The 71,339-nt window shown below is 47.6% G+C and overlaps 1 protein-coding gene across 2 annotated transcripts; it reads left to right on the top strand.

The window, feature by feature from the left end:
- Nucleotides 1-14,265: 14,265 nt before the first annotated feature.
- Nucleotides 14,266-70,548, top strand: LOC114676077 (SH3 domain and tetratricopeptide repeat-containing protein 1-like). 2 transcript variants are annotated; one of them, XM_077994192.1, is made up of 7 exons: nt 14,266-14,450; nt 60,204-60,384; nt 61,561-61,711; nt 65,159-65,281; nt 66,012-66,168; nt 67,132-67,328; nt 70,148-70,548. In XM_077994192.1, the coding sequence occupies exons 5-6, from the start codon at nt 66,033-66,035 to the stop codon at nt 67,233-67,235; spliced, it is 240 nt and encodes a 79-aa protein (XP_077850318.1). In that variant the 5' UTR covers nt 14,266-14,450; nt 60,204-60,384; nt 61,561-61,711; nt 65,159-65,281; nt 66,012-66,032; the 3' UTR covers nt 67,236-67,328; nt 70,148-70,548. The 2 variants fall into 2 exon arrangements, with proteins under 2 accessions (XP_077850318.1, XP_077850317.1); XM_077994191.1 differs by lacking the exon at nt 66,012-66,168 and having other exon boundaries at nt 60,204-60,374.
- Nucleotides 70,549-71,339: the final 791 nt, after the last annotated feature.

Below are 71,339 nucleotides of genomic sequence, written 5' to 3'. Positions count from 1 at the left end.
CCAGACCAGCCTGGCCAATATGGTGAAACCTGTCTCTACTAAAAATACAAAAATTAGCCAGGCGTGATGGCTTGCACCTGTAGTCCCAGCTACTCAGGAGGCTGAGGCAAAAGAATCACTTGAACCCCGGAGGCAGAAGTTGCCATGAACCAAGATCGTGCCATTGCACTCCAGCCTGGGCGACAGAGTGACACTCCATCTCAATAATAATAATAATAATAATAATAATAGCTGCTTTGGTCAGTTCTTACAGGGGTTCAAGGTTACATATGTAAGATACAATTATTTAGCAATTGATAAATGGTAACTATTTTAAAGAATATTGCATATTGGCCGGGCATGGTGGTTCATGCCTGTAGTCCCAGCACTTTGGGAGGCTGAGATGGGCGGATCACAAAGTCAGGAGATCGAGACCATCCTAGCTAAGACAGTGAACTCCTATCTCTACTAAAAATACAAAAAATTAGCCAGGCGTGGTGGCACACACCTGTAGTCCCAGCTACTTGGGAGGCTGAGGCAGGAGAATGGTGTGAACCCAGGAGGTGGACCTTGCAGTGAGCGGAGATTGCACCAGTGCACTCCAGCCTGGGCAACAGATCAAGACTCCATCTCAAAAAAAAAAAAAAATGCAAATTTTGTGATATTGCCTGGTAACCATCTGAGTTGATAGACGTATTTCAGTTTTCGGAAAGAAATATTTAAATTAGTAAGAAGGTAAACCTTTCTCATTTAATAACTGATATACCATATTTCATAAAACTAAGAAAATAGAAAAAACTATCCATTGTCCTACAACTCTAATGCAATGTCATCACCGTCCTTCCTTCCAGCTTTCTTTTCCATGCATTTCCCATAACTGAAGTCAGAGTGTACATAAAAGTTTGCTTTCTGCTTCTTTCTCTTTATATCTTAATATAGAAACTTCTAACAGAGTTTGACACGGACATTTGCCCCAGTGTGTCATGCTCAGAGGAATGACTCATAGGTCCTAATGAGAGGTAAGCACTGGAAAAGGAGGGGAAATTCCATAGGTCAGCAAGGCTGCATCAGGATCAGCTGAAGTTCTGAGAGCAGATCTCATGGAGAGAATCAAAAGCTAACTAGGGGAAACAGTAGGAGTCACTAAGAGATTCTGGAAGTTGTCTAGGGATGAAAGTTGCTTAACGACTCTCTGACTCAGTTCATCTTCTATACATCAAAGATGTTACATGTCCCTACCTTTATAGGGCTGCCGGGAGGCTTCATGAAGTTCCTGCCTGTAAAGTTCCAGGCACAAAGTAAAGATGTTGCTATTAAAATGGTAAGATGTGGCTGGGCGCAGTAGCTCATGCCTGCAATCTCAGCACTTTGGGAGGCCGAGGCGGGTGGATCACGAGGTCAGGAGTTCAAGATAAGCCTGGCCAAGATGGTGAAACCTCATCTCTACTAAAAATTAGCCAGCGTGATGGCGGGCGCTGCTCGGGAGGCTGGGACAGGAGGATTGTTTGAATCCAGGAGGCAGAGGTTGCAGTGAGATGAGATCGCGCCACTGCACTTCAGCCTGGGTGATGAGGTGAGACTCCATCTCAAAAAACAAAAAACAAAACAAAGCAAATGGTAAGATGCAATGCATCAGGGTCTGGGATTTTCCCAAGTGTTTAGCAGCCTAGGAATTCTCAACAGACTTCTGAAACATAATTTATGCCCTAAAATGTTGATGACTAATATCTATGATATAGGAAAGTCTGTCTGGATATCAAGTCAGTGTGGGTTTGATCATTCATTTCAACCATTGGAAACAAACCCCAATGTCTCGAGGAGCCAGGTGGGTCACCTAAGGTTGCAATGGCAGGAGGGTGTACCACCTAGAGAGCACAAGCCCTCCTCAAAAGAGAAGCTGTTTCTGGGTTCATTGTTGCCCTATGTAAGTGTGGACCAGGGTTGCTGTTTGACGTCTACAGAGCATTATTTCAACATTCATCAGATTTAATGCACTATGATACCACATAAGCAAGGTGATGCTACTAGGGTAGGTTTTAGAAATTTACACACACACAAGTCTGCTAAAGTAGTTAGGGTGAAGGATTCCTAGCTCTGGGAGAAAGGTTACATTTTTTGCCTTATCCCCAGCTCCCCAGCTATTGGGGTTATTTGAATTATTTAACCTTGACCTGTTGGATTAGTCCATTCTCACACTACTAATAAAGACATATCTGAGACTGGGTAATTTATAAAGGAAAGAAGTTTCATTGACTCACAGTTCTACATGGCTAGGGAGGCCTCAGGAAACTTACAATTATGGTGGAAGGGGAAGCAAACATGTCCTTCTTCACATGGTAACAGCAAGGAGAAGAATGTAAGCTGAGAGAACGGGAAAGCCCCTTATAAAACCATCAGATCTCGTGAGAACTCACTATCATGAGAATAGCATGGGGTCAATCACCCCCATGATTCAATTACCTCCTACCAGGTCCCTCCCGACTCACATGGGGATTATGAGAACTACAATTCAAGATGAGATTTGGGTGGGGACACAGCCAAACCCTATCACCTGTATTTAATTTACACAATAAAATACATTTAATTTATAAATTAGGTTAAAAGTACACATTGACACATGAAAGGTTTCAAGAAATCCTATACTAGAGCAAAGAAACTCATTTAACTGTATTCAGCCCCTTGTTTCTCACAGTATTTCATTCAAAAGCTTTCTTTTCTTTTTTTTTTTTTTTTTTTTTTTTTTTTTTTTTTGAGACAGATTCTCGCTCTGTCACCCAGGCTGGAGTGCAGTGGCCAGATCTCAGCTCACTGCAAGCTCCGCCTCCTGGGTTTACACCATTCTCCTGCCTCAGCCTCCCGAGTAGCTGGGACTACAGGCGCCCGCTACCTCGCCTGGCTAGGTGTTTTTTGTATTTTTTAGTAGAGACGGGGTTTCACCGTGTTAACCAGGATGGTCTCGATCTCCTGACCTCGTGATCCGCCTGTCTCGGCCTCCCAAAGTGCTGGGATTACAGGCTTGAGCCACCGCGCCCGGCCTCAAAAGCTTTATTTTCCATATAAAATGTATGAATGCCTTACAGAGCACACTTTGGAAAAGGATGACTGACTTTTAGAAGGAAGACCCAAACAAACCGGTCAACAGAAATGGAGTGCTGCTCTAGTGCCATGCCCGAGACACCTGCCAATAGTCCTCTGCCACTCGCCATCCCTGCATCAGCATCTGGGACATGGTCATTACACTTGACAGCTTGTCACTCCACCTCTCCTCACTCCTCAGCTCACAGAAAAGAGATTTGTGAAATACCAGCTCTGGTCTTGGTAAATATTTGTTTCCCCTGGCACCCTGGAAAAGGCATTTTTAAAACTCTTCCTACACTTTCGGTGTGGCAGCAGCTTTATCAGTATGTGAAGACAGAGCGATGATGTGGCTTGGATACTTGACATTTTGTATTGTTGCAAAGTGGCAAATTGCACTGAGCTGTAAATACACTATAAATGGTGTTGTGCTGAATTATAAAGACAATTAGCATATTTCTTCCTTGTTTCTCATTTATCTTTTAGTTTGTAAACATGGAAAGCAGAGTGCGGTAAGCTTTACATGCCTTATCTGTAAAATGAGCACAGTGATACTTACGTTACAGACTTTTGTAAGCCAGAATTTTAAAAATGTTAAACTACCTAAGATAGTATAAAAAACATAGCAGCATCCAATAAATGACAATTCTTAGTATTACCTCCACACCTCCTGATAACATTAAACTCTTGGAGGATGGAAGAAAGCATGGATGTGAAGCACATACAATCACTAGAGGAAATCAGAATATTGCAATGTTTGGGGTTCCTTGAAAGTTTTTAAAGCGTGTAAGGGTCCTTAGACATGATCTTTTACAGATGAGAACGAGATGAAATGAGATTGATAAAAATTAATCAATTTGCCCACGTTTTGCACAGGAGCATAAATTACCAGCAGACAACATCTGGATTCCATACTAAGAACAAGCATCTCACTACAAAGTTACAAACTGAACATGCCTCATGCCTAAAGTGCACACACCTATTATCAATCTTCACTTTGCATGGTCCCAAAGATTCTGTAACTTTCACAAATTTGCATATTTAATAACAAATTTGAACTTTTGGGCTACTGAGTCATGTGCTGCAAATGTCACCGGTCCTTTGTTTAAGTCTCTGCGTGTATTTCAGTCAGCAGGTTTTCTTCATTACGCACTGCGTTTTCTGTCCATCAGGCAGCAAAGCATCAGCGCATCCCACCACCAGATGGCGCCAGACCCACTTGTGGAGGCTCTGGGGTCGCCATCAGCTTGGGACTAGAAGCTGACGAAAAACGAGAAGTTTCATTTCCGGGTTCCATTTAAACGTTCATCCTGGGCCATAAAAGCAGATGAATTAGATATGCCATTATCCTGAATATATATATTTATATTTTATTTTATATATATATATAGAGAGAGAGAGAGAGAAAGAGAGAGATAGACAGAGTCTCGCTCTGTCACCCAGGCTGGAGTGCACTGGCGGGATCTCAATTCACTGCAACCTCCGCCTCCGGGTTCAATCGATTCTCCTGCCTCAGCCTCCTCAGTGGCTGGGATTACAGGCACGCACCACCACATCCGGCTAAATTTTGTATTTTTAGTAGAGACGGGGTTTTACCATGTTGGTCAGGCTAGTCTCGAACTCCTGAGCTCGTGATCCACCAGCCTTGGCCTCCCAAAGTGCTGGGATTACAGGCGTGAGCCACCGCGCCTGGCCTATCATGCATATTTGAACTTATTTGAGTTTAATAAAAACAGAGCAGAGAGAGAAATGGCTGGCAGACCAGCAGCTCTGAGCTCTCATGTAAGGCTTAGCGGAGAATCCTGACCCACAGTCCAATCTCCAAGCTCTACACATCTCACCAACAAAACAGGAAGCCAACACATTCTGAATCTTCTTTCCAAGATAAAGGCGACCTTTTATAGTATTTTTTTTTCCAGAGACAACGGAAGCTGAAAAATAATTGCTGAGGAAGGAGGAACTTTTCTAGAAGAACTTAAATCCGAAAGGCTATGGGATAGTAATGAGAAGTGGAGGAGAACAAAAAAGGCATGGAAAGTAAAATCAGGAGGCAAAACAAACGTTTTAGAACAGCCAAGTGTGGGGAGTTGGAAAGTGAAGCTCTGAGTAGAAACCAGAGTTAAAAAATTTCAGAGCTGGAAGGGGCCTTATGAGGAAGCAGAATTGGGCCCGAGGACTAAATAGTTGCCAAAAACCACACAGGCAATTAGTGGCAGACAAGAGAGGACCTTCCTTTTTGCTAACCAGGGCTCTTTCCATTGAAACATGTGGCCCTCTCACTATGTAACTAAAAACCTTTCACAAAATCCAAGTAAACACAGAGAAACATCCTCTCTTCTGTCTTCACTGCTTTCTCTGCCCACACCTGCACATGTGCACACACAGCCACAATTACAACAATACAGGAAATTGAAGGAAGCCATCTGAAACTTCAACGTCGGGCACAGCCGCCACAGATAACATATCAAATGCAAGGCTAGAAATCAGCACTGTTCACATTCACACAGGAAGCCCGACTCAAGCTGTTTGACCCTATTTAGTAATCAGTTCCATACTCACAAGAGAATGCCAGAACAAAAACAGAAGGAAAAGAAAAAAAATAACTCCAACCCTCCTTTTCCTTTGGAAGAGGATTTATACCAAGAAGTTTAAAGAGAGGCCCAGCTGGTTTATAGAATTTTGCAGGAAATTTGGGGACCTCTGTGATGCCATTGTCTTCCCTGGCCCAGGAAAGTAGCCATACCAAGGCAGTTATGGGGATAATTCAAACAAATCAAAGCCGTATTTCACCTCAATTGTGCTTATACTTTAGGCAAAAGTATTTTGGACCTAAATATTTCCGATAATCATCAGATGCATCCTGGCCTCATGGGAAATGCTGAGAAAATCTATGGGGCTACTATCCACTTACTAGCTCTGTAACCTTGGGTAACTTACTTAACTGTTCTGAGCCTCTTCCTTCCTCTACCAAAATGAGATTGATCAACTATTGCCTTCCAGAATAGTTCTGAGGTGAAAATGAGAGTCAATGTTCTATGGCATGAAGACACACCAGGAAATATTAGCCGTTTCTTTCAGACATATATGTATATTTAGTAATTATTAAATATTTAATATATATTTATATATATTAAATTTTAGACAGTATTATATATAATTATATAAAAATTATGTATAGTAAATATTACATATATATTTAAGTTTTACACACACATATATATATATATATATATATATATATTTTTTTTTTTTTTTTCCTGAGACAGGGTCTCCTTCTGTCACCCTGACTAGAATGCAGTGGCAGAATCATGGCTCACAGGAGCCTCAACCTCCCTGGGCTCAGGTGATCCTCCCACCTCAGCCTCCCAAGTATCTGGGACTACAGGTGTGACACCACACACAGCTAATTTTTGTATTTTTTGTAGAGACGAGGTTTCACCATGTCGCCCAGGCTGATCTTGAACTCCTGGAGTCGAACGATCCACCTGTCTCAGTCTCCCAAAGTGTTGGGGTTACAGGGATGAGCCACCACGGCCGGCCCCATTTAATTTTTCTATTTTGTTTAATTTGTGTGGACTTGGGCCTCAAAGAGAAAAGTGAGAGGAAAATGCCTCGTGTACAGTGGAGCCACTGGCGAGTTCTCTTAGGCCTAATCTACATCTGAAGTTCTCAAATATTTTGGTCTCAGAACCCACCTACTTTCTTAAAAATTGAGGATTCCAAATGGCTTTTGAAGTGTGGCTTATTGATATTTACTATATTCACAAATAATACTCAGGGTTGGGCACGGTAGCTCACACCTGTAATCCCAGCACTATGGGAAGCCGAGGTGGGCAGATCACTTGATGTCAGGAGTTCAAGACTAGCCTGGCCAACATGGAGAAATTCCATCTCTACTAAAAATAAAAAAATTAGCTGGGCATAGTGGTGCACGCTTGTAATCCCACCTAGTTGGGAGGCTGAGACAGGAGAATCGCTTGAACATGGGAGGTGAGGTCGCAGTAAGCTGAGATCGTGCCACTGCACGTTAGCCTGGGTGACAGAGTGAGACTCAATCTCAAAATAAAATAAATTAAATAATAATACTGGGGAAGTCTTAAATTATTTATTCATATAAAAGTAAAAGTAATATATTATATGTTAATATAAATAACACAGTTTATGAAAAATGCATTTTCCAAAACAAAACAAAAATGTGGTGAGGAGAGTGATGTCATTTACAGTTTACAGATCTCTTTAATGTCTAGCTTAATAGAAAACAGCTGGATTCTCATATCCACTCCGCTTCTACACTCAGCCTGTTGTAATAACTTGTTTTAGTGGAAGTTCGTGAAGAAAAATCAGCCTCTGTGTAGGGGAGAAATATTTTAATAGCTTTTTCAGGTATTGGTGCTTCTGGTGTGATACTATACCTAAGTTCCGTAAGTACTAGTTTCTTAGAAGTTAATTTCAGTGTGGAATCTGCAGCCTTAACAATGGAGTTTTGTGCAACTTTAACAATGGACTTTTTCTTCTGTTACAGGAATTCCACTGATTTATTCTGCACTTTGAATACATTTTATCTATGCATGATTTTGTAACATTTGGAAGATACTGGTTCACTGAGTTATATAGATCTTTCAATTTCAACGAATTTTTTTATACAACGTCAAAAATCATTTTTTAACAATATTACCACCAATCTCATCAGAATAGTCTCTATAAGGAAACTGTCAAGCTCACTGTGATAGACATAAGTTTTCTATAGTTTTTATTTTCTCTTGAGTTCAGATTTTATCTTTGGCAACAGATACTCTTTGTTATTTTACTTGAGGTGACAATCTCACTTTATTCATTTTTGAGAAAGCATTTCTGAATTTCTCAAAACATGACTCCCAACATAGCAATGAAGGGACAGCCACCTGGTGATATTGCTCCTAATATCCACAGAAGCAGCGTATGATATTACTCCCAATATTGCAGGGAGGGTACAGCTCTTCTGTGATATTGTTCGTAGTATTCGGAGGGGGAGAGCATGACAATAATTCCAGTATCGCAGGCTGTGTTCACCTACCCTGTGATATTGTTATGAGTATCCTAGAAGGGAGAGGATGATATTACTCCCCATAGAGCAGGAGGTGTACACCCAGCCTGGGATATTGTTCCTAATATCCATGGAGGGGAGAGGCTGATATTACTCCCAATATGCCAGGGAGTGAACATCCACCCTGTGATATTCTTCTTAATATTTCAAGGCCAAGAGGTTGATATTACTCCCAGTATCGCAGACACTGTACACCCCTGTGTGATACTCTTCCTGATATCCGGAAGGGGAGAAGATGGTATTAATCCCCATATCGCAGGAGGTGAACACCCACTCTGTGATATCTTTCCTAATATGCAGGGGGAGAGAGGATAATTTCATTCCCAATATTGCAGAAGATGTACACGTCCCCCCGTGATATTGTCCTCAATATTCCAAGGCACAGAAGATGATATTACTCCCATTATCACAGAAAATGTACACCCCCCAGTGATGTTGTTCCCATGACCCAGGAGGGAAGAGGATGACATTACTTTCAATATGGCAGGGGGTGTACACGCCCCCGGTGATACTGTTCCTAATTTCCACCTGGGAGAGGATGATATTACTCCCAATATCGCAGGGGTCAAAAACACTCCTTTGATATTGTTCCTAATATCCAGGTGGGGAGAGGATGATATTCCTCCCTATATTGCAGAGGGTGTACACTTGCCTTTGATACTGTTCGTAATGTCTAGAGGGGGAGATGATATTACTCACAAAATCATAAACACGCTGTGTGTCCACCGTGGATCCTACGTTGAATTGTCTATTAATTTTAATGTCCTAAAATTTTAATAACCCTAAGGGGTCACCATTTTAGATGAAATTATACCAGGAGATTCCTCTAAGGCCAAGAGCATCCAGCTGCTCCCCTGAGAGACTCTACCCCCTACCTCAGGCTGTCCTTGGAGATGAGATGACCCTGGGGCTGATACTCACTAGACCCTCCAATAGACATGGCCACTGTGGGTATCCTGGGTCATCCCCAGACAGTTCTAAAATGCCAGGACTAGGAAAAGACAGGAGTGTGGCTGAGGACACAACGCCCTGTAAAGTTTTCACGGGGCGACCTCAACCTAAAGACATTTTGGTAATATGTACACTTAGGAAAGATGAAAAGAAGAGAGGTACAAAGATTTTTTTTTTACAGTCGAGTGTCAGATGATTTAGTCTCCGCTTTCCTCTCATGTAAAATGTTTGGAAACAGAAAAATATTTTGGCCAAGGTGGCTCACGCCTGTATTCCCAGCACTTTAGGAGGCCGAGGTGGGCGATCAGTTAAGGTCAGGAGTTCGACACCAACCTAGCCAACATGGCAAAACCCTGTCCCTACTAAAAATACAAAAATTAGCTGGACGTCGTGGTGGGCGCCTATAAGCCCAGCCACTTGGGAGGCTGAGGCAGGAGAATCGCTTGAACCTGGGAGTCAGAGGTTGCAGTGAGCTGAGACTGCGCCATTGTACTGCAGCCTGGCAACAGGGTGAGACTCTGTTTCAAAAAAAACTATATATATATATATATATATATGTGTGTATATATATATATATGTGTGTATATATATATATATACATTTAAAATTATCACATGTAGATAGCATTTGAAGTCATGGGACTGACTATAGTTAGAAACAAGAGAACGCAAGGAAAGTTTTTATATTTATATTTATATATAATTATATAAAATTAATATACATAATTATAATATGTAAATATATAGGCTGAGCACAGTGGCTTATACCTGTAATCCCAGCAATTTGGGAGGCCGAGGTGGGCAGATCACCTGAGGTCAGAAGTTCGAGACTAGCCTGACCAACATGGAGAAACCCCATCTCTACTAAAGATACAAAAATTAGCTAGGCATGGTGGTGCGTGCCTGTAATCCCAGGTACTCAGGAGACTGAGGCAGGAAAATCACTTGAACCCGGGAGATGGAGGTTGTGGTGAGCCCAGATTGTGTCATTGCACTCCAGCCTGGGCGGCAAGGGTTAAACTCCATCTCAAAATAAATAAATAAATAAATAAATAAAACAAGAAATATATATTTATATCTAAATATATAATTATAATACATAAATGTGTATATACATACATTTATTATAAATTTATTAATATATGAAATACATTTATTTCTGAGACAGGGTCTGGCTCTGTCACCCAGGCTGGAGTGCAGTGACACTATCATAGCTCATTGGAGCCTTGAACAGATGGCTCAAGCGATCCTCCCATCTCAGCCTCCTGAGTGGCTAGGATTGCATGCATACACCACCATGCCTAGCGAATTTTAAAATTTTTTGTAGAGACAGGGTCTTCCTTTTTTGCCTAAGCTGGTCTTGAACTCCTGGGCTCAAGTGATCTTCCTGCCTCAGGCTTCCAATGTGTTAGACGTGGGCCACTGCATCTGGTCTAATGCATTTTTTAATTTGCAAGTTTATATTATTTAATATTTTGAAGTACCGAATGTGTTGAACAACCAACTTGCAGAATTCCCGAACAATGGACGGTCAGCTGTCATGTCCTGGTTCAAATCGTCCTAGCACACCAAGGCTAGAAACCTTTCGGCCAACTTCCACTTATTTCTCCCAGGGCAGGACAATGTCACTTGGCCAATTCCCACTAAGAGGGACTCTGGAAAGGCAAGAAACTATTCTGTTCTCTATAATGGAACATGACCAGAGAGAAGGCAGCTGGGGGGGCCAGCTGGGCCCTCCAACCAGCAGCGTCCACCATCGACCAACTGCCCTAGAGCTACACGGTGCTGGGCATTTGGGGGCACTGTTATCAGCAAGAGTTTCCATTTTTCTTCTCATGGGACCTTCATGCTAGTGGCAAGAGACAATTTTTTTTTTTTTTTTTTTTTTTTTTTTGAGACAGAGTTTTGTTCTTGTCACTCAGTCTGGAGGGCAATGGTGTAATCTCGGCTCACTGCAACTTCTGCCTCCTGGATTTAAGCAATTCTCCTGCCTCAGCCTTCCGAGTAGCTGGGATTACAGGATTGCACCACCACATCTAGCTAATTTTTGTATTTTTAGTAGAGATGGGGTTTCACCATGTTGGCCAGGCTGGTCTGGAACTCCTGAGCCACTGCACCCAGTCAAGAGGGAGATTTTAAATCAATAAGTATAATTGTGATGAATGCCAGAAAGCAGAATGTGTGTGATGGGTAGGGGACCTAAGTTATTGTCTCATATTTTAACACTTTCATAGGCAATAACTAAACACTTAGAAGCTTAAAACAACACACACCTTTAAGCCAATTTTGGCAAGCTAGGAGTTGAGCACATTTTAGTGGGTCCTGTGCTGGGGATCTCACGCTAAGCAGCTGGGCTGCATCCTCATCTGAGGCTCCACCAGGGCAGAATCCATTTCCAGGTCTGCCGAGGTTACTGGCAGAATTCATTTCCTCGGACCCGCTTAGCAAGGGCCCAGCTTTTTGCTTCCTTGCCTACGGGGCCCCTCCAAAGGTCCTTTCTCAGCACAGCATCTCCCTCCTGTAGCGCCTGCAGACGGAACCTTTCTCTCTAGTGTGGGAAGGTGATGCACTGTGACAATGACATCCCATTGCTTTTGCCAGGCTCTATGGGTTAGAAGCCAGTCACCGGTTTTGCTCGTACCCAAGGTCAGGAAGACTATGCAAGGGCATAGGTCATTGGGGGGTCAGTCACTTTAGGGTGTGGCTGTCACCACTGAACTTGGTGAGACTTTAAGGGTTGGTAGGAGCTGGCCAAGTACAGGGGTGAGGGTGTGTCAGGCAGGGGTGAGGGCATGGAGGGGGATGCAGAGGCCTGCACCCTGGAATGTCCTTTCACCCCCTGAGGTTTTGTTCTCCTGATCCCTGAGTACATCCCAGAACACGGTGGGGCCCTAGCAGGGGAGAGGTAGGGAAGCATGTGTTGTTCATCCGGGGACCTTGTTAGGCAAATCAGATTAGGGGCCAGGTTTTCAGTGGTGGGTGCGAGCGTGGGAGTGATGAGTGTGCAGGTGTGTGTGGGAAGAGCGATGGGGATGGGGTCAGGCCCAACCACCATGAAGACCTGAACTGTGCATCCACCCATCCCAGCAGCCTCCCTGAGTGAGTGCCTTCAGGGTGCAGGTCCTGTTTTACACATGGAAGTGAATCAGAGTGGGACACTGCCTTGCCTTAGAGAGGTCACACTTCTTCTCTTTCTTCTTTTTTTTTTTTTTTTTTTTTTTAATTTGTGACAGAGTCTCACTCTGTTGCCCAGGCTGGAGCACAGTGGTGTCACCTTGGCTCACTGCAACCTCTGCCTCCCAGGTTTGAGCAATTTTCCTGCCTCAGCCTCCTGGGTAGGGTAGCTGGGATGATAGGCACGCATTACCATGCCTGGCTAATTGTTGTATTTTAGTTTCACCGTATTGGCCAGGCTGGTCCCAGTCTCCTGGCCTCAAGCGATCTGCCCGCCTCAGCCTCCCAAAGTGCTGTGACTACGGGCATAAGCCACCACACCGGGCGAAAGGTCACACTTCATGCCACGTGGGTGGCAGCCACTCAGACAGCACCCCAGCTGGCGCTGGGAGTGAGGGGTGCTCAGCGTCCTAGGAAGGCAGAGGGCTGCATGAGAGGTTCGGGGAGGAAGGACTGGAGGAGGATTTGAGATTTTCACCTGAGCAGCTGGGTGGATGGAGGGGCTGTTTACAGAGAATCAGAAGAATGTGGATGAGCAGGTTAGGACACTAATAAAGCACTCTGTTTTGGCCCGCAGAAAATTTGAGATGCTTCCCTGTGTCCAGCTGGGGCTTTGGGAAAGGTCAGGGCTGGGCATCTGACTGGGATAGATGTCTCTGGCAGGCAGCAGAGCATGTGGATGGTTTGTGAAGCCCAGAAGGGCATGAGATTTCCTGTGGCAGTGCCCACTGCAAATGGAAGGGCATTTGGCCTGAGCCCAGACATATACAAGTTGGGCAGAGAAGGGGGTGGGTCCCCGGGACCCACCGAGGAGCAGCTATGGAAGTACAGGGAAACCAAGTGTGTGGGGGCACATGAAGCAGGAAGCTCAAATAAGATGAGGAAAGACGTTTTTAAAGACGATCAGGGCTGGGGACAGTGGTTCATGCCTGTAATCCCAACACTTTGGGAGGCTGAGACGAGAGGGTAGCTTGAGGCCAGGAGTTTGAGACCAGCCTGAGCAACATAGGGAGACCCCATTTCTATAAATAAATAAATACCATTGGAACTTGGCATTTCAGGCGGGGAACAGCAAACACATGAAAGCTTTGAGGCAGGAAAGGGAAGTGATTAGCGCTCGCTCCTGGTTCCTTTATCAGACCTTAAAGAGATGCAGAGACATTTCAGGTACTCCTTGGCCAAGCTCCTTCAGGGAAGCCCTAAGTTCGCTTCTACTTCCCATCTATTAATTTTTTTTTTTTCTTTGGAGACAGAGTCTCATTCTGTCGCCCAGGCAGGAGCGCATGCAGTGGCACCATCTCAGTTCACTACAACCTCCACCTCCCGGGTTCAAACGATTCTCCTGCCTCAGCCTTCCCAGTAGCTGGAACCACAGGTACGCGCCACCACGATCGGCTAAGTTTTTGTATTTTTAGCAGAGATTGGGTTTCATCTTGTTGGCCAGGCTGGTTTCGAACTCCTGGCCTCAAGTGATCCACCTGCCTGGGCCCCACAAAGTGCTGGGATTACAGGTGCTGAGCCACCGCGCCCGGCCCTACTTCACTCCTAACGCCCACCATACGTGCTTCCAAATGTTTGCTGAATGACAAGGTGAACGAGTGAATGGGACTACGTGACTTCGGGCAGCAGGCCATCCTATTCCTTGGACCTCAGTTTCCCTTTTTGTAAAGCAAGCCTGTCTCTCGCTCTCTGCCCTAAAAGCCTGAGTTCTGGGCTTGAGATGAGCGCGTCCTGTAGAGCAGACTCCAGGTGGACGTTGAGCTGGGTCTTCTAGGAGGCCAGGATCCGGCCAGCTCTTGCGTCCGGTCCTCCCCTAGGACCCCGCACGCCCAGTCCCAGCGCCGCCCCGCCCAACCTCCCTTTGTTCCCCCCAGGCCCCGCCCTCTCCGCGCAGCTCGCTCCCCATTGGTCGGGGGGCGGGCCCTGGGCGACCGGCACCGCTGGGGGCGGGGCGGCGGGCGGGACGGTGTGCACCTGCGCGGTGTGTTTCCCGGCCGGGGCCCCGCGCCAGGTGCAGCTCCTTGATCCGAGCCGGATCCTGAGCGGGGAACACGGGCTGAAGCGGCGGCGGCGGCCCCGCCCCGGGGCTCCATTGTTGAGGCTGCGGCGGCTCTGTCGGCTGCTCAGCTGCGCTCCAGTCGGCCCAGGCGCCGCGGCGAGGAGCTAGCGCTGCGAGGCGGCGGCTTGAGGTGAGACGGCGGGACGGGCGACGGGGTCTCCGGACCGGGCGGGGGTCTCTGCCCCGGGCGTGGCGGCTCCAAGCTGGGCTCCGCAGGGTCCGAGGTCGGGATCCGGGGTCCTTGCGCCTGGGCTTTGTCTCGGGCTCGGGTGGCACCGGGGGCTTCGCGCCTGCTGCGATACCGGGTGGGCCCGCGCGGGGGTCCTGGTCGCCCTGCGGGTGGGGGCCGGTCCCTACTGCTCCTCGGCTCCCCGCGTCTGTCGCGGAGGGGGCTGCATGGACCCGGGCGCTGGCTTCTGCCCGGTCCCCCGCGGCGTGGCTGGTCCCCGCGTACGGCAGAGGGGGCCCTGCGAGGTCCCACTCGTGGGGCGGGGCCGGGTCACCGCGAGTGGGAGACTCCGCCGCCCTCCCTGCCCTCCCTGGCAGCGAGACTGCTTCGCCAGACTCACCGAGGGGACTGCGCGAACCTTCGGACGAGGGAGTCCGTGACTCAGGGTGGGGGCTCTTTCCCGGCCCCGCATGACGGCTTCCTGAGTGTTTTGTCACCTATATAGGTGGCTGCGTGGACCCGCGCGCGTGGGTCCTGGCCGCCCTGCTAGTGGGGCTGCGCGCCGCTCCGTGGCTCGTCTGGGTCGACCCCGCCTGGGACGCGCGTGTAGTGGGGGTCCGTGCGCGGGGGGCGCGGTTGGTGGGGGCGCACTGCCCCCGCCCCATGGTTTATCCTCTCACTTGCCTGGCGGGAGGAAGCGAGAGGCGCGGGCCCAGAGCTGTCGCGCAGCGGCCACACAGACCGCACTGACCTCTGCCCTGGCTGGCGGGTCCCGGGGGGCGAGGGGCTGTCACCGCGCGTCCCACCGCCGCGCTTCCTGCTCTGGCCCCGGGCTAGGCTCTGATTGGAGGGAGCAGGGCCCTTCTGCCCCGCGCTTCTTGATTTCTTCCGTTAGTAATGGTAAGGAAAAAAAATCTGGAAAGCCAGATTGAACTTTGTAGCTCTCAGCGCTTGGAGAGTGGAAGAAACTCTCCCAAGAATTTGGCGGGCTGGAAAATGCGTTTCAAGCAGGAGCATCCACACCCACGGAATGAGGCCAAGGCAGTTACAGTTAGAGGTCAGATTTATGAGGGGAGAGCCAGGGTGAGGTCCGTGGGTGGGGAGACCTGATGCTGCCCCTCAGACGTGTATTTCTCAGACACCAAAGAAAGTGGAATCACTCCTTAGTGAATGCTTTCATCAAACTTTTGAAAAACCTGTAATGTCCCAGGAAGGAAAATCGAACTGGACAGTTTTCCCCTTTTAAGAGTGTTAAACGTCCCGGAGACAAACAGCAGAAGGCTCAAGGAGTCCAAATACTCAACCTGAAGTTCTTTCTGAACAAAAGATGGTGTATAAGTAACAGGCATAGGAGACAAAACTGAACTAATGACCGCAGCTGTGGCTCCTAGCCCTGTAGCATGTCATGCAGGCCCTTTTGCCTTCTCTGCCCTCCGCTGTCCCAGACCCCAAGGCTACCGCGCACCTCCAGTCATCAGCTCCTGCCGACCCATTGCTATGAACTCTGTTTCTGTGGCTCCCTTCTCTCTGAAGTTTTGCTTGTTCTCCTGAAGTCCTGGTCTTTAAGAGCTTATGATCTGCAGGGACAGATTGGCTTTGGGTAGTACAAGTTAACTGTAGCACAGCTTGAAAAATGCTCTGATAGAGGTGCGCAGGCAGTTTGTGCATGCTGGTAAATGCGAGGTCCTTTTTCAATACCATGAATCCAACTATTCATGCTCTTTTAAATCTGCAATTCTTTGACTCTCCAGAGGGTTTTTAGATTAATTTTTTTTCTATTACTTCCTAGTGTTTGTTGCATAGTTCAGAGTACTTGATTAAAACTTACCAGGTCGGCCGGGTGCGGTGGCTCACGCCTGTAATCCGAGGACTTTGGGAGGTCTAGGCAGGCGGATCACTTGAGGTCAGGAGTTCGAGACCAACCTGGCCAACATGGTGAAACCCTGTCTCTACTAAAAATACAAAAATTAGTTGGGCGTGGTGGTGGGCGCCTGTAATCGCAGCTCCTCAGGAGGCTGAGGCAGGAGAATAGCTTGAACCCAGGAGGCGGAGGTTGCAGTGAGTGAAATGGCTCCACTGCACTCCAGCCTGGGCCATAGAGTGAGACTTCCTCTCAAAACAAAAACAAAAACAATGTACTGGGTCTACCTCCGGCTCTGGAATTCTCCTGGAAGGCCTTCTCTTCTGGGCTTCATTTTTCTCACTTTTGAGGATCATAAACTACATAATTTCCAAGAATTTTTGCCCCACACCTTTAATTCTTTCAAGCAAATATAGCAGAGAAAAATTCTCTTCCCCGCAATGGTGTAAATAATGGAGGCCTTTGAAAATGCGGATTCTAAAGTGGAAGTTCTTTTTCTTCTTCCCCTTTGTTTCCTTTTAAACGAGTTTAGTTACATGAGTATATACTTTATCTCAGAGTTGAGGACAAGTATCTATGATGAAAGCTTAAGCAGCTTTTTGGCAATATCTTGCATATTCTTCACAATTGTGTTTTATGTGTAGCATCTTCCCTATATCCAGTTGGTTTGTTTTTTTTCTCATTAATGGAGTTGTTGAGCTCAGACCTTTTCAGGAGCAGTTTGTTGATCTTTTAAGTGTCATGTGAAATACGTTCCAATTTAACTTTTTTTTTTTTTGGTGAGTAAAATGGGAGTAAATGGAAATTTGAGAGTGCCTTGAGTAGATGTACTTGGCTTTGTGTAATGGTTTGAAGCATAGTTTAAAATTACCACTTGTGGCCGGGTGTGGTAGCTCACACCTGTAATCCCAACACTTTGGGAGGGCAAGGCAGGCAGATCACGAGGTTAGAAGATGGAGACCATCCTGGCTAACACGGTGAAACCCCGTCTCCACTAAAATAACAAAAAATTAGCTGAATGTGGTGGCACACACCTGTAGTCTCAGCTACTCGGGAGGCTGAGGCAGGAGAATCACTTGAACCCGGGAGGTGGAGCTTGCAGTGAGCCGAGGTTGCACCACTGCACTCCAGCCTGGGTGACAGAGTGAGACTCCATCTCAAAAAAAAAAAAAAAAAAAAAAAAAAAAAAAAAAAAACCACTTATAAAAAATTGCATCACATGTTGAATGACCTATAAAGGAGTTACAATTCTAAGGAATATGGTAATTAATTCTTTAAAATAGTCAGGCCGGGTGCTGTGGTTTATACCTGTAATGCCAGCGCTTTAGGAGGCTAAGGTGCGAGGATCACTTGAGCCCAAGATTAGAAGCTGCAGTGAGCTGTAATCATACCACTGCACTCCTGTCTGTGTGACGGAGTGAAACCCTTTGTCTAAAAGATAAAAAGGTAAATAAATAATTTAAAAATAAAATACTAAGCTCCTTTCCAATTTATCTGTTTGGTAAGGTGGGAATTTGATGTGCTTGAGTTTCTTAAAACCATGTGTCTTTGTAGAAAGGAGACACAATTTTCTCTGCTATTCCTAGGTATTTGGATGATTATAGGGATTAAAAATAGCCATTTGGTCAAGTCTTGAGCTACTGAATTACAATTATTGCTTCACTCAGTAGGATTTTGCCTTTATTTTGATTTGCATTCTTATCTTAGTTTAGGAAAAGATCTTTGCTATATGCCCCATGCACTTTGTTCTTTTGGGGAATCTGATCTTAGGAGAGGGCTTCAAAACACGACCAGATTTTCTTTATGGTTTTCTAGATTTTATTAATGTCTTAATAAAACTTAACTAGTTAATGCTGCTTCTGTGTCAAAGTATTTTTCATTTAGAGTAGGCTTGATTTTTATATGCATTAAATGAAAGGAAGTCTCTCACGGAAGGGGACACAAGGGTATGGAGAAGACAGAGGGTGTGTGTGTGTATATATATATATATATATTTTTTTTTTTTTTTTTTTTTTGGAGACGGAGTTTTGCTCTGTTGCCCAGGCTGGAGTGCAGTGGCAGGATCTCGGCTCACTGTAAGCTCCGCCACCTGGGTTCACTCCATTCTCCTACCGCAGCCTGCCACCATGCCCGGCTAATTTTTTGTATTTTTAGTAGAAACAGGATTTCACTGTGCTAGGCAGGATGGTCTCCAACTCCTGACTTCGTGATCTGCCCGCCTCGGCCTTCCAGAGTGCTGGGGATTACAGGTGTGAGCCACTGCGCCTGGCCGACAGAGGATGTATTTTTGAGCTCTACATTTCAGAGTTCTTTTCTCTAGCCCTGGCCTGGGTCCCAAACAGGGAACTTAATTCACTCTATCACTGAAGTATACTCTTGCTTTGATGCCATTGGTATGTTGTCCTAGAGATTTGCTGTGGCTGCTAGGAGTGTTTCAGAGTTAAGAACTGATGCAACCTCTCTTTTGTCAGTTTGAGTCTATAAACCATCTTGTTTCCTTTAGCGTTATCTCCCTGGAACTGGAAGGTCAGAGATGAAGTTTTCTTAGATTATAAGTCTCAGTCTTTGCTATCTACCTTCGTCTGTCTCCCATGTCACCTGCTGTTTTTTTTTCCCCCTGTTTTTCATTTTAATGTTTTTATTGGATAGGTGTCTATTATTGCAGCCTACTTCAAAACATCTTTGGATATTGACAGGATATAAGTATGAATAATATGTAAAAGATAACTTATTCTAGTTCTTTTGAGCAGAGGATTTGGTTTCGATATGTGGCCCTATTAAAGCTTTTGTTAAGTCCAAGTACTTTCTGAACTTCAGTTCCCTTACCTGTAAAATGGAGTTAGTTGTTAGTAATACCTGTTCTGCCTAACTCAGGAGATTGTTTTGAGGATCAAACGAAATTATGAATGTAATGGAATTTTGTAAATTTTAAATGAAATATTGTATTACCTAAGATTTTTTTTTTTAAACGACGTATTAAGAATGGAATGAATCTGGGTTTTCCTTTGAAATCCCAAATGTTTAATGTACAGAGAAGTTTTAATGTGTCTGTTGGGGAGCTTCATTAGGATTGTTTTCTATCTTTAATTGGCCAGTATTGTTTTATATGTTAGCATTTTTGGGGAACATCAAAATTTGTGTTTCAGTTATCATTAATATTTTACAAAGTTATTGAATGTGCATGATTTAGCCTTTAACAATCTCTTCAATTATTTACATTCCCATGTAAAAAATGCAGTAATGAACGTCCATGTACATAACATTCCCATGGTTCAATGAAGCATAATTTCTTGACATCTCAGTTTCTAAGTGCCCTGTGTTGAGGTTGGGAAAGCTAAAGGGCAGTCAGAGGTCAAGGTCAGCAAAGCGTCACCTTTGACGTTTGAAATCCAGCAGCAGGTATCACAGTGAACCCCATTCCAGCATCCAGGAAGTTTCTCTGCCCTGCCTCTCCTCCAGCCACCTCAGAATCTGTGTCTGCGGTGTTGGTCCTGCTTTCCTGTCTCTCCTCTGCCTTTTCTTTCTCTTCACCAACTTCTACCGAGTGCCTCTGATGTCTCAGACAGTGGCAGTAGGAGTACAAAGGCTAATAAACCCGGCCCTGGTCCTCAAAGAATTTATGTTTTCTGTGCAGATATTAAGTGACACTGCCATATATAGTGTTGACAAACATTGATACAGATTTCCTGTGAAGTGCAGAAGCACCATCCTAGAAGCAGAGATGCAGAGGCAACACTGGTGACTCACATGGAGAGCTGGAGTTCTTGGTCTAGTGGGATAAACTGACCTGGACATCATTTCAGTGCAGCGGAGTGAGTGCTGGGATGGGCTCCCTTGGGGCATCTGGGGCTGGGTTTGTCTGGTGTTTAGTCTCCTGCCTGGTACTTAGAGTTTATCAGTAAGATGAGCGTTGGGAGGCTTCTAAGTGAAAAGAAAGGCAATCACTTACCTGAAACCTAAAATTTGTAGGTATTCTGGGCCATTTATAATTCACTGAATCTGTTTTGTCAGAACAAGTCTATCATTTATTGTTTTGGATGGAGTGTGGCCAGCCCTGCCTTGCGATGTAAGGAAATCAGGAAACGCTTGTCAGGTGTCAACACTGTGCCAGACACTCTTCTAGGGGTTTCCACGTGAATCACTGTATTCATTTCTGTTGCTGCTTTACCACATTTCCACAAATTTAGTGACTTAAAACAATTGAAATTGTATCATCTCACAGTTCTGTGGGGCAGAAGGCTGACGTGGATGTGACTGGGCAAAAATCACCATGTGGGCTGGGCTGCATTCCTCACTGGAGAATTGTTTCCAAGTGCTTTTGGCCAAATATAGTTCCCTGTGGTTGCAGGACTGAGGTGTCTGTTCCCTTGCTCTCCATCTGTTGGGAGCTGCCCTCAGCTCCTGAGGCCTCTATCTGGTCTTTGCACGTAATCCCATCAGCTCAAGACTAGGTAGGCCAGGGACCTGGTCAGGCTCTCCAGTTCCCCTGTGTGCATTTCTCTTCTTGCACTCGGAGAAAGTTCTATTCCCTATTTTAAAATATTTTTTTGAGATGGAATCTCGCACTGTTGCCCAGGCTGGAGTGCAGTAGCGTGATCTCAGCTCACTGCAACCTCTACCTCCTGAGTTCAAGTGATTCTCCTGCTTCAGCCTCCTGAGTAGCTGGGACTACAGTTGCCCGCGACGACACCCGACTAATTTTTGTATTTTTAGTAGAGATGGGTTTCACCATTTTAGCCAGGATGGTCTCCATCTCTTGATCTCGTGATCCGCCTGCCTTAGCCTTCCAAAGTGTGGAGATTACAGGTGTGAGCCACTGCGCCTGGCCAGTTCTATGCTCTTAGAGGCTCATGGGATTAGATTGGACCTCCCTGGATAGCCCAGGATACTCTTCCTAAGGCCTGTGGCAAAGCCCTTTTGCTGCACGACATAGTCACAGGTCTCGGGGGCTGGAATCTCCCACCACAGTTACTGATCCACTTACTACAGCAGCCTGGGAGGTGCTTTTTGTTGCCTCTGGTTAACAGATATCTTTTGTTTGTTTGTTTGTTTTGCAAATTGGCAGGAACATGAAGATCCTTTTTTTTTTTTTTGAGACGGAGTCTCATTCTCTTGCCCGGGCTGAAGTGCAGTGGTGCAGTCTTGGCTCACCACAACTTCCACCTCCCAGGTTCAAGCAGTTCTCCTGCCTCAGCCTCCTGAGTAGCTGGAACCACAGGCACGTACCACCAAGCCTGGCTAATTTTTGTATTTTTAGTACAGACGGGGTTTCAGTATGTTGGCCAGGCTGGTCACAAACTCCTGACCTCGTGATCCGCCCGCCTTGGCCTCCCAAAGTGCTGGGATTACAGGCGTGAGCGACCACACCCAGCCATGAAGATCCTTCTTAAATGAAAAAACCGTTCCTCTGACGTGATGTGAGGTTGTTGGTGAGACTGATAGCAGTGGAGACAGGTCCATCAGAAATGAAGCTAAACTTTGTTTTCTGGAGTATTTTGATGGCCTGCCCTGATCATGTAAGTTTTGCTAAGAAGTCATTAGAGTAATTCCTCTACTGGAAGAAACACCATATGGGGAATTTGGGACCTTCCCTTTTCAAGTTTTACACAAAGGACTCTTCATGGGCGAAAAGTACATGATTCCAGGTCCATTTCTAGAATGGAAACAGCTGCATCAACCCAACAGCGATTCACATTCCTGAGTTTGAGAGAATCTGATTGTTTCAAGGCTGAAGCCAAAAGCCCAATAAACAATGTTTGTACCTTTATTCGTAGTTAGGAATTAGGTGCATCCTGTGGTCAAGCAAACAACTGATGGTGGTCACCAAGTAGTTTAAAACCAAGTAGGACCTCATTTTATCATGTGGGTGTTTTTGATTTTCTTAACTAAGTTTTTATTTTCCTGTGCAATAAATTACAAACTCTGACTTGAAATGCATTTCCTTTAATAAACCAGAATCTAGGGCCGGGCGCGGTGGCTCACGCCTGTAATCCCAGACTTTGGGAGACCAAGGAGGGTGGATCACGAGGTCAGGAGATTGAGACCATCCTGGCTATGGTGAAACCCTGCCTCTACTAAAAATACAAAAAATTAGCCAGGCATGGTGGCGGGCACCTGTAGTCCCAGGTACTCGGGAGGCTGAGGCAGGAGAATGGCGTGAACCTGGGACGCAGACCTTGCAGTGAGCGGAGATCACGCCACTGCACTCCAGCCTGAATGACAAAGCAAGACTGTCTCAAAAAAAAAAAAAAAAAAAAAAAAAGAAAAGAAAAAAAAAAAGAAACCAGAATGTATAATCCTAAGGTTTTTAACCTTGCTTTCAGGACTTTGTGAAGTCCCCAAAATCCTGTGCAACAATTTTGTGTATCTGCATCCATGTGTGTTTATGGGGAGATGATTTATAGTTCTCCATACTTTTTCAAAGTGGTTGGATTCCAAAAAATTTTAGAATACACCACTTTGGCCTAGTGTAGTGGCTCACACCTGTAATCCCAGAACTTAGGGAGGCTGAGGCAGTAGGATCCACTGAGGTCAGCAATTTAAGACCAGCAACATAGCGAGACCTCCACCTCTACCAAAAAAAAAAAAAAGAGAGAAAGAATGCTGGGCATGGTGGTGCACACCTGTGGTTCTAGCTGCTCGAGAGGTTGATCACCTGATCCCAATAATTTGAGGCTGTAGTAAGTTAGAATTATACCACCGCACTCCAGCCCGGGCAACAGAGCAAGACCCTCTCTCAAACAAAAACAAAAACAAAAAACCATATCTCTTAATATACTATTGTTGTTGGTCAAGTATCAGATTTTGTTTAAAAACTAAATACTCTTTTTTTTTTTTTGAGATGGAGTCTCGCTCTGTCGCCCAGGCTGGAGTGCAGTGGCATAGTCTCAGCTCACTGCAAGCTCCGCCTCCTGGGTTCACACCATTCTCCTGCCTCAACCTCCTGAGTAGCTGGGACTACAGGCGCCTGCCACCACGCCTGGCTAGTATTTTGTATTTTTAGTAGAGACGGGGTTTCACCGTGTTAGCCAGGATGGTCTCGATCTCCTGACCTCGTGATCCGCCCACCTTGGCTTCCCAAAGTGCTGGGATTACAGGTAAATACTCATTTTTAGCAAAGTTGTACAGGCCTACAGCTCTAAGAGTCAGAAATTAACAAGGCTTAGGACAAAACCCAGCAATCCCCCACCTTACCCTTCTCCACTCTGATCCCTGCTCCTTGGAGGTTACTGTGTTTATGTTTTAGCTCGTTCTTCTAGATTGTGTGAAAGACAGGGAGGTGTCCTACTATGGAAGACAAGGATTCAGGCTGCTTACCTTCCCCGCTCCTCCTGTTGCCCACGTTTTTCTCCCCCATCCTCTCAGTATAATTATTGTGATAGTGAGGCCAGGCACGGTGGCTCGTGACTTATCCCAGATTTTTGGGAGGCCGAGGTGGGCAGATCACTTGAGGCCAGGAGTTGAAGGCCAGCCTGGCCAACACAGTGAAACTCCGTCTCTACTAAAAAATACAAAAATTAGTCAGTTGTAGTGTTGCACACCTGTAGTTCCAGCTACTCAGGAGGATGAGGCACAAGAATTGCTTGAACCTGAGAGGTGGAGGTTGCAGTGAGCTGAGATCGCACCATAAGCTGAGATTGCACCACTGCACTCCAACCTGGGCAACAGAGGTAGATTCTGTCTCAAAAAAATTATTTTGATAGTGGGATACATAGTATAATAGTGTATATATTTAGTATTCTTCCTGGTTTTTGGCCCACAGCTTCTAAAACCCTTGTAATTTCCTGAGTGATAGGAACATCATTGGTTATAATATTTGGTCTTAGGTTTCAATCCCTGACACAAGAGCTTCTAAGACTTTGGGAATCTCTGGGGTGATAGGAGTGTCTTTTGTATGATAATGAGATGACAGGGGGCTTCGGCCCCTAGACAGGTTCAGGATCAGGGCTGGTTGCCAGAAAGATGAGTCATGATTATAGAGTTGGACATGTCAGCCCCACACCTACCTCTGGGAGGGGAGACGAGACAGGCTGGAGATTGAGCTAGTCATGGGTAGCCAGTGACTTAATCATGTTGATGTTATTAAAACTCCATAAAACCCTCTAAATACTGGGTTTGGGGAGCTTCTGGTTTGGTGAACTCATTTGGTGCTGGGGAGGTGGCACTTCCAGGGACGGCATGGGAGCCCCGACCTCTCTGCCCCGTGGTGTGCCCTGTGCCTCTCTTGCATTTGGCTGTTCCCGTGTTCTCTTCTTTGTAATAAACCAATAAGAGTAAGTAAGTGCCAAGCACTTTGCGTCTGTCACCTCTCTTACTTTTTCAGCAACACTGTGTGGCAGATAATGTCCTCATTTTGCCGGTGACAAAATGAGACTGATGCATTGAGTAACTTGCTCAAGGTCACATAATAAGCGGAATTCAAGCTCTGACTCCAAAGCCTGTGCTTTTTTTTTTTTTTTTTTTTTTTTTTGAGACAGAGTCTCGCTCTGTCGCCCAGGCTGGAGTGCAGTGGCTGGATCTCAGCTCACTGCAAGCTCCACCTCCCGGGTTTACACCATTCTCCTGCCTCAGCCTCCCAAGTAGCTGGGACTACAGGCATCCGCCACCTCGCCCGGCTAGATTTTTGTATTTTTTAGTAGAGACGGGGTTTCACCGTGTTAGCCAGGATGATCTCGATCTCCTGACCTCGTGATCCCGCCGTCTCGGCCTCCCAAAGTGCTGGGATTACAGGCTTGAGCCACCGCGCCCGGCCCGAAGCCTGTGCTTTTAGCGAGCATGCTGCATACGTGGCCTCTTTATTTGTTAGGAGTTTCGGTGTCTCTAGGGCCTGACACCAAGTTGACCATTGTGGCCTAGAGCTGTTATAAGGGAGCTTTTAGCAGCCCTGCTGAGAACAGAGCCAGCACCTCCGGATTGGCAGGGCAGGGGCTGTTCCTGCTGGGAGCTGCAGGTCACTCCCTGTAGCCCTTGGCTGATCTTGCTCATCCACTCCCTCCCTCATTCAGTAGTTCCTGAGTGCCGCCTGTGTGGAGGAGAAGAAGGCAGCCTTGCAGCCCAGGTGGGGCCTGCAGGTACACAAAGGGAGAGGCAGCTGTGCACTGAGCTGGCTGTAGGCTGGGACAGCGTGGCTCCAGAGGTGGTGATAGAATGCTCTGGGACTGCAGAGGGAACACATGCTTGTGAAAGGGAGGAAGGGGCAGTCAAGTACTGCCTCCGCAGAGGAGGTGTACTTGAGTTGGACTTTGAGGGAGGAGTTGGATTTCCACAGTGGAACCGAGCAGCTGAGGCTTTCTCAGCAGCTGAAGATTACAGCCAGCCAGCCTCAAATGTTCAGTTTTTCCTGAATTCCCTTTTTTTAAGAGAGTGCAGTAAGTTTTCAACAGAGATAAAGCAGTCACCTCCATGTCATTCATGTTCTGCAAATCCTACGTGTAGTTTTTGATGCTTAGCAGATGGGGGCAGCCTGGGCCATAAGAGAAGAGCCTGTGTGTCCACTTGTTTGGACATCAGTCAGGTGTGGCACAGGGCAGTGATCACTGCCTTTCCCTGAGGAACTCAGTTGTACTTTTATGTGGAGAGGACAAAGAAAGCTGTTGTACAGGGGGCAGGAGACATTTCACCTGCAAAGCAAGGCACAAAATACATAGTCTGTGCCCTGTATGAGAAACCTAGCAGAACTGTGTGCTGATTCCCACCCCTGCCTCCCCTTCTGAGAGCGAACCGTCCATTGTACCATGGTGGAAGGCATTTCTGAAGCCTCTGCAATCGGAGTGATCTGTTACTTGCCCATTGAGCCTTAGGGGCAGCAACCAGATGGTGTGGCTGAAACACAGGCCTTGGCCAGACGTGGTTGGTCATGTTGGTTCTGCCACTGATTGTGAATTACAAAACCTTGGAGAAGTCATTGTCTTTGTCTGTGCCTCTCATGTAAGATGGGGAACACTGTGGCCATTGCAGAAAAGCAGATAGGTGGAGCGAGTATGGAGTGCTTTGTGTGTGTCATACGGTGAATGAAATGGCACTGATTGACATTATTGATAGTAATAACAGGTTTAATTCAGGAATAAAATTGGTAAAGTAGGCCAGGTGCGGTGATTTACGCCTGTATTCCCAGCACTTTGGGAGGCCAAGGCGGGCGGATCATGAGGTCAGGAGTTTGAGACCAGCCTGGCCAATGTGATGAAACCCCATCTTTACTAAAAATACAAAAATTAGCTGGGTGTGGTGGTAGTCCTGGGTGTGCCTGTAGTCCCAGCTACTTGAGAGGCTGAAGCAGGAGAATCGTTTGAACCCGGGAGGTGGAGGTTACAGTGAGCCGAGATGGTGTCACTGCACTCCAGCCTGGGCTAGAGAGTGAAACTCCATCTCAAAAAAAAAAAAAAAAAGCCTGGTAAAGTATTTTACCCAGCCTAGGTACATGTGGTAGAGCTGAATGAAAGCTTAGAAAAAGATGACTTGAGAACTAGCCCAGCAGAGGAATCAGGTGGGATGTGTTGTTACTGAGTAAGTGAAATTTGCACCTGCTTTCTCCCAGGCCTCGCTGAGTTGTGTACAACAGAGAGCTCAGGTGTTGGGGGCAGTTGACCGGTTGAAGAATGCATTGCTATTATGTGAGGAACATTGGGCTTTGAAAAAGCAGAACTGGATCCACGTTCTTGCCTGGTAACTCTAACTATCATCTAGTTTGTAAAGGGGTATACAGTTCACTGAAAAATTCTTATGACAGTGGAGAAAGGATTGGGGCATCTGCATTGGTGTGTGTAATATAGGTCATATGAAAGAGCATTTAGGCTGGAGGGAGACTTTTCATCTCTATAACTTTACTTTCACAGGACAATTCCATCATGATTTGAAGATTTTTGAGTCAAAACTACATTGTTCTGCTATGTGTTTGGGGGCAAATTTATACATACAATTTGCTTAAATATTTCAGATGATACAAGAATATATGTGTAGCATAAAAAGCTGAAACTTGCATTTCCCCTTCTCTAGAAGTAACCATTGTGAATAGTTAAGTCTGTATTCCGCTATTTTGTGTATTATAAATACACTGTGAATATATGAGTCTATATATACATATATGTTACAGAAACACATTTGTAGAGATGGAATATTGCTGTGTTGCCCATGCTAGTCTCAAACTCCTGGGCTCAAGTGATCCTCTCGCCTCAGCCTCCCAAAGTTTTGGAATTACAGGCGTGAGCCACCGCGCCTGGCCTGGATGAGTATATTTACTAATTGCTAAGTTACTCTGTTCATTACGTGTCTATTGAACTCCCCCATGTGCCAAGCATTGTTCTGAATACCTTATATGCACCAATTCACTTAATTTTTAGAGCAGCTCTATTATTGTGGCCCTTTTAGAGTGAGGAAACTGAACCACAGAGAGGCTGGGGACGTTGTCTAACATCACACAGCCAGTGCTGTTGGAATTGAGGTTGGAACCCAGACAGCTGGCTTCAGATCTCTTAGCTGTTATCATAGATGGCACACCCAAACCTTAGGGCCGCCTCCCAAGGCTTGCCTGAGCTCTGCCTGAGCTCTGCGAGAGCCGTGTATGTGAGGTTTCTTTCCTCTTTAAGAACACAAGTCTTGGAATTGTCCCAGACCGTGGTAGGACCTCTTGAGGACCAAAACACAGGGATTCTTCAAGCCTGCCCCAAGGCCAGATCTCTGATTTAGCTACTTGGAAGGCAGACGTGGAAGAGAGTAATTTTGCCAGAACAAAAAGTCAGGATGGCTGGGCTGACTCGGCCAGATGTGGTGGCTCATGCCTGTAATCCCAGCACTTTGGGAGGCCGAGGCAGGTGGATCACCTGAGGTCGGGAGTTCGAGAGCAGCCTGGCCAACAAGTTGAAACTCCATCTCTACTAAAAATATAAAAATTAGCTGGGCGTGGTGCTGGGCGCCTGTAACCCCAGCTACCAGGGAGGCTGAGGCAGGAGAATTGTTTGAACCCGGGAGGCAGAGGTGGCAGTGAGCTAAGATTGCACCACTGCAGTGCAGATTGGGTGACAGAGTGAGACTCCATCTCAAAAAAAAAAAGAGGGAAGGGGAATGGCTGGGCTGTCTCATCCTGGGGAAGAGGCCCTACAGCAGCCGTAGGACCTTGGCCACTTGGTTGGAAAAGAAGGAAGGAAAAGCTTCACCCATGGCGGTGACCTGGACTGCAGAAACCACACTAAACAGTCCACGTACTGGAGCCTGGCCACCCCATTTGCTTCTCTTCTCCTTGGGTAGAGGGTGTGGGGAGCTTTCTACCCTGGAGGCTGAGCAGTGCAGCTTCTAACCAGGGTAGGCATTTGTCTGTCCCTGGGAATACAGACAGCATTCTCGTAAGCAGCCCAAATACTCCTGAACAGCTTTTTGTAGGGTGGGACGGAGGGGGGCAGAGGGTCATTTTGACTCATAGGTACCTTTTCCACTTTCACGGCTGATAACTGTGTTACAGATTAAAGTTTCGTTTTTGATACTGAAGAGGGCTTAAGAGAGTGAGCTATTATGGCACATCTAAGTCTGCTAAAATAGAACCGCGGGGTAGTGTAGGAAAATCTCTTCTAAATTATGGATCATATATGGTGAACGTTAGAAGCCACGTGTACCTAAGTTGACAAATCAAAACATGGCTTGTCTTTGGGTGACCCAGGTAAGTCTGGATGCCACTGCGCCTTGTGTGAACACAGGATGCTGAGGTGTAGGGATCAACAGGCTTTTTCTGGACATCTTGCGCTTCTCCCTTGGGGTAAAGTGGGGCGGCAGTAGGAGCGCACAGCTGTTGGGCCCCTAATATTTGTCAGCTGTTTTACATGTGGGATTCCATTTAATGCAATCTTAGAGGTAAAATTATTTTATTGAAGATGAAGATAGAGGCTTAGAGAAGTTAAGAAAATTGTTAAAGTTCACGTCATTTTTTTTTTTTTTTTGAGACAGAGTTTTGCTCTTCTTGTCTAGGCTGGAATGCAATGGCATGATCTTGGCTCACCACAACCTCTGCTTCCCAAGTTCCAGTGATTCTCCTGCCTCAGCCTCCCGAGTAGCTGGGATGACAGGCATGAGCCACCACACCAGGCTGATTTCATATTTTTAGTAGGGACGGGATTTTTCCATGTTGGTTAGGCTGGTCTTGAACTCTCAACCTTGGGTGATCCGCCCAACTCGGCCTCCCAAAGTGCTGGGATTACAGGTGTGAGCCACCACGCCTGGCCAAGGCCATGTAATTTGTTAAGTGGAAAGATGAAGTACTTGATGAACTCAGAAGTTTGACTTCAAGACCCTTGATCTTTCCATAACACGTGGTTCCTTCCCTGGTTGGTGGGGAGTGACTGAAGAACTCAAGGAAGCTGTGTTTTGTGGAAAGAAGACCTGAGGGGTGTATGGTCTTTCCAGGCTTGGAATTGCCATGCTGGGCTTCTGAATTGTGTAGCTGGGCCATATAGAGAGAAGCCCCTCATTTAAGACTGATTATTTGGGGAAAATAAAGGAAGGCCGCCCACATGAGACAGGCAGAGATGACTTTCTCAGAGCTGCTGTGGCAAGGGAGTCGGCACCATCACTTGCGTGTGACAGAGACTGACATGCAAGTGAGTGGCAGATGAGGAGTGGGGAAGCTTCAGGATGGAAAAGAACGGCTCTCAGTGGAGGCTGTTGTGGGGGCTGGAGGCGGCTGTGCAGAAGTGGGGTGTCCTATGTGATTCGTTAGGGGCGTATTTGGCTTTCTTTGAATTATCCTAAATGGAAATAGGGGCCAAAATTAGGGTGGATGTCAGTTTTGAGTCAAGTCCTGGCCACGTGGGTCAGAATCATGGTTTAGTTTCTGGGTTGTGGAGAGAGAGCAGTTCGGCTTCCTGTCTGATGTGCTAGCCTGGCTGGCCTCCTGGCTGTTTACTGTAGATAGGGGATTGGTTTCCTGGGTGGGCAGCTACAGGTTGTGGTCTGAGTTCTGTCTTTATACATATGATCAGGCATGTTCTGTTTGTATATTCAGTCCCTCATTTTTCTTGTCAGTAAAAATATCAAATGACAAATTGGATACATTGGGAACTTTTTAGATGTCTGTGTCCCCTGGAGGAAGTTTTCACGTTCACATTTAATCAGAATGAATATAAACAATTGGGCCATTTATCTTGAAGTTGTAAAATAGGAAATCTTCAACAATACTACCTCAGCGCCATTGCCTGTCTGTCCATCGTTAGGGAATGTGTTTTTATCCCCCGCCGGCTCATCGTCCACCAGTTTGTGGTTGATCCACTTCTCTATACGTCTTGTCTTGTGTGCATCTCATTGTTTGCTAGTGTTAGCTTTCCCCTTGGTCAGTGTAGTTTATTTGTGTAGCCTCTGTTGGTAGGAAGCTATTTGTGGAATTTGTGAATGGAAGGGACCTTGGAGGTCTGCTAGGTCAGCCCAGTGATTTTCAAGATAAACGGAAATACAGGGAAATGTTCCAGCTTCTTTGGTGGCAAAACCAAGAATAGAAAGCAGTGTTCTTTGTGCCACAATGTCATTGGAAGACAACTCAAGGTGGCCCTAAAATGCAGAGTAACTTAACTTTCATTTATCTCTGCTTCTGACTCTTGTTATCAGACATTTTAAATTGACCTTAATGTGTTCGCAGAAATATGAAAAGTTCTGACTTGTTTACATATAAGGTACTTTGTCGCCTACTCATTTGGTTGTTTTTTTCAACAGGATTGAAAAGACATTGTTATAAACCGAATGTTTATGTCCCCTCCAGATTCTTGTACTGGAGCCCTAACTGCCAGTGTGATGGTATTAGGGGATAGGACCTTTGAGAGGTGATTAGGGTTAGATGAGGTCATGAGCGTGGGCCCTGGTCTGACAGGATTAGTGCCCTTAGAAGTAGAGAAACCAGGCCGGGTGTGGTGGCTCACACCTGTAATCTCAGCACTTTGGGAGGCCGAGGTGGGCAGATCACGACATCAGGAGATTGAGACCATCCTGAAACCGTTTCTACTAAAAATACAAAAATTAGTTGGGTGTGGTGGCACGTGCCTGTAATCCCAGCTACTCGGGAGGCTGAGTCAGGAGAGTTGCTTGAACCAGGGTGTCGGAAGTTGCAGTGAGCTGAGATTGTGTCACTGCACTCCAGCCTGGTGACAGAGTGAGACTCTGTCTCAAAAAAAAAAGAGAAAGCAGAGAGCTCCCACTGCCCTGGTGTGAGGAAACAAGAAGAAAGGTGGCTATCTGCAAGCCAGGAAGAGGTCCCTTTCCCAGAACTGAGTTGGCCGACACCTTGATCTTGAACTTCCAGCCTCCAGAGCTGGGAGAAATAAACTAATGTTTAAACCACACAGTTTTTACATTTTTTTATGGTATTTGCCTATAGTATTTTTATGGTGTTTTTTATGGTATTTGCCTATAGTATTATGGCCATCTGATTTGACTGATACAGAGATGGTTCCAGAATACTGTAGCCTGTATCTAAGTTGGTGATGCCATGAAAATAAATGTGGTAGTTTATTCCTTTATATAAAGATAGCGCTGTGAGCCAAGGGCCTTTGCTCATGTCTTAGTTGAGTCTTGTCTTCTTATAATAGCTTCCTAATTTCTCTTTTCCCCCTCTAATTTATATTATATATCTGGATTAAATCATATATGGTATGATTTTATACTTTATGTCTATACAAACTTTTAGTGATTTTATTTCATTTTATTTTTGAGACATGCCCTTGCTCTGTTGCTCAGGCTGGAATGCAGCAACAGAATCACAGCTCACGGTAACCCTAAATTCCTGGGCTCAAGTGATCCTCCCGCCTCAGCCTCCTGAGTAGCTGGGATTACAGGTGTGCTATCCTGCCTAGCTAATGTTTAAATTTTTTGTAAGGACAGAGTCTTGCTGTGTTGTCGAGAGTGGTTTCAAACTCCTGTCCTCAAGCAGTCTTCTCACCTCAGCCTCTCAAAGCACTGGATTACAGGCATGAGCCTCCACACCCACCCCAGTGATTTTTTGTTGTTAAGATCAAGGATGGGTTCCCTGGCTTGGCATTCAAGGCTCATGATCTGGGCGTGATATGCAAGTTGGGTTTCAGTGTTTCCGTTCCCGCCATCAGCCTTGCATTCCAACTTGTTGCCTAAGCCCTGTTCTGAAGCCCAGCCTGAGAGCTGCATTTAGAATTTATACCTTCTCATCTCTTCATCTTCTTTGCCTATGTTCTTATCTCCATCTGGGACATCGTCTTCACCTGTGTTCTTATTTCCGTCTGGGACATCGTCTTTACCTGTGTTCTTATTTCCGTCTGGGACATCGTCTTTACCTGTGTTCTTATTTCCGTCTGGGACATCGTCTTTACCTGTGTTCTTATTTCCGTCTGGGACATCGTCTTTGCCTGTGTTCTTATTTCCGTCTGGGACATCGTCTTTGCCTGTGTTCTTATCTCCACCTGGGACATCGTCTTCGCCTATGTTCTTATCTCCATCTGGGACATCATCTCCACACTTCTGCCTCTTTAAATCTTCTCCATCCTTCAAGACTTGAAATACTCACTTCCTTTACATGATCCCCGCTCTGACATCCAAGCTAGAATTAATCTTTCTTCCTTTGAACTCTGATAGTGATTAATGTTTTTCATCCTTTATGCAGCAGTCCTGTGTGTTAGATATTATTTCCCCAGTTTTTCATAGTTACTCTGAAAATATTTACTGTAGTCATATATTTTGAGTATGTAATATGAGCGACATTCAAAAGGTCCTGGAGAGTGAAAGGCAGTCCTACTCCCATCACTGCTCTGTGACCACTGTTGCCAGTTTTGTTTGTTTGCTTGTTTGTTTTTCCAAGATGGAGTCTTGCTCTGTCACCAGGCTGGCGTGATCTCAGCTCACTGCAACCTCCACCTCCTGGGTTCAAGCGATTCTCCTGCCTCAACCTCCTGAGTAGCTGGGATATGGGCGCGCGCCACCATGCCCAGATTATTTTTGTATTTTTAGTAGAGACAGGGTTTCACCGTGTTGGCCAGGATGGTCTGGATATCTTGGCCTCTTGATCCACCTGCCTCAGCCTCTCAAGGTGCTGGGATTACATGTGTGAGCGACTGCACCCAGCCTATGTATCTTCTTTTTAAAACACAGGTGTTGGCATAAGATAAACAGTGTTCTCCACCAGTTCCCCACTGGTAAATATTTAGGTTATTCCCAACCGTTTGGATTAATCAATGCTGAGTTGTACATAATTCTTGCATATTTGCATCAATATATTCATAGGATGCATTGCTAGGAATGGAATTGTGGGATCCAGGGTTCTGCACATTTTAAATGTTGATGGGTGTTGCTCAATTCCCTTCTGTTAGGGCCATACTGTTATCTCACTGTCAATGTGTAAGGGCGCCTATTTCTATTTCCTTGCCAACAGTTTCTTCTGACATCACACACACACATAAAAATAGTCCTTTGTTCCAAAAACATGGACATTTTACCTTTCTACTTAAAGTGTGCGCACACTGACTGAAGCTCTGTGTTGCAGTGATATGTGCTGCTAGGATTGTGGCTCTGTTTTGAATTTGCTAGCCAGGCTACGGCTTTCCAGTCAGGTATTTTTTGTTTTGTTCACGTTGTTGCTGCCGTTGGGCCGGGGTAACCTGTGTGAATTTCCCTCTACTGCCCAGCCAGATTTCCTTTCCAGTGGACGGGCTTAGTGTCTCATCCGGCAGTCCTGTTTCCTGGTGATCTGGGCCAAGTGTCTCATCCGGCTGTCCTGTTTCCTGGTGATCTGGGCTTAGTGTCTCATCCGGCAGTCCTGTTTCCTGGTGATCTGGGCTTAGTGTCTTATCCGGCAGCCCTGTTTCCTGGTGATCTGGGCTGAGTGGCTCCATGAGAAGTTGCACCCATCTTCTCCAGTAGTGCGTCTTTTCACAGCAAGCAAAACATTTTCACCATGTTTCTAGCAGGACAGGCACTAGCTCTTTTCTGGACATCAGGAGACCTGGCTTTGTTCTGGTTCAAGCAACAGCTGGTGAGTTACCAAAGACAAGTCGCATCTGGCCCCTGGTCCTTTGCTTTATAAGTAGAATCACAGTCCGAGTGGGCATCACTGCCCTGGTCTCTATGCGGTGCTGAGTGTTGTGGGGATGATGGCTAAGTGTCAGGATGCATTTCCACCACTAGGGGATTATAGGCCAGCCAAAGACACAGGAGGAAAGCTAACAGCCCTGGGCAGGTACACAGAACCAGAGGAGTTTGAAAGGGTGGTTCCAAGCTCCTTGGTGTGATTGATGTGATCACAATAAACATTTTATCTCTAAGTCTTGGGTCATTGGACCAACAGAAGAGAGAGCTGGTGTTGAGTTGTAGTGAGAGGTGCGTGGTTTGTGAGCCTGCTGAGCCTGGCTGGGACTCAATTCCATTGAGTCCCATTCCATTTTACCTTCTGTTTCCACCTTTTTCGTGCTCCTGCTTGTTTCTCCAGAAAAAAAATGCAATAAATTCCTTTCAAAAACTTTACAAAAGCCATAGATGCTTATTGAAAATAGTTCAAATGATTTGGAAGACAGAAAGATAGTGAGTGTTTTTCTCCTGTGTGTTTGGATGAATGTGTCTTTGGGGTAGTCACTATTAACACTGGGTGTATTTCCTTCCAGATCTTTTCCAGTGTACCTACAAATATACATGTACACATAGTAAAAAACAAAATAGTACCTGATAGACATTGAGTTCCCCTACTCCCACTCCGCAGTCTACATGGACATCCTTTCAGGGTGATACGATGAGACCTGATCGACTCCTTTTGTTCGCTGGAGTGGCAGGTAATAATAGCTACAGATAACTCACCTTCAGTGGGCATTTACCATGTGGCAGGGTCTGTGCTCCAGGCAGGCTACATGAAGTGGGTCTTAAGGCTTTTTACAACAATGCTATGGGTGAACACAGTAATTGTTAACATTTTGCAAATGATAGAATTGCAGTAGAGAGAAGCAAAGCTGCTTGCTCAAACTCATGGCACGATTCTTGAGAGAGAGAGAACACTTTTAAAACAATTGTTGTTATAGTCAGGTGATTTATGATCATTTCAAGAAATAGTGCATTCAGCGAATACATTTCAGGGTCTGGTACAGTCTGGGAGCTGGTCCTGAAAATGCACTGGGCTAGAGGTAAGGGAGCGGTCCGTTGGCCCTGGACCGCTAGTGCAAGGAGGGAGGTCCCGGGGAGAAGGGGGTATGGAGAGGAGGTCTCTGAACAAACCTTGCAACATCCATTTCTGCTGAGTCTGGTCCGAGGTCTGGTTCTTGACATGTACACTTTTCAGAGATACTTGGTTTGATTTTTATCATGGCTCACCTGAACAGCCATGGTTTCAAACTGCCTGGAGATGTGGTCTGGAAGGCCAGTGCTATGCCCATCCTTCCCGCTCCTGCAGGAGAGGAGTCATCCTGGGACTAGAGGGCTTCGCCTGTAATCAGCTATCTCATAATACGTGGATTTGATGCTGGTTTCACTGTGTCAGGAAATTTCCCATTTGGAAGGAAAACTGATACTTGTTTTTGGGTTTTGCTGAGGAGTCACAGGGTTTAGAGCAGGGACTGGAGGTTTGTTGAGACACACGTGAGTGCACTCAAACATCTTCCATGAAACGTAGAAATAAAGACAGTGTTCCAGAGAGGTCCCTGGCTTTGGAATATAAATATTTCTGTAACAGAATGGCACTGGATGTCTGCTGTATTTTTTTCTCTGCTATTTTGGCAAATTTTATTTGGGTGTTTGTCTCCTGTACAGAAGGTATGACATCAGTTTTTGCCACCAAGTATTTACAGCCATTGGTCCCTCCTATGTGGGTCACTTTTGTGCCGTGGTTACTTTGGGGAAATTGTAGGTCTCCTACCCAAAGCATATTGCCCATTTCAAGGTGCTCCTGGTTTCTGAACACCTGTGTCAGTGCCTTCCCTATAGGTGAAGCCAGCGGAGAAAGTACTCCTCCCCAGGAGGTGGGGACTGGTGATTGCCTGAGTGAGGAGGCCGGGGATGAGCCCTGGACTAGAACTTGTGACTGGCTGCTTTTCCTTCCCCTCCTCTCCCTCCTATTTTGCCACCACCCCCACTTTTTAAAAATTTCTTATTAAAAATTAAGCAATTATTTTGGTTTCCTTTATTCGCTATTCCTTTCTAATCGCATGCAGAGTGAGCCTAGGACAGTGGAAAGGAAAGTTGTACTTAGCTTCAGATGATCCTACCAGTCTCGCATTGAAGGGCTTCCGCCAGGCAGCATGGTCAAGTGGCGTTGAGGTTCTCCTTTCAGTCCTCAGCATTAACCAGCAGAGGCAGGTGGTACTTATTCCTGGTTAATGTTGAGGAAGTTGAGCTCAAAGTGGCTAAGGGAACTTCCCAAAGTCACATAGGAAGTAGCAGAGTAGAACCAAACACAGATTGTCTCTGTTTTGTTTTGTTTTGTTTTTTTTGAGACGGAGTCTCGCTCTGTCGCCCAGGCCGGATCTCAGCTCACTGCAAGCTCCACCTCCCGGGTTTACGCCATTCTCCTGCCTCAGCCTCCCGAGTAGCTGGGACTACAAGCGCCCGCCACCTTGCCCGGCTAGTTTTTTTGTATTTTTTAGTAGAGACGGGGTTTCACCGGGTTAGCCAGGATGGTCTCGATCTGCTGACCTCGTGATCCGCCCGTCTCGGCCTCTCAAAATGCTGGGATTACAGGCTTGAGCCACCGCGCCCGGCCCACAGATTGTCTCTGAATCAGGCAGGTCGTCCGATTCCAAAATGGGCTCTTAATTTTTGGAGGTCAAAAAGCTGAACAGACACAGATATTTCTTTTTTTTTTTCTTTTTGAGCTAGGGTTTTGCTATGCTGCCTAGGCTGGTCTAGGCTCAAGCTGTCCTCCTGCCTTAGCGTTCTGAGTGCTGGGCTTACAGGTTTGTGTCACCACACCCAACCGAACAGACATTTCTTGAAAGAAGACATACAAATGGCCAAAAAATATGTGAAAAAAATGTTCAGTATCACTTATAATCAGAGAAATGCAAATCAAAACCGCAGTGAGGTATCATCTCACCGATTAGGATGGGTATTATCAAAAAGACAAAAAATAACAAGTGCTGACAAGGATATGGAGACAAGGGAGCTCTTACAGGGTGTAGGGGGGTGTAAACTAGAGCAGCTGGCTGGGCACGGGGTGCACGCGGACATCCCAGCACTTTGGGAGGCCGAGACGGGCAGATCACCTGATGTCAGGAGTTTGAAACCAGCTTGGCCAACATGGTGAAACCCCGTCTCTACTAAAAACACAAAAATTATCTGGGCATGGTGGATCACACCTGTAATCCCAGCACTGTTGGGCGACTGAGGTGGGCGGATCACTTGAGGCCAGGAGTTCAAGACCAGCCTGGCCAACGTGGTGAAACCGCATCTCTACTAAAAAATACAAAAATTTGCCAGGTGCGGTAGCAGGCGCCCGTAATCCCCGATACTCAGGAGGCCGAGGCATGAGAACCACTGGAACCCGGGAGGCGGATGCTACAGTGAGCAAGCCGAGATTGCACCACTGTACTCCAGCTTGGACAACAGTGAGACTCTGTCTCAAAGAGAAAAATGAAAAAGAGTAAGAGTAAGCTAGGGCACCCACTATGGTAAACAGTATGGAAGTCCCTCAGAAAACTGTAAATGAAATTACAGTGTGATCCAGCAGTCCTACTACAGTGTAGATACCCAAAGAAAAGGAAATCAGTGTTGGAGGGGCATCCACGCCTCTGTGTTTCCTGCAGCACTGTTCACCATAGCCAAAGTATGGAATCAGCCTCGGTGTCCAACAGCAGATGATGGATAGAGAAAATGTAGTCTTTATACACAGTGGAGTACTATTCAGCCATAACACAGGATGAAGTCCTGTTATTCTCAACAATGTGGATAGAACTGGAAGATATTATGTGAAATAAGCCAGGGACAGAAAGTTACACAGCATATGTTCTCTTATGTGGAAGGCAAAAGGAGTAGATCTCATGGAAGTTGAAAGTAGACAGAGGATCCTAGAGTGTTGGAAGGGTGGGGGAAGAGGGAGATAGGGAGAAATTTGTTAAAGGATGCAAAATTATAGCTAGATAGGAGTAAGTTCTAGTGTTTTATAACATAGGACGACTATAGTTAACAAGTATATATAGTTTCAGGCTGGGCACCATGGCTCATGCATGTAATCCTAGCACTTTGGGAGGCTGAGGTGGGTGGATCACCTGAAGTCAGGAGTTTGAGAGCAGCCTGGCCAATGTGGGGAAACCCCATCTCTACTAAAAATACAAAAATTAGCCGGGCATAGTGGTGGGTGCCTGTAACCCCAGCTACCAGGGAGGCGGAGGCAGGAGAATAGCTTGAACCTGGGAAGCAGATGTTGCAGTAAGCTGAGATCACACCACTGCACTCCAGCCTGGGCAACAGAGCAAGACTTTGTCTCAAAAAAAAAAAAAAAAAAAAAAAAAAAAAAAAAAAAATATATATATATATATATATATATATATATATATGTGTATATATATATATTTCCAGATAATTGGAGGAAGGGTATTGAACGTTACCAACACAAAGAAATGATAAATGTTTGAGATGGTGGATATGCTAATTACGCTGATCACATACATTACATGTATTATAACATCACTATGTGTACTCCATACATATGTAGAGTGCACAATTATGTGTCAATTTAAAAAGAAAAAGCTGAACTTAGATTGCAATGGCTAAGTAGCTAGCTTTTTCATATTTTTGATATAGACCCTGGACATTTATTTTAAGTAAACTACCCTTGGCTTCAGGAAATGTTTAGTATTTGAATTTTAGCCTTGCATTTTAGTATACAGAGAAGTAAAACTGTAGGCTTGCTTTAGATACAGTCACAGGGGTTTGCCGTGATGACTTTTTGTGTAATGAGGGGGAAATATACCTTAATTAATAGGCATACATGCTCATTTTTCTCCCTCGTACACATTTTTAGTTGTTGTCCAGGCATTGTGATACTTATGTAAACAGTATGCGATATCTTAGGTAGGAATCAGAATTTTAAGGTAAGAATACTTAGAGTTATATATTTTTCAAGCTTTCAAAGTGGACATTTTACATGTCTATTATATAACTGTAATTAAATTTTCAAAAAGACAATACCTGTCTCATATGGGTGATGCTCTAGCATTTTTTGTTTGTTTGTTTGTTTGTTTTTTGGAGACAGCGTCTCACTTTCTCCCAGGCTGGAATGTAGTGGTGCAATCATGGCTCACTACAGCCTCAGCCTCATAGGCTCGAGAGATCCTCCCACCTCAGCCTCCCAAGTAGCTGGGACCACAGGTGTACAACACCATGCCCAGCTAATGTTTAAAATTTTTTGCAGAGACAGGGCCTCCCTCTGTTGCTCAGGCTGATCTGGAATACCTGGGTTTAAGTGATTCTCCTGCTTCATCCTCCCAAAGTGTTGTGATTACAGTCATGTGCCACTGCCTGGCCCCATATAAGTGGGATGATGACTTTAGCCTAGGAGTTCCACACCAGCCTGGGTAACATGGCTCAAGACCCTGTCTCTACAAGAACTAAAAAATTTACTGGTCTTGGTAGCACCTGCCTGTGGTCCCAGCTACTCCAGGAGGCTGAGGCAGGAGGATAACTTGAGCCCAGGAGTCAAAGCTGCAGTGAGCTCTGTTCTTGTCATTGCATTCCAGCCTGGGTGACAGAGTGAGACCTTGTCTCTTAAAAAAAGTTACTGGCTACCTGATTATTCATAGGAAAAAAACCTGAACTCTGATCTAAACCTCATACCTCGTACAAAAATTAACTCAGAATGGATCATGGACTAAAATGTACAGTGCAAAATAAAGATGAAAAGAGGAGTTAGAGACTGGGATAAACTATTTGCAAACCACATGTCTGATAAAGGACTCATATCTATAATACATAAAGAACTATCAAAATTCAACAGTGAAACCAAATCATCTACTTTGAAAATGAATAAAAGACCTGAAGAGACATTTCAGATAACATATAAGCACAGGAAAAGATGTTCAACATCATGAGCCATCAGAAAAATGCACACTAAAGCCACATCACTATACACCTATCAGAATGCCTAAAATAAAAAGTAGTAACAAGACCAGTGCTGGTGAGGATGCAAGGAAATGGGATCACTCACACTTGGCTGGTGGGAATGGAAGATGGTACAGCCATTCTGGAAAACAGCTGACAGTTTCTGAAAAAACTAAATGTGCAATTGCCATAGGATGTAGCACTCACATTCATGGGCAGTTATCCCAGAGAAATGAAGACTTATGTTCACACAAAAGCCTTTATGTATCTGTTCATAGCAGCATTATTTATAAAGGCTAGAACCTGGAAACAGCCTGGAGACTGTTCAGCAGGTGAATGGTTAAACAAACTGGTGCACCCAGGCCCCAGATACCACTCTGCAGTAGTTAATGACATCGTTGTTCATCAGTCTTTCAAACTAGAAACCACTATCATGCTTAATCCCCTTTTTTCCATCCTGGGTCTGAGTGGACTTCATTTTGCATTTCTTTCCAATGCGTTTTCCCTCTGTCCTTTCTGGTTGCGCCTCATGCCTCATTTGAACTATTGTAAGAGCCACCAAACTGTTACTCTGCCTCATCATGGAATCCTTTCTACAATTCATGCCCCGCATTGTCATTGGAACAATCTTTCCAAAACATGAACAAACTAACTTAAAAGAAATATCCCAGGTAGCCTTCCAAATAAGTATAAACTTCCTGTTAGAAGTTTTAGTTCTTGTCTATAGGGAACCCCAGGACTCTAGAGAGACGGATTTGCTGTCTGCATTTTAAGATCAGGCAGAAATCCCTGGAGGGGCCCATGTGGAATAGTGGCACAAATACTGGTTGTAGAATCAGAAGCCCTCATATCCTGGTTCTAACACTAGCTGGATGTTCTTGGGAAAGTTTTGGTTTCATAACCTCAGAAACTCCATTTCTTAAGAAATGGAGATGAGGAAGCATACTGAAGGGATCACACAAGGCTGCTGGGAGGAGCGGATGAGGGGCATGGTGAAAATGCTGTGTAATCCGTGAAGCACGTCGTATGTGTGAGAAGTGGAGCTGTGTGAATAGCGGTTCTGGAATCATTGTATGAAAATGATGGAAAGCACATTCATAGTTCTGCCTGATGATACCACTGGGTGCCTGTGTTGTACATGCCTGCAACATGGGTGAGGCCCGGGTCAGTACGGCTCACAGTTTGGTTTTCATGCAGTTAGAAAGGCCCGAGAGGACCCTTCCCCCCTCCAGCTGTAGGAAGGTGGTGGCTGTCTCCTGCCTATATTTGGTGGGATTGTCTGTGGCTCCTTAGGGACAGGAATGCAGGGAGTGGGGGAAGAAAGCCGGCCTGACTGCTCGCTAATCAGCCTTCCCCCAGGGAGGAGTGGAGGGGTCATTTCGTGGTAACTTGCCAAGTGTTTCTTAACCCATCTGCTCTTAGAAATGACCAGCATGACAAGTAAAAGACCCGTTAGAGACAGATGGGCTGTGTGTCCCCTGCGTTTATGGCTTTGTGGCCTCAGAGCTTCCAGAACTCGATAGCTTTCTGGGGAATGCTGGGTCAGCCAAGGGGCTGAAAATAGTGAGAGGAAGAAAATTCCCCCTTGCTGCTCTGGTCTGGGAGTGATTACTGAGGAGAGCAGCATGGAGAGCCCAGCCGTGGGGTCCCTCTCAAGCACACCCTCACCGCAGTGGGAATGCGGGTCTCAACCTCCCTAGGCCTCTGTGATTTTCGTCTGTCACATACTCACCTCCAGCAGGGATGTCTATGGTGATGAGATGAGGGAGCATCAGAGCAGATGTGGCACTTAGTAGGCTTGCGGTGAGTGGACGCTGGCGTCAGTGGAACAGGAGACTGGGCGCTGCGTGTGGACGCACTCACGTGCTGGTGGCATGGGTGGACAGAGGAGAGAGGGACACTCTGCCATTCTCCTTTTGGTCTGTCACCCCCGCTGTTTTGAACAGAATCCGTGAGTGTATTCTGTTGCCCCAGTCAACTTGGTAGGCTGATTGCTCAATTTTCTGCTTCCACATTTGATTTCTTATGAATGGGAAAAGGAATACTTCAGTTACTTTTCTGGTTGATGGCATATATTCCTTGATATCACCTTAATGCTTTTTAATTTCTATGTATTTTGGATGCTGGAGCTTGCCTGACATCTGTGTTTTTATGCCTCACCCTCTCGCGTAACTGTTGGCCACACCAGGACCAGAGAGAAGTGACCAGACTGATTGGTAGCAGGGCTAGGACTGGAATTCCCCAGCCTTTTGGCACCCAGCAGGCTCTGTTTTCTGTATTGCACTGCTCTTCCCTATTTCGACCCCTGTTAGGACAGTGGATGTGAAATGTAGCTGGGCGCTTTTGGGGGTGTGCTAGGAGTGTGGCAGATGCCTCAGACTGGCATTTTCCCCTGATTCTGAATTCTCATGGCTCAGAGTCAGTCTCTAGGCTACGGACCGGGAAGATACAGGAAGTTGTTTTGTGTGGCAAACTTTGCCTGGGCATTTTTTTCACCCGGCAATTTATTTGGTTTGGACTGGAATAAATTTCTGATATTGGTTTCTTTGCCAATATTATTAGGGAGTCAAGCCTGACTTGTTAACTTAGCCCAATTCATAGTGCTTAGAATCTCAGTGAGTGTGTGTTGAACTGAGCGGAAGTGTGAGAGCATCTTGGACAGTGGTTTGCAAACCTAGCTGCATCTGGGGGACTGAAAAAAGCATGCGTGCTTACTCCAGACCAGTTGAAATAGAATCTGCAGGAATGGAGCCTGGGCAGCTATAGTGCTGTTAAAAACTGATATACCATAAAAGTTGAGATCCACTGATCCACAGTGAATTGGAGTCCTGGATCATAGACATGCCTTATGCTTTCACCAGCTTAGAATGGTTCTTGTGCTTTAGAACTGTGAAAAAAAGTCTTATGCAAACAAATGTAGAAATAGCGTAAATGCCACCTCCTGTTACTACCTGCCATGAAGTATATTTACCAGTTATTCACTCTATTCTGATCTCTACCCTTTCCACCTTTTCTTCATGGAACAATGATTTGACAGTTGGTTACACAGAACCAGAGTAAGTGTAGTTTGATTGGTGGGAAACAATTTTGGGTATGAAGTACTCTTTAGGCATTTATTAAACTCTTGTTTGTACCACCGCTGTGCTGGACAGTTTATAAATATTACTTCTTTAAGCAAGGCCTATGGAGTCAGGCTGCCTGGGTCTTGCTAACTAGCTGTGTCATCTGGGGCAAGTTTTTAAGCTTATATAAACCTGACTTTCAGCTATGAAATGGGATGACAAGGAGTCATTATCATCTCACAGGATTGTGCAAATGTGTGTGTAAAGTGCTTAGTTTGGTGCCTAACACATAGTAACTAAGTAAAGTTATTATTACACCATCATCATCATATTTAAATGTAAATATTAAGAGCTAATAAATTTGTAAAGGTAGCATATACCCTTACCCCTTGAACCAAAGACTAGTTTAGTTTTAAGTGGTTGGGTTAATTTATCACTTAAATATTAGCCTCTTGAATACCTTGAATTTCAATTGAACGTAGCCAGAGGATTTCATAATTGGACTGTTGCCTCTGGAAGTTGGAGCTTTGTTTGGTTGGTTGGTTTCACTTCCTACACTAAGCATGTGGCTGTGTGCACCTTTATGGTGACTTCCGGTACTGGGGAGTCAAAGCTTCATTCGCTTCTTTGGAGGAGATGATCTTATGCCATATGAAGCACTCAGACTTCGTTAACTATGTACCATCCAGACAAGACCAGGTGCTTCCCATGGCAGCCTGTCCTTTTCTTAGCTCTCTCATCAATCTAGCCTGTTCCTTCTATTCCTCTTTATATTAGAACTCCTCTTTGAACAAGGAATGTTGTTTTGTCACTGCTAGGTCCCCAGCAATTAGTAATGCCTAGCACATACTAGGTGCCTCCTGAATGTTAATAGGTGATAATCTAGCAGAACACAAGATAAATCCGCAGGTTGAGATTTAAGCTGTGTGGTATGAACGCTGCATTGGCAAACGTATTGAATCAATTTTGTTAATACAAGTTAAACATGTCTTAGTAACTGACTTAGTTCAGTAATCATTTACTGAGTGTCTTCTAGGCCAGACATTGGGGACAGAAAGGTAATAATATATGATCCCTGCCTCATGCACAGGAAGTCTAGTGTGATGGACAGACATGTGCCAATGGCTGCCATGGAATATGGTGAGTATTGATAAAGGGGCACCCTGTGTGCCCTTGGAGCATAGAGCAGGGCTTGTGTTCTGGGAACATGGGCTCGATGTGAAAACACAATTTAAATTAATTTTCTTTTTTCTTTTTTTTTTTTTGAGACAGAGTCTTGCTTTGTCATCCAGGCTAGAGTACAGTGGTGTGATCTCGGCTCACTGCAACGTGCTCCCCCCAGGTTCAAGCGATTCTCCTGCTTCAGCCCCCCGAGTAGCTGGGATAACAGGTGTGCGCCACCATGCCTGGCTAATTTTTGCATTTTTAGTAGAGATGGAGTTTCACCATGCTAGCTGTGCTGGTTTTGAACTCCTGACATCAGGTGATCCTCCCGTCTCGGCCTTCCAAAGTTCTGGGATTATAGGCATGTATGTGTTCATCCTTTTAAATATCTGCGGGTAGCACTTAACTTTAAATGGGTACTAATTAAACTATTGAATGACTTTAGTATGGATTGAATGACTTTGCTCGGTCCTCATTTTTAATTTCCTTCATTAGAGGAAAAAAAAAAATGCAGTTTGAATATCCCTCATCCAAACTGCTTGGAACCAGAAGTGTCTCAGATTTTTTTGCATTTTTGGATTTTTGAATATTTGTATTATACTTGCTGGTTGAGCATCCTGAATTCAAAAATCCAGAATCTGAGCTGCTCCAATGAACATTTCTTTGAGCGTCACGTCGGCACTCAAAATCCACACTTGTGGATTTCGGTGTTTCTGGTTAGGGAGACTCATCCTATATGGGTGCTGGATTGTCGCAGGAGTTCTGGACCAGAGGTTAAGTGACTAGGCTTTGGTATCCGCTTTGTTCCTAACCAGGCTGTTTTCTTCCATAAGCTCAGCTTTAGATCCCCTGGTTGTCAAAGAAGGGGATGGGCCATCTGATGTTTAAGGCCTCTGTTAGTTCTGACTTGGAGACACCTGGCTTCAGTTCATCTTCCTTAGGAGTGGACAAAGAATATGGGAATTTTGAAATTGTTAGTCAACATCTACAGGGTCGTTGCAGCCTGGTTTTAGGTAAAGGTCATCTTTAGTGAGCCCAGGGAGAAGCACTGGTTTAGCTGTCAGCTGAGAGGGGTAAGCGGTCCTATTAATTTTTCTCTGTGTTAGTGAAAGCATTGTTAAGGGTCACAGCATTAGTGGAGCTGGCTGGAAAGAGGAGGGGAACTCACTGTTACAGGTTATATTGAATGTCTTTTCAGTCACTAAATGCTTTTTATGATATGTTTTTCAGGATTTCAGTGTTGTATGATTTCTCTGTATTAAGCACAGGAAATTTAACATCAGCAAAAAAGAATGCTCTTTATTTTTTCTTCTTTGAGGTGGAGTTTCGCTCTTGTCCCTCAGGCTGGAGTGCAGTGGCGTGATCTCAGCTCACTGCAACCTCGGCCTCCTGAGTTCAAGCGATTTTCCTGCCTCAGCCTCCCGAGTAGCTGGGATTACAGGTGCTCGCCAGCATGCCCCGGCTAATTTTTGTAGTTTTAGTACAGACGGGGCTTCACCATATTGGCCAGGCTGTTCTTGAACTTCTGACCTCAGGTGATCCTCCTGCCTCGGCTTCCCAAATTGCTGGGATTACAGGCATGAGCCACCACGCCTGGCCTTGAATGTTCTTTCTATGGGAATCTACAAAAGCCAGCTTTTGAGCCTAGTAGCAGAAAACCTCTTCTTCATTGTTTAGCTGTGCTGTGAGCTTGGAGGGCTTCAAGCCCAGCTGAAAAAGCTGTAGTATTTTATGTCAGTGGCTGTCTTGGAGAACTTAATGAGCACTGGGCTGGAGTGATACTGTCAGAGTTCCTGAGCTGTTTGAGGCTCTCAAGGCCTAGATACTGGGGTTGCCCAAATACATCAGCTGGACTCACTATTTCTCTCGGGAGTCGGGGGGTGGAAAATGCTGTGGTCTTAACTCTGCTCTTAATTTTACAGTGCTGTTATTAATGGTAAGAATGATTTCATACGTTTGTATTTTGCTTCGTAATTCACAGAGAATTTAAAAATCCATTATCTGATTTTATTCCCTCAGCAGTTCTGTGAAAAAGGCAGAGCAGTTTTCCTATCTTCTGTTTTCCCGTGATTCTCTTGTGGCTCACAGAAGCTAAGAGCCTTCACCAAGGTCATAGGGTGAATGAGTTGCAGAGCTGGGAGTAGAGGCTCAGGCTTCTAGTGACCCTGTTTCTTCCTCGATAGCTCGCTCTGGTGGCGCTATGCTCAGGTAACTGCGCATGCTCGGTTTGATCTTTTGTAAATCCCTGCCCCATTTTGGGGGAGGTTCTTGGGAGGCTTCTATTCATTTTGGAGCATTTAAGTATCTTGTCCTCTCTCCCTCCTCCCAGATGCATGGGCATTTCTGCAGGCCCCCAGGCTGGCCCTTGTGCGTGGGAGTGTCTCCTGCCTCCACGTTGCTTGCATGCCCCCTTCTGAAGGTGCTCTTCCCCGCATGGAGCCCCCTCGTGCCTGCCTCCACACTGCAGGCTGTTCGGTAAATGTTACTGACTCAGCATCGTTGTTTTCTAGAAATGGGACGGGGTATGGAGGCCAAGTTCTTTTCTGTTTGAAGGCTGCGATGGTATCGTCTTGCCTTCCCCGTGTGTGCTCCTTGAGGGTGTCGCTGTGCTGCCGTCATCTGTGTTCCCTAGGGTGCCTCCCTTGGAGTCCCGGCCGTAGCAGACATGCAGTCAGTGCTCATGGCCTAAATAAGAGGAAGGCCAACGGAGCCATTAAATCTGGAAAATGACAAGTGAGGGAAAGGAATTATTATTGAAGGCATGTGAAAAAGAAATCTTTTTAGAAAAGTTGACCTGTTTCTTAGCTGGAGCTGAATTTCAGCTCAGAAAAGCAGCTGTGTGCCCAGAGGGCTTTGGGATTTCAGTTTGGACAGATGAATTTAATTTGTTGTTATATTATCCTTTTGTGGTTTTATTAGACCTTTCTCGATTTTTCTATAAAAGTCTCACTTCCTTTTTGAGAAGTGTAACACTAATTGTATGGGATGGTCTCCCAAAAGATTACCTGCCAGGAACCAAACACACTGCCTCAGACTCACGGCCCCTGGTTTCTGCCTGTGCAGCTGCAGGGGAGAGACGCACGCTCGAACTGAAATCAAGACGCATGTCTGCATCTTCTCTTTCTTTACTGCTGTTTCGTCTCTGAGCTGGCCTGCCTTCAACGTCTAGGAGCTTGGTGGGTGTAGACACATTACGGTATGGAGGAGGGATATGGTGTTGCAACATCCAGGAGACTCACTGAAGTCTCTGTTCTCTTCCTGCTCACTGCTCTGACTTTGTACAAGTCGCATTTGTAGGGCTGTGCACAGTGGTTTACACCTGTAATCCCAGCACTTTGGGAGGCCGACCTGGGAGGATCTCTTGAGCCCAGAGTTCGGAACCAGTCTGGGCAACATGGTGAAGCCCCATCCCTGCAAAAAATAAAAATTAAAAAATTAGCCAGGTGTGGTGGCTCATGCCTGTAATCCCAGCTACTGGAGAGGCTGAGGTGCGAGAATCACTTGAGTCCGGGAAGTTGAGGCTGCAGTGAAACATCATCACGCCACTGCACTCGTCTGGTCAGAGCAAGACCCTGTCTCAAAAAAAAAAGAAAAACAAACAAACAGAAACCCATTTGTAATAGTGGCAGTAGTTAACTTTTGAAAGTTTGGAGAAAAGTTCCTAAATAACCTGTGACCATGGACAACTTACTTAGCCTTTCTGTGACTCAGTTTCCTCATCTATGAAAAATGAGAGAATATGGTACTGATCTTACCGGATTTCAATGAGAACTAAACGAGATCAAACTCAGAGCCTGGCACCTCGTGAGTGCACACTCAATGTTATTATTTCAACATTTTAGAGGAAAAAGAATGCTAATGGGTCATTATGGCTAAACATAGTCTATCACTGGCGTTACTCATGGTATTGGAAGGAACTTGAATTCCATATAGATAGTGTGATGGAGAAAGTATTTTGGGCATTGGCAGCATTTATTCAAAGAACAAAGGACGTGTCTGTCCTGTGTGGAGAGCTGTTTCCGCTTGTTTCTTTAAATGCTATGGGAAAAGCAGTCGGCCCTGTGCTCTCTGCCGGACAGCTTCAGTCTCCATGTATTGATTTGGCCAATTGTCGCTCGCTGTCATCATGGCAGCAGCAGTTGAAGGGACAGCTTGTCTTGATTTGCATTTTTGTGTGTTTGTGCCATTTATAGACAATTAAGACATGGAAGCCTGTTTATGGCAAGCTGGCAAATTCAGCAAAACATGGAAAAACCTGTTAGCACAGCTTGCACGTGTGCAGGCACAGAGCAGCCAAATAAACACACACGTTTTCCTGTACTTTAAAAACCCTCTGAAAAAAAAAAAAGACATTAAACCATTGCCCAGATGGCTTATAGAGCTAGAGCTTTCTCCTTGAAGTACATGAGTATGTTATGCCCAGACCATTTATTCCCCGAAGAAGACCACCAGAGTCCAGAGTCAAAGCTAAGCAGCAAGGATCTTTATTACAGGTTCGAACCTGGAACTCTCCCTCGCTCGTGAAACGAGACGGGCAGGAAAGCTCCCCCACTCAGCTCCGAACAATGTTATATAGTCTAAGAAAAGTGGGCATAGAGTTATTATACAAATCAGATATATGATTGGCTAGTGTTTGAACAAGGCGATTTGGCTAACTATGATTGGTTCCTGCCATTTCTGATATTTTGGTTCAAACTTTGAGGCGGGAGAGCAGGTTTATGGCAGCAAGAGTTTATCTTACTTAAACACGTCTTGTGACCTTGCCTCAGAACTTACAAAATCTCTGGTATGTGCAAAACAAAATCTCTGGTACGTGCAGAAAACCAGGTACTCACAGAACTTACGAAATCTCTGGTATGTGCAAAGATTAGAGAGCAGAACAAGGGTGTAGCGGATGGGGGGCGGGTACACATCTATCTTTGTGTCCTTTCAAGTATGGCTGTCAGACATCTGAAACCCAAAGCCATCTTAAAACATCACCATCATTTTGATGCTACCCCTACCCACCGTTTTTTTCCATTTGTAAGGTACAAGGATCCAGGAAGGAAAGTATCAGCTTACAAAGGCTTTTGTTACAATTAATCGTTCACATTCTTTCTTTTGGTATCTTATTCTCTGTTTACATTTTATTTTTATTTTTACTGTTTTTGAGACAGAGTCTTGCTCTGTCACCCAGGCTGGAGTGCAGTGGCGCGACCTCGGCTCACTCCAACCTCTGCCTCCCAGGTTCAAGTGATTCTTGTGCCTCAGCTTCCTGAGTAACTGGGATTACAGGTGTGTGCCACCACCTCCAGCTAATTTTTATGTTTTTAGTAGAGACAGAGTTTTGCCGTATTGGTCAGGCTGATCTTGAACTCCTGAACTCAGATGATCTGCCTGCGTCAGTCTCCCAAAGAGCTGAGATTACAGGTGTGAGCCACCGTGCCAGGCCGCTGTTTCCATTTTGTAACGCTGGCATCACCCCAGTGTAGGGTGGCTAGGGGTATTCTTCTTTCCTGTTTCCTGGTGTATTTTCCTCTACAGCATTGATCACTCTTTAACATACTTTTTGGTTGTCTGTCTCTACCTACAAAAATATATATGTTCCTTGTTATATCACCAGTGCCTGGCACGTAGTCAGTCAATATTTGTTGAATGAATGAATGAATGAATGAATGGGCTAAAAGAACCTTCTTCTTCTTTCTTCTGTCACTTCACACCAAATGCTTTTGGAAAATGCTATGTGAACAGGGATCATAAGCAGGAGAGGTTACACACATTGCTGTGGGATAGCCCATCATCCTCAGATACTTGTCTGGAAGGAGGTGGAGTACTTGAGTAGAAATGATACAAGATAACTTCTTCAGGGAATCAGCCAAGTGTCACAGCTTTTCACATAGGCGTGTGATATTTGCGTATGTGTGTATGAAGAGCTGTCGTGGCCTAGAATCACGGGCCTTTAGATCCCTTGTTCAGATAGAAAAGTAAAGGCCGAGGCCCAGGAATGCTGCAGGACACCGAGGTAGAGTCCCTGTCTGCCCTTCTCAGTGCCCAGTCACTTCTCACTGCACTCCCCTCTTTACTGCTAAAGCCACTTTCCCTGACTCTGAATGTGTAACCACGAGGGAGAAAAATGTACTCCAGGCTCACAGTTTGTGGAGAAAAAGCCCAGCAACTGAAAATCATGTTAACGAAGTTTGTACCTAGAAAAAGTGGCCATTTCTATAGTGTCTTTTAATTTCCCTGTTTCTCATACATTTTATAAACAAGACAGTAGAAGGAGATTTGGGAACAGCAACTTTAGAACAAGGGGGAAAAAATCAAACCTAGAACATTCCAGTTTCTGTTTTCTTCTCAGTTTAGGGCTGAGGCACTTTAGCTTCCTGTCTAAGGGACCACTCAAATCTGATTAGAAGCCATTGTGGGCTGGTAATTATCCGTAATTTTAGGAAGACAGATGCAGCACCAACTCTGTTCTCTAATAGCAGGCTTATTAATTTTATATTTGCATGGCAGGAGAAGCAGATGGCAAGGTGGGATAAGCGTCCAGATGCTTGGTCATTGATAGCTTTTTACTTCTACGTATCACATGGGGATTCCTGGGAGGCCTGCTGAGAACTGATGATTATCTGTCCCTTAACCAGCTGGGTTCTTTTTCATCCTGAGCTCAGAAAGATTGCTCCTACTGCAGCCAGGGAAGACAGGTGGTTGACTGGTTAGAAATCATGGCAGGTTATTTTCTCCACCTGCAGTTCCCAGTTGGCAAGCAGAGCTATCAAAAAGTTGTCTTCTTTATTGTATTTCAAATCTGGGTGTTTAAAAAATTGTGTAAGCAAATTAAGCATTTATTTAATGGTAGTTGTGTGTGTTCTTGATGCGAATGAGAGGTGCGTTCCCTTGTAAAATCCCTGGGACACTGTAGGAGGACGTGAGCCTTAGAACTGAAGTTGGTTTTCTAGATAATCATGTAGACCTGATGCTGAGCACCAGACAAAGATGTTGATTGAAGCGATTTAAAAAAATTTTCTGAATTCAGATTTTACACCAATATTTAGAAAATCAGCAAAGGAACTTGGAGGAATGTTCTCAGGCATCCAGTTCAGCCCCCTACCCACATTGTCATAAAATCCGAGTGTGTGTACAGGGAGGCGCATTCCTTTCTGTTCTCATCACAGATCCTTCCCTGGCTCTGCACCTGCCTGTCATGTATGTCCGTGTGAAGAGACCACCAAACAGGCTTTGTGTGAGCAATAAAGCTTTTTAATCACCTGGGTGCAGGCGGGCTGAGTCCTAAAGGAGAGTCAGTGGAGGGAGATAAGGGTGGGGCCGTTTTATAGGATTTGGGTAGGTAAAGGAAAATTACAGTCAAAGGGGGGTTGTTCTCTGGTGGGCAGGAGTGGGGGTCACAAGGTGCTCAGTGTGGGAGCTTTTTGAGCCAGGATGAGCCAGGAAAAGGAATTTCACAAGATAATATCATCACTTAAGGCAAGAACCGGCCATTTTCACTTCTTTTGTGGTGGAATGTCATCAGTTAAGGCGGGACAGGGCATTTGCACTTCTTTTGTGATTCTTCAGTTACTTCAGGCCATCTGGGCATATATGTGCAAGTCACAGGGGATGCGATGGCTTGGCTTGGGCTCAGAAGCCTGACATTGCCCTCTTCCCTACCTTCCCTACCTTTTCCCTCCTGTGCGGTTCTCTCACAAAGTGAATGGCCTCAGCCACAGCTTCTCTGCAGCTGCATCAGACTGTGGCGACAGGAGTGATGGCTGCTGCAGGGCCTGCTGTCCCCACGGAGCCCAGTCTTGCTTGCCGCTACAACCTGGTCACCATTTTGCCCCGAAAGTATGTAATTCTACAGAATGTGAGCCCACATGCTGGGGATGGAGGTGTGTTTATCACGGTGCTCTGCATATTTTAATCTTGGGTGGAAAGTATGGAAAAGTATGTGATACCTGTGGTTTGATGTCAGAAGGACGTTGTGAACTTGATGTGGACTGAGGATGTTAAGGTGCAACAGGCACCCCGGCTTCATTAAATGAGACTTCCCCATCTCCCTGCCAGGCACGCACAGGTGTATGGCCACGCCTTATGTGTTATCCTTATCTAGAATGTGTCTTGTTGTCATGCTTAAAATTATATGATGATATTCTGCCTCATAGAGTAGGTCCCAAACCGCATTCAACACAGAAATGTACTCTTGCTATTATACATAGAAAGTGCTTTCATATACCAAGTGGGAGAGCAGTCCTAAAATCTGGGCTGGAATCGCAGAAGGAAGGCATTGGAAAGCAACAGATTCCCTAATCCGAAGCTGATTTTTGATGAACCTAGAAACAGGACCAAGAGAAGTGAATTTGCCTAAGGCCCTGACAGTGTCTCACGGTAGCATCTGAACCTAGCAGTTTCTTGACCTATTTCTTTAAATGATTAGTCATGCTTCCTCTGATTCCTATATAAACATTCATTTATATAATGTTCATTCTTCATTCATTCTTTTATATTCATTTATATAATGTTCCTCATTCATTCTTTTGTTTCAGTGAATTATTGCAGTGCTACCACGAAACAGTATTTGAGTCAAAATGTGGCAGTGTTGATCCCTTTCCAAGGATTTTAGTTGCACAGTTTTTCAAAGTTGTGCTAGCAGTTTCTTGTTGGTTGCAAGGTGTCCTTTCAGAAGCCAATTGTGTGGTGTATTTATGTTGATTGTTGGAGGTAGTTTGGTTAGAACCTACTTCGAGTGGCTGGCGTGGGCCTGGGGGACAGTGACAGCTGCCTGCTTCATGGGCAGAGATGAAGTAATTGCTTCCTGGGAAGTACCATCCTCCTGGCCACACTCTCCAGCCCATTTTGTTTGTGTTGGTTTCCTTGGCATCTGCACATTTCTGGCTTCATGTGAGTCTCATTTATTTTAGCGTATGACTTCAGGCTGTGGGGAAGAATGGCCATTTTAGCACAGAGATGCACACAAAGGAACAACTGGCTAAATGTGAGTGAAGACATTCTTAGGGGGGGTTTCATTTCTTTTATTCTGTAACAGGCAGTCTGGGAAGCAGTCTGGACACGTGGCCTGCGCTGTCACAGTTCCTCCTCGCAGGATCGCAGATGTTTGGAGATTGTAGTGATAACTGTTATCATTGAGAATGTCATTCTCGCAGGCTCTAATAAGTCAGGATTTATTCAGTGTTAATTTGTTAAAGACAACTGTATTTCTAGCCAAATCCATGTTAGACATTTCTCCTGGCATTGTTGCTGGGGGTATTCCCGTGGCTTAGTCTTAGGGAAGCACACGCCTTTGAATACTGCTGAAGCTGTGAGTACCCAAAGCGCACCGGAGTACTTTTGCCATATGGGGTGTTAGTCACTGATACACATCTCAGTCAGACCTGATGGATTCTTGACCCCTTCCTTTTTTAATTTTTTAATTTTTAATTTTAATTTTTGTTTTTTAAGAGCACAACCCCTCAGGTGGCCACCATGAATCTCTGGTGTTTTCAGTTGGCTGCAGCCTATTTGCCATCTCTGGTTCAAACATATTCAAAGCCTGATGATGCTTCCCTCTGTTGTTCTTCTGCTGTGTGACCCCCGCACCCACAGGGTTCAAGACTGTCAGAGCTGGGAGCCACCTTCACAACTACCAGGGTTTCCGGAACCTCCTTCTTCTAGCCCTGGGGATGGAAGAGATGTCATCAGAGGTGAAGGCTTATTAGGTTTCCATGCCATTGATAACGAATGAGGAGGTTTTCTTTTATATAAGGGGAGCTTCTTATAACGTGCTTTAGTAGGGTAAAGAAGCTTTTGAGGTTTGCTCTCTCTGGAAAGATAATTTGTGATCCTGCCCTTGCTTTCAACAAAAATATAATTTGCATACCAGTGCATTTTGTATTACTGAGCACTGGCTGACAAATGGTTCTTAACTCGTCATTCACTCAGCCACTGTTTCTTGAATGGCATATGTGTGCCAGCTGTAGTAGGAACTTGCTAGGCTCTAGGACTAACCCTTATGAAACGGGGGTCCTGGGGGAAACAAATGCATATAAATATAAACGTTTGAGGGGATATCAGAGGGGGTGCCTATAGGTGCAAAACTTCGTTCATTCTTTGCCCCATCTAGGAGGTTTTGTGTCTTAGCAGCATGTTCCATAGCAACACATCCCTCTATCAAAATGTTCATCATATTATTTTGAAATTCTCTGCTTAGGTATGTGTTTTTCCGACTAAGTTTAGAACTGGTTAAGGACAGGCTATGGGGTATGTATTATATATATCTACACACACACATATATTTATATGTATACACATTACCATTGTAAATTTACAATATATTTATATATATATACACATATATATTTCTCCCTTTCTGTATATACACACACACCACACACATATATGTACACACACACATATATATGAAATTCTACTGCCAAGCACAGAAAGTCAAAACTAGTCAAGGGTTCTTTTAGTGTTCATGAAAAAATAGATGTGCTTAGTTGAGAGTGTCCTTCAGTTGCCAGGGGAAAGACAGGATGGATTCACAAAGGGAGATAGTGTTTTGTTTTTGTTTTGGTTTTTGTTTTTTCTTTGTTTAACTCTTGAATTCAAAATAATCTAGACTTATGGAAAAGTTGCAAAAATAGTACAGAGAATTCCCATATACTCTTCCCTCAGATTCCCCAAACATTTTACCCCATTTGCACTTTCTCTTTCTCTCTCTGTGGATATAATTTTTTTTTTTTTTCTGAAATGTTTGAGAGTGGAAGGTAGAATGCAGGGCAGGGTGAAAGGTGGAAGGAGAGAGGTAGGTTGGGAGGCTTTTTTTTTTTTTTTTTTTAAACCTTCTGAGATGGAGTTTTGCTCTTGTCACCCAGGCTGGAGTGCAATGGCACGATCTCGGCTCACTGTAACCTCTGCCTTCTGTGTTCAAGTGATTCTCCTGCTTCAGCCTCCCGAATAGCTGGGATTACAGGCACCCACCACCATGCTTGGCTAATTTTTTGTATTTTTAGTAGAGGGGTTTCACCATGTTGGCCAGGCTGGTCTTGAACTCCTGACCTCTGATGATCCACCTGCCTTGGTCTACCAAAGTACTGGGATTACAAGCATGAGCCACTGTGCCTGGCGATTGGGAGGCTTTTGCAGTAACCCAGAGCGCTCTGATGAGGGCTGGACCTGGTTGGAAATGATGAGAAAGGTGAGAAGTGGTTAGGTCTGGCATATAGTTTGAAAGGAGAGTTTAAATGGGTTAGATGACAAGAGAGAGACGTGGCTCTGAAGGCATAGTAGCCCTTGCCCTGCTGGGCCAGATGAGACAGGCAGCCTAGGGCTACTACCGTACCCTGCGGGTGGCTCAGGACCTGGGCCAGCGGAGGAACCAGGCAGTGGTGCTGGCCAACTTCGGGACCCTATGTCTGCACGCGGGTGCCAGCAGGCTGGCCCAGCACCACCTCCTGGAGGCCGTGAGGCTGTTCTCGAGGCTGCCCTGCAGGGAGTGTGGCCGGGACTTCACCCACGTGCTCCTGCAGCTGGGCCACCTCTGCACCCACCAGGGTCCGGCCCAGCAGGGCAAGGGCTACTATGAGTGGGCCCTTCTGGTCGCTGTGGAGATGGGCCTTGTGGAGAGTGAGTGCCCCGGTTCCTCCTGTGCGCCTTCCGGGGCCACTCGCGTCAGGGCACACCTGGGGTTTGTGATTCAGAAACAAGTGGTGGTTTTTCTACCATCGAAAGTGCTGAGTCATGGCCAGCAGCAGATGTTGGCAAGCGCCCTGGAGACAGGCGGTTCCCACGCAGGGCCAGGCCCTCTGCCCTACTGGGGCAGCCAGCTCTTCCCACTTTGCCCAGGGACCATGCTGCCTTGAGCACGGAAAGTCCTGCATGCTGGGAATCCCTAGCCATAACCCTGGGATCAAGACAGGCTCTGCTGAGCTGGGACTTGGGGCCCCTCCATGAGCCAGGCCCTGAACGCCGGTTCTTGTGCCCGTGTTATCTGCTTGGTGTGTTGGCAGCCTGCGCACCTGTCATCCCACTTCACAGAGGACATGGGGCGGGTGATTGCCCAAAGCCGCAGAGCAGTTCATGCAAAAGCAGCTCGTTGTGCAGTGTGTGCCAGGCCCCACCCATAAATGGGGCTTGTGGGGTCCTCGGGTGGCAGGGACTGAGCGTGAGAATGTGAGCTTTAGGCCAGAGAAGCCACAAAAGGGTGAGTGGCGTGATGGCGGGGCAGCACTTGGCCCCGGGTTAGGGAAGACTCTTAGTCTGGGACCAGAGGGTTGAGAGGATTTAGTCAAGTAATAGGTGGTGGGGGAGGGGCTGGTGGTGTAGCCTGTGTGAAGGACCAGGGATAAGCTAGTGGGGGTGAGTGGTGGTGAGTGAGTGGGGGTGAGTGAGCGGGGATGAGTGAGTGGGGGTGAGTGAGTGGAGGTGTGATGGGGGTGAGAGAGTGGGAGTGTGAGCGGGAATGAGTGGGGTGTGAGCAGGGGTGAGCGAGTGGGGGTGAGTGAGCGGGGATGAAGGGGGTGTGAGCGGCGGTGAGTGAGTGGGGGTGATTGAGTGGGGGTGAGTGAGTGGGGGTGAGTGAGTGGGGGTGAGCGAACGGGAGTGTGAGCGGGGATGAGTGAGTGGTGGTGAGTGAGCGGAGGTGTGATGGGGGTGAGTGAGCAGGGATGAGTGAGTGGGGGTGAGTGAGCAGAGGTGTGATGGGAGTGAGTGAGCAGGAGTGTGAGCTGGGATGAGTGGGGTGCGGTGGTGAGTGAGTGGGGATGAGTGAGCGGGAGTGTGAGTGGAGATGAGTGAGTGGGGGTGAGTGAGTGGAGGTGTGATGGGGGTGAGTGAGCAGGAGTGTGAGCGGGGATGACTGAGTGGGGGTGAGTGAGCGGAGGTGTGATGGGGGTGAGTGAGCGGGAGTGTGAGTGGAGATGAGTGGGGGTGAGTGAGCGGAGGTGTGATGGGGTGAGTGAGCGGGAGTGTGAGTGGAGATGAGTGAGTGGGGGTGAGTGAGCGGAGGTGTGATTGGGGTGAGTGAGCAGAAGTGTGAGCGGGGATAAGTGGGGTGTGAGCGGGGGTGAGTGAGCAGGGCTTATGCAGGGAGGTGCAGAGTTAGGAGTGCGTGGGTTGGGTGCTGGATGGTGAGAAGCTCTTCTGGAGAGCTAAGCAGGGCCTGGGGCCTCAGGCTGTGGCTTGGCCTTTTCCCCAAGAGCACTGGGGAGCCATGGAGTGCTATCCAATAGTCACTGCAGACTGAGCAGTGAATGGACAGTAGGTGGGCAGGGCTGTCCGAAATCTAGGCCGCAGAGGATAGATGAGGAAGTTGAGTCCAGGGAAATGGCCGAGACAAGGGATACTGTTGTGGGTCCCCTCTGCCTTGCAGCGCTTTGTCATGGCATCGTGAGACCACTCAGAGCTGCCTCCTGTGGCCTGGACCAGAGCCCCAGGGGCTGTGGCCAAATCTGCCCATTTCCCAGCACAGGCCTGGCACCCACTCCTGGCCCTAGGAGGGATGAGATTTTGGGAAGGACCGTGTGAAGGGGCCCCGGTCCCACACATCTGCCCAAGGAGGGTTGGGAGGTTCAGACCCAGGCTTCTTCCCCAGGGGCATTCTTTGACTGGAAGGAGACCCTCCAGGAATCCAGCGCCCCAACCCCCACTGCAGCCTCCCGTGGCTCCTGGCACAATAGCCTGTGGCACCTCCTCCTACGAGGCCCTCCCCAGGGTGCTGGGGGATTCAGACTTGGAAATGCAGGCCAGGGAACGGGGATCATGCTTCCCTATCTCCCCACCCTGCGCTGAACGGTCGAGGAGACCGAGGGCGGGGCTGATACCCCACATGCTTACTTGGGGTCATTTTTGAGTCATTTTTGGTAGTTTGTGTCATTTTAGGAGTTTGGCTGTTGTGTCTAGATGGTCTGATTTGTTGGTGTAGAGTTGTTCGTAGTGTTTTCATGGAATCCTTTTATTTCTGTCAGGTTGGCAATAATGTTTCCTCTTTCATTTCTCATTTTAGAAACTTGGGTTTTTAATTTTTTATTTATTTCTTTTTATTAGAGATGGGGTCTCATCATGTTCCCCCAGGCTGGTCTTGAATGCTGGCCTCAGTGATCCTTCCACCTCGGCCTCACAAAGCGCTGGGATGACAGGCGTGAGCCATGGTGCTCAGTCTCTGATTTCAGTCATTTGTGTCCCTCTTTCTTTTCTTGGTCAGTCTGGTGAAAGATTTGTCAATTTTGTTATTATTTTCAAAAAACCCACTTTTGGTTCTGTTGATTATCTCTTTTGTTTTTCCATTCTCTGTATTTTTACTTCCCATTTCCACTCTCATGTTTATTATTTTCTTCCTTTTATTTGCTTTGGGTTTAGTTCATTCTTTTTCTAGTTTCTCAAGGTGGAAGGTTAGGTTTTTGATTTGAGATTTTTCTTCTTTCTTTGAATGTAGACATTTACAGTTATAAATTTCCCTTTCAGCACTGCCTTAGCTGCATCTTGGAATTTTTGGTACACTGTGCTATTTTTTTTTTTTTAAAGACAGAGTTTTGCTCTATTGCCCAGGGTGGGGTGCAGTGGTGCAATCTTGGCTCACTGCAACTTCTACCCAGGTTCAAGCCATTCTCATGCCTCAGCCTCCCGAGTAGCTGGGATTACAGACGTGCACCACCCTACCCGGCTAATTTTTATATTTTATTTTTTTATAGAGACGGGATTTCACCATGTTTCCCAGGCTGTTCTCAAACTCCTGGACTCAAGCGATCCTCCCGCCTCGGCCTCCCACAGTGCTGGGATGACAGGCGTGAGCCACCGCGCTGGCCCGGGCTGTGCATTTGTTTGCATTCTTCTCAAATTAGTTTTCAGTTTCCCTGATGGTCTCTTTGACTCACTGGTTGTTTAGGAGTGTGTAATTTCCACATATTTTTGAATTTCTCACATTTCCTTCACTGTTGATTTCCAGTTTCATGCCAGTACAGCTGAAGAACACCTCTGCTTTGGTCTCAGACCTTCTCCATTCACTGAGGCTCATTTTGTGGCCTGGCACATGGTCTGTCATGGGGAATGTCCCATGGGTGCTCGAGAGGACTGTGTATTCAGCTGTTGTTGGGTGGTGTGTGTAACAGATGTCCATTCGGCGTACCTGGTTTCTTGTGTTAATCTCCGGAATGTTTCTGGCACTAGAAAATCAGAAGCTTTCCACCGCCAGGGCCCAGCTTTGAACCCCGTTCCCCCAACATGATGCCGTATGTGGCAGACATGACGCTTGGCTTTGCTCTCTCAGGGTTCCATCTGCGACAGGGGCTACTTGTGCCCCTGGCCTCATCAGCTCAGGCTGAAGGCGGCCGTGGTCCTGGCCAGAGAGGCTTTGTGAAGCAGAAATAGATGGCCTGGTGCAGGGGCCGAGCCTGGCCAGGACCTCGGCCCTGGGAGTTGTAAAGAAGGCCGGCCTCTACCATGAGCATCTGCACCAAGGTGTGCCCATGTGACTGTGTGTTCGGAATCTGTCCTGAAATGGGTGCATGGCCTGTCTGTGCTCAGTCTCCCCACCTATGGGGCCCAGGCTCACAGAGGTGTGAAAGAGGCAAGCATGGCGCAGGGGCCTCCGAGCCCAGCCAGCCTCGCTTCGACGCTGGGAGACTAACATCTTCCATTTTGTCTTCTGCCCAGGCCAGCTGTGGGCCGTCCAGCGGCTGTGCTACTTCTACGGCACCGTCATGCCCAGCGAGGCCCAGTGTGTCATCTACCATGAGCTCCAGCTCTCCCTGGCCCGCAAGGTGGCCGACAAGGTGCTGGAGGGGCAGCCCCTGGAGACCATCAGTCAGCTCTACCTGTCCCTGGGTACCGAGCGGTAAGGGCTGGCTTTGCGGTGGTGGAGGTGGGGACGGGCAGGGCAGGGAGGGGGGCACAAGAAAGCTGGCCCAGGACCCTAGCAGCCCCTCTCCTTTTGATCATTTGGTTCCTTGGCATCAGATGCTTTGAGCTGGTGGGCCTGGGGTCGTTCCAGGGCTGCTGCTGGCCCGTGAGTCCCAGCTTGAGCCTCCCTTGTTGGGTCAAAGGTCATCTCCACCCCAGCAGAGGCAGTACGTGCACTCTGGGCTGTTCTTCCTACTATGGTGGCTTTTGTCATCTGACCTCTGCCTGCCCTGAATCTTCACTCCTGGCCTTCATCTGTCCCCTTAAATGTGACCACAGCAGCCACCTGTGGCTTCTCTCCCACAGAAGACAGAGCCAGTTGTGTCACCTGCTTCCCTGGGGCAGGGTTTCAAGGTCTCACATCCCATATGTGGCCTACTCGGCTTCCCCCAAGCATCCTGACCTGGTGGGGTAACCATGGCCCTGGCCACCCCACCCACAGGGCCCAGTGACATTGCTGCAGTCACACCCCCTCGAGTGTCGGACTTACTGAGAGAGCAGGGAAGGAGCCAGATTCCATGGGGACCTGGGAGACTGGCTCCAGTCTTGGTCTCAGGTTCACAGAAGGAAAATGGGCCAGTGTGCTAGAGCCATGCTTCTCAAAGTGTAGTCCCTGGACCAGCAGAGCAGCATCTATGTCACCTAGGAGCCTGTGGCAAGTGGGAGTTCTAGGGCCTGCCCCAGGCCTGTGGAGCCGGAAGCTCTGTGGGCAGGGCCAGCAAGCTATAGGGACAGGCCTCCGGGTGACTGTGATACCTGCACACCTTGAGAACCATCGGCCCAGATAGCCTCTGAACACTAACGGCTCCTGGTGCGTGTGGAGAAGACACAGGCCATGTCTGGGAGGCAGGGGAGATGGACTAGCACACTCCTCCTGCTACAGGGCAGCATGATGCTCAATTCCCTCAGAAGGATGTCCTTCATCTTTTCCATGCTGTGTGTGTTCACCCTGGCCCTCCTAGCAGCTTGGGAAGGGCAGAACACTGCACACACAAGAGGGCCGTTCCCAGTCCGCACATTCCAGATTCATCTGTCACCAGACCCACAGGAGGAGGCAGACTGGTTCCAGGAGGATGAAAGCCCTTGTTCTGACACCTGTGTCTGATTCCAGGGCCTACAAATCCACTCTGGACTACACTAAATGAAGTCTGGGGATTTTCATTGATCTTCAGAAGAAAGAGAAGGAGGCGCGTGCCTGGCTGCAAGCAGGGAAGATCTATTACAGCCTGCAGCAGAGCGAGCTGGTGGACCTGTACATCCAGGTGAGTGGCAAGGGATGCAGGAGGACCCCTGTGCTGTTCACTCTCTGTCCATCCACCCATCCATTCATCCTTCCATCATCTATTTACCTGTTCATCCATCCATCCATCCATCTGTCCATCCATCCATCCATCCATCCATCCATCCATCATTCATCCATCCTTTTCTCATCCATCTATTCACCCGTCTATCCATCCATTCACCTGTCCATCCACCCATCCATTCATCCTTCCATCATCTATCTGTTTACCTGCTCATCCTTCCATCCATCCATCCATCATCCATCCATTCTTCCATCATCTTCCCATATACCTGTGGGTCCTTCCATCTATCCATCTATCATCCATCCATCCATCCTTCCATCCTTCCATCATCCATCCATTCACCTATTTGTCTTTCCACGCATCCATCCATCAATCCATCATCCATCCCTCCGTCCATCCATCCATCCCTCCGTCCATCCATCCATCTATCATCCATCCATCCTTTTATCATCCATCCATTCACCTGTCCATCCATCCATTCACCTGTTCGTCCATCCATCCATCCTTCCATCTATCTTTCCATCATCCATCCAACTGTTCATCCTTCTATCCATCCATCCATCCATCATGCTTCTGTTCACCTCTTCGTCCATCCATTCACCTGTTCGTCCATCCTTCCATCCATCCTTCCATCCGTCTTTCCATTATCCATCCAACCATCTTCCATCCATCCATGATGCTTTCATTCAGCTGTCCATCCATCCATCCATTCATTCATCATCCATCCTTTTATCATCCATCCATCCATTCACCTGTTCATCCATCTCTCCGTCCATTCTTCCATCATTCCGTCATCCATTCACCTGTTCATTCTTCCATCTATCCATCATCCATCCATCCTTCCATCATTCATCCACTCACCTGCTCATCCTTCCATCCATCCATCCATCCTTCTATCATACATCCATTCACCTGTTCATCCTTCCATTCACCTGTTCATCCTTCCATTCATCCATCTATCGTCCATCCATCCATCCATCCATTCGTCCATCCATCATTCATCCATTCTTTTATCATCCATTCATTCAGCCACCATCCATCCACCTGTTCGTCCATTCATCCATCCATCCTTCCATCATCCATCCATTCACCTGTTCATCCTTCCATCCATCCATCATTCATCCATCCATCCATCCATTTATCCATTCATCCATATATCCATCCATCCATCTATCATCCATCTATCCTTCCATCATCCATCCACTCACCTCCTGTTCATCCTTCCATCCATCCATTTATCCATTCATCCATCCATCCATCCTTCCATCATCCACCCATCTTTCCATCATCTATCCTTCCATCATCCATCTATTCATCTGTTCATCCTTCCATCTATCCATCATCCATCCATCCATCCATTTATCCACCCATCCATCATCCATCCAGCCATCATCCATCCATCTGTCCATTCATCCATCCATCCTTTTATCATCCATCCTTTTATCATCCATCCATTTATCATCCATCCATTCACCTGTCTATCCATCCATTCACCTGTTCATCCATCCATCCGTCCATTCATCCTTCCATCAACCATCCATTCACCTGTTCCTCCTTCCATCCATCCACCTGTTCATCCTTCCATCCATCTACCATTCATCCATCCACCATTCATCCATCATTCATCCATTCATCCATTTATCCATTCATCCATTTATCCATTCATCCATTTATCCATTCATCCATATATCCATCTGTCATCCATCCATCCTTCCATCAACCATCCACTCACCTCTTGTTCATCCATCCATCATTCATCCATCTATCCATTTATCCATTCATCCATCCATCCTTCCATCATCCATCCATTCATCTGTTCATCCATCCATCATCCATCCATCCATCCATCCATCCATCCATCATCCATCCATCTGTCCATTCATCCATCCATCTGTCCATCCATCTGTCCATTCATCCATCCATCATTCACCCATCCTTTTATCCATCCATTCACCCGTCTATCCATCCATTCACCTGTTGTTCCATCCATCTGTCTGTTCATCCTTCCATCATCCATCCATTCACCTGTTTATCCTTCCATCCATCCATCATCCATCCACATATCCTTTTATCCATTCATCCATCCATCCATCATCCATCCATGCTTCCATCATCCATCCATGCTTCCATCATCCATCCATCCACCTGTTCATCCTTCCATCCATCCATCATCCATTCATCCATCCATCCATCCTTCCATCATCCATCCTTTCTCCCATCCATCCATTCACTGTTCGTCCATCCATCCATCATTCATCCATCCACCCACCAATCTACCTATTAATCCATCCCTCCATTCATCTATCTGTCAGTTTGTTTATCCATACATTCATCTATCCACCATCTATCCATCCATATGCACATACATCATCTACCCTCCACCCATCCATACATTATCTACCCACCCATACATACATACAGACATACACACATCATTCCACCCATCCATCCATCCATCCATCCATCCATCCATCCATCCATCCATCCACCCATCCACCCATCCATCCACCCACCCGTCCGTCCGTCCATCCATCCATCCATCCATCCATCCATCCATCCATCCATCCATCCCAGCATTAATCTATCTACACACTCATCCATCCATCCATGTGTCTACATCTCCTCATCCATTCATCCATCCATCCACTCATTCCTAAGCCACTGCTGAGCACCTGTTGTGTGCCTTTTTCCTCCCTCCAACTGGTTCCCTCATATCCTCCCCCAGTGGCCAGCATCTTCTCCCTGAGGGCAGAGGCGCGGCCCCTCACAGTGCCCAGCACCTGCTCAAATACAGCACATGCTCAAATAATGTGACCACTCAGTTAACACACAGAAGAACTTGCTCCAAGCACCAGGTGGCACATTTCCTTACAAAATGAATCTATCATAGTGGCTGTTTTCAGAGGCTTTCCCAAACACAGTGTGATCTGGAACAAATTGTGAAGCCCACAAGCCTGGTGAAGCTTTCATTACTGAGCACCTGCTGTATACCTCCTTGAGCTGAGGAGAGGGATCAAGAGCTCATGGCCAAGAGGGGACCAGGCCCACCCACAAACACTGTTGATGTGGCAGGGATGTGGCAACGCAGAAAGGAGCCAGGGGATGGGCTCCCAGCAATCTGGGGGCCACGGAGACTGGTTTGAGTGCAGGGGGAGTGGGCTACGGCTAGCCCTGGTGGTAGGATTCACAGGTGTCGGGCTCCTGGGCTGCAGCTGCTCAGTCATCTCCTGGCACTCAGGTGCATCAGTTCATTGTCCTCATGCCAGTGGTGGGGGCAGCCCTAATGCACAGGGTCTGAAAAATGCTCAGGTGTACCTGTAGTGTGTGAGAGGAAGGAGGCTGGAAAAGGTGGGCGTGGCTACCTCACCAGGTGTGGGTCTTGAGGGAACTTCTGTCTCCTTTCAGGTGGCACAGAATGTGTTCCTGTACACAGGCGACCCCAACCTGGGGCTGGAGCTGTTTGAGGCAGCTGGAGACATCTTCGTCAGTGGGGCCTGGGAGCGGGAGAAAGCTGTGTCCTTCTACCGGGTGAGCTGGCCTGTGGGCTGATGTGGGTGAGCTGGCCTGTGGGCTGATGTGGGTGGGCCTCAGGGGGGCACCTGGAGGGCTGAGGCACAGGTGTGGCAGGGCAGAGGCCTCCCACCTGGAGGCAGGGCCACCCATGCACATGCTAGTTTCCAAGTGGTCTCACCGGGCATGATATTGACCGTGCCCCTGCCCGGGAAAAACGCTCGGGGCCTGGATGTGACAATGGCTCTACCCTTGTACCTGATGATCTCAAGCAACCATGAGCGGAAAGTTCTGTCCCCATCTTTCAGATGAGGAAACTGAGGCTCAGAGAGGCACAGGGACATGTCAGAGGACACACAGCATGTCAGTGGGAGGCCCAGGTCTGCATGCACCCGGAAGTGGGATGGCTTCTCCCTTCCTCTGAGCTCACGGTGTGGCTCAGCCCTGGGCACAGATAAATGTGGTGTTTTTAGAGCAGAGAGGAGTGCTGGCTCCCCTGAGTCAGACCCCCGGTGCCCAGGTGGGAGAGACGGGTCTGAGGCTGCCGGGTGTAGCTGGATGGGCCTCAGGTGATTCTTCAGCCCCCAACTTGGGTGTCTGAACTGTGTGTTATCCCAGAGCACAGAGCTGTGTGGAGGTGCAGGGGTAGCTGGGGTGTGGGAAGCTCCAAGCACATGTTTGAGCTCTGAGGAGGGCGCTGGGCAAGGTGGGTGCTACGGGAAACCTGAGCCACCTGCCTGTGTGGTAGGACCGGGTCCTGGCCCTGGCAATGACTACGGGCAACCGCAAGGCGGCGCTGCAGCTACAGCTGTGCAACAAGCTGGTGGCACTGCTGGCCACACTGGAAAATCCCCAGGAGTGCTTGGAGTTTGCCTACGTGGCCCTAGCACTCAGCATCACTCTGGGTAAGTCCCCTGAGCCCCCACCCTGCCAGGACCCACACTTTGCCAGAGCCCAGCCTCCAGGTCTGCAGGGCAGGAGCTGAAACAGCTGCTGGATTTTCCTGGTCTCCTGTCCAGGCAGGCAGATCTACCCAACTGGCTTCCCCGTCCGGCTGTGGGGCACTGCCCGAGGTCTCTCACGCAGCGCAGAGCTCCCTGCCTGACTGAGCTCTGTTTCCTCTGCCTGTTCCCGCTGCTGACCACAAGGGCCGCCCAGTGTGCCCTCTGCCTTCCAGACATGCCAGGCATCTCGTTGGTCCCTGTATGTGCCAGGCCGAGTGGCATATTCCCTTTCTCTTGTACCCTTCCCACCCTCATCAACCACACAGCTCTCTGGCTGATAAAATCCCAGTTCCCCTTCCAACAGTCTGCCCCTTAAGGCCGGGCATCCCCTGGTGCTGTGCCAGGGTCATCTGTCCCCCTCCAGAGACAGGGAACCCTAGGCAGGCCACATGCCCCAGCGCCTTGTGCCCTGTGGCCCAGTACACAGTAGGTGTGCAGCTGACTCCCCAAAGTAGGGGGCTCTGATTGTGACACACCCAGGAGGAGTCGGATGTTATGTCTGTGGGTTGCCTGGAGCTGGGGTGCCTGGGAGCACCTGGACTGCATGGCTTTTGGGCTCCCCTGGTTAAAACCAGTGAGCATAGGCAGGTGGCTATGTGTAGGCACAGAGCTGGGCCATCCAAGTCCGACTTTGCCAAAGCCTCACAGTAGACAGGGGCAGGCCTTATTAATTCTGCTTTGCAGATGGGAAAGTGAGTCTGGGAACCCAGAAGGGACTGGCCAGAGCTGCCCAGGTGACCGCAGGTGCCTGGAGGCAAGCCAGGTGTGCTGCCTGGGGTCTGCATACCTGCTCCTGAGGGGCCTGTGCCCTCCCTGCCCCAGGGAGCCACGTCCTCACACCTGCCCCTTTGGCCTGCACCCCAGGGGACCAGCTGAACGAGCGCATGGCCTACCACCGGCTGGCCGCCCTGCACCATCAGCTGGGTCATGGCAAGCTGGCAAAGCACTTCTACCTCAAGGTCCTGTAGCTCTGCAACTCGCCGCTAGAGTTCGACGAGGAGACCCTCTACTACGTGAAGGTGTACCTGGTGCTCGGTGACATCATCTTCTACGACCTGAAGGTGGGTGGGGAGGGGCAGGGCTTGGGGTGTTCCTGGCCCCCTTGGAGTGGGATCTCCACCCAGACCCCAGAGGCCTGGGTTCCAGCCTTCCTTAGGAATGGCCCAGTGGCCTCCCTGGAGCTCTGCACGTGGCTGGAGGAGCCGGCAAGGTCAGCAGATACAACCCAGCTCCCAAGCTGGCCAGGCCCCACCCTCAAGAACTGTCTCAGCCCGGGAGGCTGACACATGAGTGGGCAATGGTGTCCTCTGGGTAAAGAAGGAGGATTGTAGTCGGGGGGCCCTCCTGGAGGAGATGACACCAAAGCTGATTCTTGACAGTCAAGTGTCAAGTTGCATTTAACAAAGAAAACAGGGTCGGGAGAAGGACATTTCGGAGGACGGCATCATCCTCACATTGAATCAACGTTGCAAGATCCAACCCAAATCCTGGCGCCTCGTCTAGGAAGCCTGCCCAGGGTGCCAGCCTGCACTGAGCAACTCCCTCCTGGAGCCCCGAGACACCTTGAATCTTCACATCACCCAGGAAGGGTGGGGTGGGACCAGTGTCTTACCATTGGGTTCACAGACAGGGAAACCCCAGCTCGGGGCAGGTGCGGTGGGGCCTGAGCCAGCCAGGCTGAGGCCTTGCTGGGTCGGGTCTGTCTCGAGGGGAGGTGCTGTGCTCCCTCTGCCCCCAGCCCTGCAGGGGTGGAGAGCTGGGACTGTCAGACTCAGACCTGGGGTGTCTCCACCCCTCTGCCCAGCAGGCACCGCCCCTCCTCAGCATCGCACCGGCACCGCGTCAGTGCTCCTTATGGGCTGAGGGGCCAGGGCACTCCAGTCCTGGGGCCGAGATCTTGGGGGCCTTAGAACAACATGAGGAGCTGGGGCAGCCCTAAGACCCCACCCCGTATCCCCCACCGCAGGCCTGGGGCTGCCCGGGAGGCCCCCGCCCAGTGCTGGCGACACTTGGTGGTCAGAAGTGGTCCCTGTGGCCTCCCAAGTCCCAGCCAGACAGGGAGGTGCCAAGTGTCAGACCCAGAGGGACGCTGCTCACCGCTCAGGGGCTCGCCTGGGACCCAGGGGGACGGGCCTCCCAGAAGAGGCCTTTATCTCTTTTGGTCAAGCCTGCCACCCACTCCGCTTGCCCAGGAGGAAGGAAAGGGCCAAGTAGTACCTGAGAGGCCAAAGTCCACGGTTGGGGTTGAGGGGCAGAGGCCTCCTTCACCTCCTTCCCATGCACAGCCCTCCTTCACCTCCTTCCTATGCACAGCCCTCTGGGCCTCATCGTGACTATGCTGTCAGCGCAGGCCAGCTTCCCACAGGGAGGCCCACTTGGAATTCCCCAAGGGCGGCTGTCTTTCCAAGACTACACCCTCCTCCTTGTATAGTAGGCTCTGGACCCAGGGCCCAGAGGAGTAGGAGAAAAAGCCGGGCTGCATGGGGCCTGGAAGGCTGGCAGAGAGGCAGGGGTAAATGGGCATCTTTGCCAATTGCCTCTAAAAAGGGGTCCCCTTTAGTCTACACGTGAGAGCGAGCCCTGGAATAGGGAGGATTAGGTGTGTCCTGGCTCAGCCTGCCACTCACTAGCTGCTGCACACACTACAGGCACATGGAAATGCACACGCAAATGCACACGGGCACAGGCACACGCACACACAGGCGCGCACACACACACAGGCATGCACACAGGCACACACACGGACACGCACACACAGGCACACAAACACGCACAGACACACAGGCACCCACATATGCACAGACACATGCACAGGCACACGCAGAGACATATGCATTGGCTGGCTCCTTCCTGTTTAGTTGGGATGTCCCCACCCCTTCAGGAAGCCTTTGCCTTCCACCCCTGGCTGAGTCTGGGGCCTCCTGGGCCCCCCACAGGCTCCTGGGCTTCCCTCTGCCACAGCCCGGGCCACCCTGTGTGGTCAGTGTTCACTCCCAGGTCCCTCAGACTGGGAGCAAGGACGTTAGGCTCAGCCACGCACCCAGCACAGAGCCCAGTGTTCGGCTGGGCCGAGGGGCATTGGATGAGCAGTGGCGGTGACTCGGGGCCTTCTCACGCCCCTGCGCCGTGTGTGGGGCGGGGCAGTGGGGGAATGGACTGCTGCATCTTGGACTTTGTCCTTGGCCCTGGGAGTCATCTTGAGATGGTAGAGGGACAGGCTAGGCATGGGTCTTAGAGAGGTCCCTTGGGTGACCCCATGTGGAGGAGGCGCCTGGGGAGAAGCCGGGTGGGGGATGGGAGGGTCAAGGAGGAGGTCTGGGAGACGGCATCCCAACCCAGGGATGGTGAGTTTGAGCCAAAGATGCATTGAAAATGGGAGTGGATGTCTGGGGAGTCACACTCCGTCAATATTTCAGGGAACATTGCCAGATAGAACACCTGTGAGATGGTTTTGTACCTGGCCTGTCCCGTGGAGGGCCTGGAAATGGTCAGCATGGACAGGGGCCAGAGGGGAGCCTGGGTCACTCAACGCTGTGCCCCTGCTGTGGCTTGGAGCCACGGGCCCTGCATGGAACTCTCAGAGCAGGCAGGATCTGCCCTGACCTCAGCCCATGGGGAAAGCAGCCACTGCCTGCAGAGAGGGTGGCACTGGGGCAGGACACTTGGGGTGAGTGGGGCGTAGGGGCAGTCAGGAAGGCTTCCGGGGTGTCAGTGTCGTCCCCACCTCCTGCAGCTGAGACCACAGCAGTGTCACAGGCTTCGGGGTTCATGGGGTGAGCCAGCATTGGCTGGACATGTGGAATGACCTGGAGACAGGAACGGCCTCTGGGAAGACGGGCTCCAAGTCCCCCTCTTGCTGAGCATGACCTGTCCCCTTCAGGACCTGTTTGATGCAGCCGGGTACTACCAGCTGGCACTGGCAGCCGCCGTGGACCTGGGCAACAAGAAGGCACAGCTGAAGATCTACACGCGGCCGGCCGCCATCTCCCACAACTTCCTCCTGGACCGTGAGAAGTCGCTCTTCTTCTACCAGAAGGCCAGGACCTTCGCCACAGAGCTCAACGTCCACAGGGTCAACCTGCCTCCTCTGCCACTCTGCGGGTGGGCCCCCTGGTTGGCCCCCAGCCACCCTCGCTGAGGACAGCATCCGAGGGAGTGGGTTTTGTGCAAGGAGGATGGTCTCCTCCCTCTCCTGGTGTCTCCCGTGGCTCATTTTCTGGGAAATGGAGGCATGAAAGCAGGGTTCAAATAGCAATAAATGGTTTTTTTTTTGCAATAACATACCGAAGTCCCCAGGGCATCCTTCCCTGTGTGCTTCCTGGGCTGTGTCTGGGGGCCATCTCCTTCCCTGGTGGCAGCCCTCTGATCTTGGGGATGAGAACAACTGTGAGTCCAACAGACCTGGGCCAGGTCATCATGAGCCTCGGTTTCCTCGGCGGCCAGGGGGGAGATGGTGGTGGAACTCTGGGCAGCTCCTTGCTCTCCCTGCTCAGAGTTCTTGCTGTAGGTCTCGTGCCACCCTTGCCTTTAACCTTCAGGCCACTGTGCCTGGATGTGGGGGCTGCTAGTGTCCCTGTTCGCCATTGAAGAAATAGAGGCACAGAGAGGTTAGGTGTCTGGCCCACCGTCACACAGCAGGTAGGGGCGGAGACACAGAGCCCAGTACACTGACCACCACACCACCCTGCCAGCCTGCAGCCAGGAAGATGTCCCCCATTAGGACCCAAGGTCAGCTCCTGGACCTCTCTTGTGGTGTCAGGAGAGCCACAGGCCAGTGAGGGTGGCCCCAGGGATCCCTCACTCAGTGTCCTCTGCTCCCAGACTTGGTTGGGCCAGGCCTGGCCAGTCCCACCTCTGGCCACTGGTCAGCCCTGCGGGAAGTGAGATGCGGGGATCTTCGCCTGTGTAGATGCTGGTACCCAGTATTGAAAGCCTTATCTGGGCTGCCCCCCAGCCGTCCCCACATACCCCTCCCCTTCCGGCCTCCAGCCCTCATCCCAGTCCCTGGAAACCCAGGTTTTCCTTCTTAGAATCTCTGGGCCCCAGGAACACAGCTCACACGGTCTCTGCCA

The sequence above is a fragment of the Macaca mulatta genome, chromosome 2, assembly GCF_049350105.2.
Source record: "Macaca mulatta isolate MMU2019108-1 chromosome 2, T2T-MMU8v2.0, whole genome shotgun sequence".
Lineage (NCBI taxonomy): Eukaryota > Metazoa > Chordata > Mammalia > Primates > Cercopithecidae > Macaca > Macaca mulatta.
This window is presented reverse-complemented; position numbering and strand designations above follow the sequence as displayed.

Excerpts from the sequence above, each read along its gene's own strand:
- LOC114676077 (XM_077994191.1), top strand. The coding sequence starts at position 60,251 with ATGCCCAGCGAGGCCCAGTGTGTCATCTACCATGAGCTCCAGCTCTCC. Across the intron at positions 60,375-61,560 it reads TCAGCTCTACCTGTCCCTGG|GGCCTACAAATCCACTCTGG; the intron begins GTACCGAGCGGT and ends GTCTGATTCCAG. Across the intron at positions 61,712-65,158 it reads TGGTGGACCTGTACATCCAG|GTGGCACAGAATGTGTTCCT; the intron begins GTGAGTGGCAAG and ends GTCTCCTTTCAG.